Here is a 64,027-nt window from a genome sequence, read left to right as displayed (position 1 = left end):
TGTGTGATAAGACGTCTTGTCGTCCTACCTGTGGACTGTCACTAAGACTGAAGTCTACCTTCTCCTGTTTTTTTAAAATTTCCTGCCCCCAACCTTTTTTAAAAAATTTCCTGCCCCCAAAGCTTACAGAATTTTAATCAAGATCTAACAAATCTACTTTGCAATCTCTCTGAAATATGTCCCTTCTTTCAGTCCCACTAGCTCCCTTCTCATCTCCATCCAGAAGTCTACCTCAGAGCTAGTGGTCCCAGCCCACCACCTTCTTGTTTTCTTCCCTGGAATGTAATAAAGGCTCCCGGGGTCCCCAACTGCCTCTTCTGTTCCAGGTTTTTCTCCAGCCTCACTGGACCACTACTTAGAGCCAAGAAGCCCTTCCTGTCTCTGTGTCTTTGAACTTCCGGCTCCCTCCATCCTACCCCCACCTCAGGGTGAGTGGACTCTCTCCTCCCATTTCCTTCTCTCCAACACCCCTCTCCTCTTAATCCCCTCCCCCTCTTCCTTCTATTTTATATGCATTGGGAGGGGGGAGGATGTCAGACTCCCCTGGAACTGGAGTTCCAGACAGTTGTGAGCTGCTGTGTGGGTGCTGGGAATTGAACCCAGATCCTCTGGAAGAGCAGCCAGTGCTCTTAACCACTGAGCCGTTTCTCCCTCTTCTTCTCTTTTGAGAAGACAGGATTTTACCAAGTATCTCAGGCTGGCCATGATCTTGGTCCTTCTGCTTCTGATTCGTAAGTGTGTGCTATGGAAAAGCACCACCAAACTCGGCCTCCTCAGTGAATTTCTACGCTCCACTTACTAAATATCTTTTGCAAAGTCTTCCCTGAGCCCTCACACACATCCATCAGTTCTGCCCAGAACCGAAGGCGTTGGTCATCACACTTCCTGCGCATGACGCTCATGGGTCTGTTTCTCTCAGTAAACTGTGAGGTCTCACAGGCCAGCAACTGTGTGACTCATCTCTCACCCCCAAGTGAGAGCACAGGTCCCTACTCATAAAACCAGCACTCACTGCTCTCTGCAGACAGGTGGACGTTACCACTGTTGTCAGCTTCTGCAAGGGCCCCCTGTGCCCTCCCTCAGCATGGTCAAGCTCCTGGGAGCTCACCCACAGGCTAAGAGGCCAGTGGCCCTTGGAAGTCGAGGGTTTGGGAAAGAGTGAGAAGCCTGCAGCTGTTCTGCTGAAGGCTTCTCTGTCTGAGGCTGTGACTCCAGCCGACGTGGGGCCCAGCACAAACCCCTTCCTTGTTTGCCATTAAACACTGGACTCCTTAGAGAATGCTCTCGAAGGAACACATTTGTGGCTAACTCTGTGGAGGAAATTGGTGACGGCAGAAGAGAGGGTTGTTGTATATAGTAAGAGAGTCTCTGGATAAAGAAGGTGAGAGCCGTTAGCAACTCTGCTTTCGATATAGCTACTAGCATCTGCCTCTGCAGTCAGATCCACCTCAAACTCATGATCCCCCTGCCTCATCTTCCAAGTGTTATTAGCCTTTCAGGTATGAGCCACCATGCCTGGTCTGGTGCTCTGTTTTGAATGCACCCTGCACGTTAAAGGTTACCAAGACACTTCCGGCCTGACTGTGGTGGCTCACGTCTTTAACCCCACACCTCTGAAGGCTGAGGCAGGTGTTTTGAAGCCTGGCTGTCCTGGAACTCTCTATGTAGACTGGCTTTGAACTCACAGAGATCCGCTTGCCTTTGTCTCCCAAGCACTGGGATCCAAGGTGTGCACCACTCCGCCCAGGATTTGTCTATAAAAGACACTATTAACATCCTGAAAGGGGAAGTGATGGCTGCGTCACAGCCTCACACATTGAAAGCAAAGGCCTGCAGAACTGAAGGCACTCTCCGAGGGCCATGAGACAATAATCAGCCATAATAAATGGGGTTCTGGATATTTCCTTATTTGGAGATGGAGAGATGGTTGAGGAAGAGAGGATTTCAGACAAGGGCTTACGTAGCCCAGGCTAGCCTCAAATTTACCACATAGCCAAGGTTTGTCAGGAACGTCTGATCCTCCTGTCCTTGCTTCTCAAACACTGGGATTATAAATATGTACAACCATTCCTGGTTTAGGGTTTTCTTTAAAAAAACAAAACAAAACAAAACAACCACCACAACAAAACAAAACACCATGCTTAAAATAAGAACACCTTCCTTCCTTCCTTCCTTCCTTCCTTCCTTCCTTCCTTCCTTCCTTCCTTCCTCCCTCCCTCCCTCCCTCCCTCCCTCCCTCCCTCCCTCCCTTCCTTCCTCCCTCTCTCTCTCTCTCTTTCTTTCTTTCTGTTTGCTTTGTTTTGATTTTCCAAGACAGAGCTTCTCTGTGTAGCCCTGGCTATCATGGAACTCACTTTGTAGACCAGGCTGGCCTTGAACTCAGAGACCAACCTGCCTCTGCCTCCCAAGTACAGGAACCCGTTTGTGGCTAACTCTGTGGAGGAAATTGGTGAAGGCAGAAGAGAGGGTTGTTGTATATAGTAAGAGTGTCTCTGGCTAAAGAATGTGAGAGATCAAATCCAGGCTTGCTCCACCACCACCCCACAAGAACCTTTTCTAAAATGAGCTGTGCCTGTAGAGGGTCTTTAGTTAACTCTTGGAAAATTTGGTTAGATGACATGGAATATCATGTCTTGATTTATTTTGAGATGGCATCTCACAATGTTGTTGAGGTTGCCTTGAACTCTGGATACACAAACCTAACCTCTTAAGTAGAAGGGATAATACATTTCATAAGTTTAGTATATACTTTCTCTCAAAGTTCATCTCACACTAGAAATGAGTTCTAAGGAAATTTCCAGACCAAAAAGTATTGCATCTGCCTGGTTTATGAAAGAGTGAAGACTATCCTCTGTTTTAGCCGCCCACTTACCACCCTAGTCTCCCTTCTCTGCCTTCTCCACACTTGGCTGTTATCTGATCTAGCTTAGCTTCCTCTACCTGCTATGACCAGGATTTACAGCCAAAGGCGTTTCCTCACGAGACCAGAGACAGATGTGTCAGCAACCCTGGCTGAGATTTTAATTTAACACCTACTGAGAATTCAATCAATTAATTAGGAAGCTCTCACTCTGCTTGCTCCATCCCCCAGAGATGGCTGTCCTTCAGGGTGCCATCTTGGGGAGTAGATATGAGAAGGAGGTAATTAGGTTTTTTGCTGTTGTTTTCTTTTTTTCCTGACAGGACCAGCCATTGAACCTACAGCTTTACAAGGGCTAGGCAAGCATTCTACCTCAGAGCTATAGCCCAGTCCAAGAGCTGTTTCTTCATTTGTTTTGAGACAAAAAGAAAAAAAAAATCTTAATTCATGTCAATCCTCCTGCCTCAGTCCTTTCAAGGACTCGGATTCAGGTTATACCATTCCACCTACCTTGGGCAGGGAGTTGGTTTTGGTTTTGAGATGGGAGTCTCCTAAAGCCCAGTATGATCTTGAATTTGCCAACAAGAAAGGCCTGAAGAAGATGCAGGCCAACAATGCAAAGGCAGGAGTGCACGTGCAGAGGCCATCAAGGCCCTTGTGAAACCAAAGGCCATCAAGCCCAAGATGCCACAGGACCCCAGCCGCAGACTCAGCCAGCTGACTTTCATTGCTCACTCTAAGCTTGGGAAGCAGATTCAAATCTATGAGGCCAAGGGTCATGGGCTCTGCCAACCAAAGCCCAAGGTTCAAACCAAGGCAGAGGCCAAAGCTCCAGCCAACGTCCAGCCTTCAGCTCCAGCCCAGGCTCCGAAAGGTGTCTAGGCCCCTGTGAAGGCCCCATAGAAAAGACTCCTGCCAGTGTGAAGACAGATGGACTGCTGTGACACACCAACCCACACACTATTTGCAGATGAGCAGTGTCTTATGCTGTTTTTACAAGTAAACTCAGGCAAGAGCTGTTAAAAACAAACAAACAAAACAAAAAAGCCCAAACAAACAAATAAACAAAACTGCCTGCTAGGATTCTGCCTGCCTCCCAAGTATGAGAACAATCCATTGTGCATAAGTCTCAACTGAGTCAAAACGGAAGTTAAGGTCATCTCAGGGGCATTAGACACCTTACCCACGTGCCGACTCCGAGTCCAGGTTCTGGCAGAAGGGTCCCAGCACGTGGGAGGTAGAACTTGGAGGATTTGGAGTTAAAAATCAGTCTAGACTACACAGAATTCCAGACCAGCCTAGGCTACACAGAGTTCCAGGCTAGCCTGGGCTGCACAGAGTTCCAGACCAGCCTGGGCTACATGATGAGATCTGTCTCAGGGAAAGGAAAGGAAAGCCATAAGACAGCTCAGCAGGTAAAGGCACTTGCCACCAAGCCTGGCAGAAGCCCCAAACTTAATCCCTGGGATGCTTAGTAAAAGGAAGAGAAACCAACTCCTGAAAGTTGTCCTCTGACCTTCCCTTGTGCATCACGGCAGGCGCGTAGCCCCTGCAAACCAATACATATAATTTAAAATGTGGGGAAGGACAAAAGGAAGGGAGAGGAGGGGAAGGGAAAGGGACAGATCAGACCCAAGCTCTCTTTACTGGGTGATATTCTTTGGAGACGGTCGCTGCTCCTGGTCACGTTCCCCGAGAAGAGACATACGGTCCACAGCGTTAACGAGGAAGGCTGTGTGCTTTATGTAATGTCTGCTATCCAAAGTCTGTTTTGTCAGAAAGCTTTTCAGATAGACAAAGTGTGAGTCATGCTAGCCGTTACTAGCGGTCTTTGAGGATGGCTATTCTGCCTGGGTTTGTTTTAATTCCTCTCTTGATTATCAAGGACATTCTGACATTTAAACATAGGAGTAAGAAGGACTGGCCCACCAAGATGACTCATTGGGTAAAGGTGTTTGCAACCAGGACTGACAACCTGAGTTTGACTCTCAGGACCAACATGGAGGAAGGAGAGAACTGGCTCATGCAGGTTGTCCTCTGATTTCTACAGGCATGCTGTGGCACATGTGTTCTCTCCCTACACACACACACGATAAAAATAAGTGTAATAAAAGAAATGTTACTCTTGGCCAGGTGTATTGGGATTGCCTGCAACCCCAGAGCAAGCAGGGGAATTGCTGCAGATTCTTGGCGCTTGTCGATTACACTACATAGTTTGAGGTCAGCCTGAGCCATAAGGCAAGATCCTGTCTTAGAGAGAGGGAGGAAAGGAGGAAGGGATGGGGGAGGGGGGAGAAAGAGAGAGAGGGAGGGACGGGGAGAGAGAGTGAGTGAGTTCCTGCTGATGTGGGAACCCCCTTACAATCTGTGTAGGCCTGTTACCCTTCACTCCCAGTGGAGTGTGAGACTTTGCTCTGTAACTGCCACACAAGGCTGAGCAAGGCTGGCCTCTCTGTTCTTAGTTTTTACTTTTTAAGTCAGGGTCTCAGGCTGGCCTCAGATTTGATCCGTAGACAAGGATGATCTTGAATTCCAATTGGAATGAATGTCCTCCAATTCCATCCAGAAGGCTGATTAGGGTGCACCCCGCTCTAATCCCTGTTAATGTGGTACTTGGTAATGTGGTACTTGGTAATGTGGTACTTGGTAATGTGGTACTTGATAATGTGGTACTTGGTAATGTGGTACTTGGGATGGAATCCAGGGATTCTTCCAACTGAGCTACATCCCCAATCCCCCTCGGGACTCTGAGGAACGAGACAGTGATAACTATAAAGGAAGACAATTCAGAACGCAGAGAAGCCCCGCTTCACCTTGACCGTTTCCAGGATACCTGCGGGCAAAACCAGACCAGAGCAGACCAGATCCTGAACACCCTCTGTTAAAGGTGCTTATAGTTGCTTCAGAGTGGGTCAAGCAAGAAAGACCTGCTTGCTGAAGTCATTCCACCCTGCCCCCACCCAAGTGTCACTGGATAATCACAAAGCACACAGGAAAAACCCTAACATTTGTTGTGCAGAATGCAATACACTGTCAATTAGCTAAATGTTTGGTATGCAAACACTCTTCAGTGCTTAACTCACCCAGAGGAGGACTCAGAGGAAAGAGGAAACAGAATGTCAGAGAATTAGGGCGCAGGCTGGTTCCCTCCAAGGACAGTGTCAGAGCCAGAGCTCAGGACCCTGCAGACCAGTCAGGATCACACAGTTACCATCCATGTCCACCAGAGGCACCAGCAGCCTGATTGGTTCACACAGACACACAGACACACACACCCCTATTCGTTCATATATAACAATTTTTTTTTCACTCCTTTGGGTCAGAGTCTGTTGTAGGTAATTACGCTCCAGGGGACAGAATCTGCTAGCAGCAGAGCTTTGGAATATCCAAACAAATGGGGCAAGACATCAGGTTAGGTTCTAGTACAGATTCTATGCAGGGAAGCTAAGAGTCAAGGGGTTGGGGGGGGCGGTGGGGGGAATACAGCTAGAACTGGATAGCTGAGCAGCAAACTATCCACCTCAGAGAGCAGCCAATTGGGTAAGAGCGGTGGGTGGCATGGGGAGGGCGGGGTGAGTCCTTCACTGTAATTCTTTGAGGCATAAAGCAACTCCAGCTAAAGGCAGTTAGTTAGTTTAGTGTTAAAACAGATTTGGAGTTGATTTCCAAGTGCTGTGACAGTGACTCCATAGCCAGGTGTGGCAGGCGTGCCTGTAATGAGAGGCTAGGGGAAAGTCAGGAGATCGAGGCTAATTGGAGCTATATAGAAAAGACTCTCCCTCATTAAAAACAAAATTGTCTAAAACAAACAAAATCAAACAAACAAACTAACTAAATTAAAGAACCCAAATAAGCAATTAAATAAAAATAGAAAATGTGACTGGTGGCGATGGGGATTGAACTTGGGGCTTCACACATGCCAGGCAAGCACTCAACCACTGAGCTATACCCATAGTCCTCTTTGTTTACTGTATTTTTAAAATCTTTATTTAGTTTTCAAAGTAGCAAGAAAACATTATTCAAAAGCAAGGTGATAATACAGATCAGAAATAGACTGTAAGGAAGGAACAGGCCACCTGAGTAAGAAATTAATTTTAAATTTAAAATGTATTTAAATATTTCGAGACAAGGTCTCACTGTAGAGTCCTGGCTAGCCTGGAACTTGCAATAATCCAGCCCAGTTGCCAACTCATAGTCTATCTCCCAGGCCCTGGGGTTAAAGTCATGTGACACCACATTCAGTGGGCTCTTTTGATTTTTTTGTAGCTCTGGTTGTCCTAGAATTTGTTCTGTAGACTAGGCTAGCCTCAAACTCAGAGATCTGCCTGCCTCTGCCTCCTGAGTGCGGGGAATGCACGTACAGACAGGAACCACTATGCCCAGCTTTTTTTGATCGTTAAGGCAAAAATGTATGAATCCCAGGCTGGTCTCAAATTCACTGTGTAACAGATGAGAAAACTTTTATTCTGATAGATCAGCATTTATTTAAATGTGGTTTAGAAGAAATGTAATCTGTCATACCACGGCCTGTGGTTTCACTGATGATGTTCATGGCTTCTTACTCACAACAGCGGCATAAAAATTTCATCTTAAACACTTAGAGAGAAATGAGTTTATTCAAGGACAAATAAGTAAAAACACAGGAGAAATGAAGGCAGAACGTTAACAACCTGAATATTGTGGAGCTGCTTCCTCAGGCCAGGGCATGAGGTAGACGGACTGCCAACAAGGAGCTCAGAATGCCAGTCAGTCAGTGCCAGCTGCCTCCCAGCCTGGACGACACACCAGTCTCTCTCTGGGCCTCCATTTCCTTATTTATGAAATGTAAGGGTGCTTTCCTTAGCTCTGTGATTCAGTGCTTCTAGATCATTTAATGATATTAAGGTCATGAACTGTAGAGCAGCAGCTTGTATCGTAAGGCCACTTTCGTGGCAGGCACTGTGTTGAAAGCTGTCTATAAATCGCTATTCTTAATCCTCATAACTGCCCTGAATGGTGGATACTCCAATGCTCATAAGAGAGTTGACATTAGAGGGAAGACTTAGCCAGCATCTTGAAGAATCTGCTTGTGTGTCTCTAATCATTGCTGAGTCCCATGCTTTGCTCCTGTTCACTCTCCAAGACCATGCTCAGCTCTTTAAAAAAAATTCTTTAAAACGGTTTATTCTTTTTTTTTTTTTTTTTAAGACAGTTTCTCTGTGTAGCCCTGGCTGTCCTGGAACTCAGTCTGTAGCCCAGGCATGCCTTGAACTCAGAAATTCGCCTGCCTCCCAAGTGCTGGGATTAAAGGTGTGCGCCACCATTGCCCGGCAGATTTATTCATTTTATTTTTTTGTGTGTGAGTATTCCACTTTCAAGTATGTATGCTGACCTCAGGTTTGCCTGCAGAGGTCAGAAGAGGATGTTGGATCCTCTGGAACTGGAGCTATGGATGGTTGTGAGCCACCACATGGGTGCTGGGAATGAAACTCAGGCCCTCTGCAAGGGACAAGGGCTCTTAAGTACTGAGCACTTGTCTCTCGAGCGCCCACCCTCGCCTCTTTACTTCAAGGCTTTGTTTGGTCTTGATGAGATGGCAGCGCTGGGGCTTGAACCCAGGCCTTGCACATGCTAAGCATGGCCTTTACCTTTAGGCCACACCCCAGACCCTTCCCTAGTTTCATCTTCTTTCTTTTCCTACTCCTGGCTCTTATTGGGTAACCCTGAATTGCCTGGAACTCTAATATGCAGACCAGGCTGCCTTCAAATTCACAGAGCCCCACCTGCCTCTGCTCCACCAAGTGCTGGGCTTAAAGTTGTGCTCCCCTCTTCGTTTTCTACGGTCAAGTTTCTAGCGGGGTAAAGTGGCCTCTGTGTATCCAGCAGCCTGTATGGTTCTGAGTACAGAGTAGTCAACACATGAGCAGAGAAAGAGCAAGTGTGAAAGGCCACAAAAGGAGATGAGGAAGAAAATATATTGCTACCCTATTGGATCGAACACCAGGAGAGCCAGGTAGGTAAGAACAGTCCAAACTGCCTCTCTCTGCCACTGTAGATGCTGTCGTCCTTAGCTTTCATTGCCGACAGACATGACATAACCAGGAAATCTTCCGAAGAGGGCCCATTTGAGGAACTGCCCAGATCAGATTGGACTTGTGGGCATTCTGTGGGGGATGTCTTGATGGTCAATTGATATAGGAGGTCCTAGCCCACTGTGGGTGGGGCTATGTTTTGGACATGTGGTCCAGGACTGTATAAGAAAGCTACCTAAGCATGAGTCTTCATGATCTAATGAAGTTTCACCCCTCCATGGTTTCTGCTGTACTTCCTTGACTGTGTATGAGTTCCTTGGTCAGAGGCAATGCCCTGTGAACCACCAAGCACGCCTGGCTTCAAGTTCCTACCCCAGATTCCCTCAAGGATGATCTGTCATTTATACGGTAAAATTGGCCCTTTCCTCTCCTAAGTTGCTGTTGGTCAGAGTGTTTTGTCACAGCAATGAGTGAGATGTGGGGAGGTGTGACAGGGTATGGGTTCAGTTCCCATGCTCCTGTGGTCTCCTCTATAGACTGGGAATCTCCAGAGTACCAGCCTTGAAGGATGTTATCATGTGTTTTTATCGTACATGAAATGCATAGGACAGTATCTAGGATATAGCAAACAAAGGCTAAATAAATATTAGTTGTTATTATTATTATCTCTGTGGAATAAAGTGAAGAATGCATGCCTATCAGGAAAAATATAAGATGCTATTATATCAAACAGAGTTCTGTTATCCTTCCGTTTCCGGCTGATGGCTAAGGCCAGGTTCATCATAGGCTGTAACCTGCCATGTCTTCACTTTTTCAGTCCAGGGGCAGCAGTGTTAGGTATCCATCTCCCCCTTCAGAACAGAAATACTAACATTAAAGGATCACGGGGCAGCCAGGTGTGGTGATGCTGTGTGTGCTTGCAGCAGTTGGGAGGTTGAACTCAAAGGCCAACCTGTGCTGTATGGAAAGGTCTGGGTGCCAACAAACAAAAAGCGGCAGCAGAAATTTATTCAGTGTTTGGTGAATGAATATAGCACAGCAGATGTATTTATATATGAAAAATAAAAATATGTGCTAACAAGTGAGATCATGGTTCTGGAAAGAGAGATTATTCTAGATAGGAAAAGGCGGTAGAATTGTGGAATCAGACAGCCTTGGTTTTGAGCCTTAGCTCTGTTTATTTTTTTTTAAAGTTAGGTGACCCAGAGATGCAATTTAAACTCGTCGAACTGTTGTTTCTCACCAGTGAGATGGGAATCATATCTGTTGGCAAATCTGAGATATTTCAGGTAAGGGCTGGGTACTCACCGTGAGGTCACAGAGTGACGATTGTCAGCATCAAAGTTTTTGTGATGCATTGCCACCTGGAAGGCTGGGCACAGGGAAGAATACTGGGCAGTCAATGGTACTGGACGTGCTGGAAAGACTCACGGAGAAATAGGAAGGGCAAAGGGTGCTGTTTGATTGGCATGGGAGAGAACACCTGGAAGCTGACCTTACTGTCTGGACCAAGGTTAGCCTTTCTTCACAGACATGCTGAGACTTTATAGGATTACAATCAGGGCAATGATGGGTTTAGGGCCAGCAATAGGGGAAATGTTCCAGCTACTTGTACAGGGTAGGCTGGGAGAGTGAGCAGAAACAGAGGGAACAGACCTCTTTGGAGGCTCTACCCATACTTCTAACAGAGGAGTGGGAAACGCAGAGGTGGTCTGAGGAGAAACCAGAATGACAAGAGGGACATTGGTAAGATGGAGTTCACTGGGTTGGATAAGAAGGTGGACTGCCAGGGGTGGGGTGGAGGGTGGCACATACCTTTAATGTTAGCACTTGTCAGCCAGCTTTCTCTACAGTGAGTTCCAGGCAAGGCAGGGCTATACATAGTGAGACCCTTATAAAAAAGAAAAGAAAGAGAAGGAGGAGGGGGAGGAGAGGAGGAGGAGAAGGTGGAGAAAAAGGATGAGGAGAGGAGGGGGGAAGAGGAAAAGGAGGAGGAGAAGGAAGAGGAGGAAGAGGAAGAGGAGGAGAAGGAGGAGGAGGGGAAGGAGGAGGAGGAGAAGGAGAAAGAGGAGGGGGAGGAGGAGGAGGAGAAGGAGAAAGAGGAGGGGGAGGAGGAGGAGAAAGAGGAGGGGGAGGAGGAGAAGGAAGAGGAGGAGAAAGGAGAGGGAGGAGGAGGAGAAAGAGGAGGGGGAGAAGGAGGAGGAGGAGGAGAAGGAAGAGGAGGAGAAAGAGGAGGAGGAGAAGGAGGAGGAAGAGGAGGGGGAGGAGGAGGAAGAGGAGGGGGAGGAGGAGAAGGAAGAGGAGGAGGGGAAAAGTTAGGCCAGGAGGCACAGCTTGTATTTCCAGATCCTAGCTATGTAGAAGGCTGAGTCAAGAGAGTTGCTGATTCAAGGCATACTTGGCTACAGAGTATACTTGGCCAGCCTGGTCTTAAAAATAAAAAATCTAACAACAATAACAACAAAAAACCCCTTCTCATCAAAAAAAAAAAAAAAAAAAAAAAAAAAAAAAAAAAAAGGCTTTGGCTATAGCTATAGCTCAATAGTAGGCCTAGCTTGTATCCCATGTTCATGCCCCAGTACCATAAAAAATGTCTTTCCTGTTCATCCCCCAAATAATATCAAGCTCTCCTCTCTTAAGAAGGCTTTTTGACTCTTTATCTTTATCTTGTTTAGACGTCTGCCCCCCTGTGTTCATTGGTATTATTTTGATTTTTTTGAGAGGGAATCTCATGTAGCCCAGGCTGGTCTTGAACTCACACTAGGTAGCCAAGGTTAGCCTTGACCTTCTGGTCCTCTTGAACCTGGGACTATAGATGTGCAACATCGCACCTGTTTTATACAGTGCTGAGGATCAAACTCCAGAAGTCATGTGGGCTAGCGAGCGCTGTATTAACTGGGCACATCTCCAGCTCAGCTGTGCTGAGGTTTAAGCATCGTGAGGCCCCTCGGCCATAAAGAGTGATCACCAGGGAATACTGGAAAGATGAGAGAGATCTTCATGCTCACTTACGTTGGTACTATGCATCACTATACTAGTTGAGAGGAGAGAGTTGAGCTGTCTAAGGTGCACTGGCAAGAGGAACAGGGGCTCAGTCAACCCCACCCACACAAGGAGAGTGAAAGCAGCCTGTGAGGAAGAAGGGGAGAGTGGGGAAGAGCAACTCAGGGAAACCACAATCTACCAGTGAGTTTCAAGGAGGAAGGAAGTGCTGGCGTGAGCGTGAGCGAGCTGCAAAGAAGCTGAAGACCCGACATTGGGCAGGGAGTACTGGGCTTTCCCACTAGGAATATTCTGATTCAGCCAGGATGTGGTGGTCCATGCCTTTAATCCCAGCACTCAAAAGGCAGAGAGGCAGGAGGATCTTTGTGGGTTCGAGGCCAGCCAGGGCTGCTGATTAAGTTCCAGGGCAACCAGGGTTACACAAAGAGACCCTGCCTTGAAAAACAACAAGAAACAAAACAAAACAACAACAACAAGAGAAGGACTCTCTGATGTCTTAGGTGGAAGGAAAAGTAGATTGCAGATGGCTGGGAGGGAACACATGGGGTCTTGCTGTTCATGTTTTCATTGCTGGCACTAACCTCCACACCTCGCTAGGCAAGTGCTCTGTCTCTCAGCTACCCTCTCATCACCTGAAGTGTGGGGTAGGAGGGTCTGAGAATGCATTATTAGTTCCATTGTTCAGGGACAAACAGACAGAGGTCCAATGATGGCTTAATAAGGTGGAAGTCTTTCCCCAGGTGAGTGTCCACTCCCTAAGGTCTAGTCACTGATGCTTACCTGAGTCATTATTAAATACTTTAATATCTGTGCATACACACAATAGAATACATGCGTACAATATAGTATCATGCTTAATGTTAAAAGTTTGGCCCCATACTTTTAAGGTAGTAGTGGCTAGACGGAAGCCAGGCTTCAGCCGTTCCAAAGCTGCAGAAAATATTATCTGGTGTCTCATGCAGCATCTGTGTGAGCAGAGACAGCATTCATTATCATCTGGCCGCAGGCTGACAGGGAAGCTCCATCCATTCTTTGAGGAGCAACCAGAAGCTTCTGAAAGTATTTTGTCAAGAAGAGGAGTCAAGGCTGGTGTGGTACTGCACGCCTTTGACCCCAGCACTCAGGAGGCAGAGGCAGGTGGACTGCAGTGAGTTGGAAGGCCAGCCTGCTCTACTTAGTGAGTTTCAGGCCAGCCAGAGCTGCACAGTGAGGCTCCTCTTGTGACTTTGGACCCCAGCCTCACTGGAACTCTTCAGTTCCGCAGTAAATGTTGCCTAGACAGGTGGGCCTCACATCCACACAGCCTCTCACTTCCTATAGAGCTCTCTTGGCCTCCTTACTTCTCACAGAATCCACCCAATTATTCTGTTTTACAGAAAAAGAAACCAAGTAGAATTAAGTGACTCACACCGAATTGCCCTGTGAGGAGATGGCACGGCCCATGCCTTTTGCTCTCTTTGGTGACTTCAAAGCCTGTTTGTGTGGCCTTAACAACACTACAGACTAGCTAAGGGATGATGAATCAAAGCAGACCAAGGCTCTCCTGTCCTCTTTAAAGGCTCTGAAGTTCTATCAGTCAGTGATGCAGGCCTGTAATTCTAGACACTTGGGAGGCTGAGACAGGAGGATTGAGAGTTTAAATCTAGGGCTGGCAAGATGGCTCAGTGGGTAAAGGCGCTTGCTGCTAAACCTGACCCTGAGTACAATCCCTGGAATCCAAATGGTGTATAGAGTCTGTACCAGGGTGCATGTGGGCACACACACCTTCTCTCGCTCTCCTCTCCTCTCCTCTCCTCTCCTCTCCTCTCCTCTCCTCTCCTCTCCTCTCCTCTCCTCTCCTCTCCTCTCCTCTCCTCTCCTCTCTCTCTCTCTCTCTCTCTCTCTCTCTCTCTCTCTCTCTCTCTCTCTCACACACACACACATTCAAATAAATAATTATTTTTTTAAAAAAGAACAATGACAAGACCCCTCAGTCTAGCCTCAAATCATACTATCATTTTCTAGTCAGCTTTGTTACTGAGTCAGCCGGCTGTGTCTGCTGCATGGCTAAGCTGTTTCCTCTGCTCTCTCGTCTCCATGAAGACCTCCAGCCAGGGGTTCTCAGCTGTATGCTTCCTTCCCTCCTGTGTTTCCAGTCCATCTGGGCCTCTGAAAGACACAGCCAAGACCCTTCTCCTTACCTAGACCTGCTGGGTGGCCAGACAGGACAGCCATCTCCTGCCTTGATACCTACATCTGTGTAGTTCAAGAAGGGGCCAGGCTTGGGGGCTGAGACCCAGGTTCCCAGTTTAAGCTGTCTTTCTAGCTCTGTGACCTTAGTTACACCAGTGTCCTCATGGCGTTCCTTGCTGTGAAAAGGGAGGACAGTAAGAGCTATGTTGTAAAGATGTTGCAGGGACCCAATGAAACGCTAAATGAGGCCCTGTGTTAGGTTAATTGCCTGTTTCCACCATCTTGAAGAATCTTAATGATGTTCGAAGGAAGATGCCTGGATTTTCATTTTGCCCTGGGCCTCAGCAAATTACGCATCTGGTTTAACCTGTATGTCCACAGCCAAATCTATATTTAACCTCTCTGGGTGCCACAGTCTGTAATGAACTGGATTGAATTCTTAGGAAAGAAACTGTGGGGTCAATCTCCAGGCCTTCCTTTACTTTACAGCAGCAACATCTGACAAGAAGTTTAAGGGAGACGCCAGTCCTCCCCAACTAAGCAGCCTTCCTCAGGCTTCCTGCACATCCCGCTTTTCTGGTTCCCTGTCCCGGGCTGCTCTCCCCGGCTGTGCGCTCCCTCCAGGCAGCACATTCAACCTAAAGTGTTCATAGCTTCCTCATAGCTTCCCTTCCTGGCAACTCCATCCTTCCGGTTGTTCAAACCCAAACTCTTCTCTTTGGCTTTTCTGACCTACATCCGATTTGTAAATTAACCCAGAGCACCTGCGTTAGTTATTTCTGACCACCACTTCTTCACCACGGTTGAAGCCCACACTGTGGTCGCCTCTCCTTATGATCTTCTGACTGATCTCCCTGCTTCACCACCTCCTCAGCCCACCCAGTGGCCACATCCATCCTTTAAAGACAGGAGTCAAATTGCCTTAGTCCTCTGCTCAGTCCATCCGGGGCTGTCTATCCCACTAGGTCCCCTCTGAGCCCCCACCTCTTATCCCTCCCTCTCTTCAGGTTCTCCAGGCCCTCTGTGCTGTCAGTATCCTGGCCCTTCTCCTTCCATTTTGTTAGTCTGCCCAAGTCAAGCCCCACCCTCCCACATTACTTAAAGATAGCAGCCACCATTGGCCCCCTTTATTCTTAGCTTATAATTCCTGGCTATTATTGTCTTTGGATGCACCTCCACCCCCACCCTTCCCCCATCTCTCTTATCTTTGTCTCCCCCCATCTCTTTGTCTCTCTCCCTCTCCTCTCTCTCCCTCTCTGTCTCTCTCTGTCTCTGTCTCTCTGTCTCTGTCTCTCTCTGTCTCTCTCTCTCTCTGTCTGTCTCTGTCTGTCTCTCTCTCTCTCTCTCTGTCTGTCTCTGTCTCTCTCTCTCTCTCTCCAGGGTTTCTCTGTGTAACAGACATAGCTGGCTGTTTTGGAACTCCTGTGTACCATTTACACACTGCTTCTGTCCCTCTTTTATTTTTTATTTCCTTTTTTTGTTTTTGTTTGTTTGTTTGTTTTTGGTTTGTTTTTTGAGACAGGGTTTCTCTGTGCAGTCTTGGCTGTCCTTGAACTCACAGAGGTCCTCCTGCCACTGCCTGAGTGCTGGGATTAAAAGCAAGTACCATCCTCTTTTTTAAAACTGTAAACTAAGGTGGGCCGTGGTGGTGCACACTTTTTAACCCCAACACTTGGGAGGCAGAGGCAGTCAGATCTATGAATTCCAGGCCAGCCTGGTCTACAGAGTGAGTTTCAGAACAGATAGGGCTATACAGAGAAACCCTGTCTCAAAAATCAAACAAACAAAAGACCAATTTACAAACTACATAACGTCAGGGACTTCCTTTTTTTAGGTTTTTTGTTTGTTTGTTTGTTTTGTTTTGTTTTTTGTTTATTTGTTTTTTGTTTGTTTTTTGAGACAGGGTTTCTCTGTGCCCTGGCTGTCCTGAAACTCACTCTGTAGACCAGGTTGGCCTCGAACTCAGAAATCTGCCTGCCTCTGCCTCCCAAGTGCTGGGATTAAAGGCGTGCGCCACCACTGCCCAGCTACAGGTCTCACTAGTAGCCCAGGCTGGCCTTACACTCTTCACCTTCCTACCTCAGTTTGCTGAGAGCTGCCCATTGATGAATGATGATAAAAAGCATTCTAGAACAGCTGGTGGCACTGTAACTCACAGCAGCGGAACATCTCACCCGAGGAAGCTGTCTGCACACAGAACTGAGGGCATGGTGGAGATGACTGGGACCAAGCCTCCTTTAAGATCATGCTATGGGGACAGACAGGTGACTTGGGGCTGGTAATTGCCCATCCTGCCAAGAGCTTGTGACCTAGAGAGAGGGTTTATATACATATGCACATATTTCTAGAATAAGGCACCCTTGTTATAAAGACCTGGCCTTGTGGGTACGATGCTTGCTTGGCCTCTCCTCTCACACTCGGTAATAGAGTTAGACACAGAAGGGCTGTACGCTAGGGCTTGCAGAAGAACAGAATAGCTATTTCTGTCCCAAATTCCCGCTCTTGGCACTTATCACATCAGAGACACCTTGCCTGACTTCCAATCTAGGTCTCTCCAAAGTGTCTCCACTGCTCCCTCCACCCTCAGTTGGTTGTCAACTTGAGACCCCACCCTCCAGAGTCTCTCCTCACACCTCTTCTAGATACAGTCACAGAGAATGGCCTTGGGGAGTTGTCTTGGAGCACAAAGGATCTATGTTCTATGTCCTTCCAATAAAGATGTGTCCTTGGGCTGGCAATTTGGCTCAGTTGGTAGAGTACTCAGCTAGCATTCATGAAGCACCAGATAATCTGGGTACTATAATTTCAGTACTTCTGGCATTGGAGGGGGAGACAGAAGGGTCAGACATTCCAAACTCAACTCCAGTTGCATACTGGGTTCAAGGCCAACCTGGGATACATGAAACCATGATTTTAAAAAACAATGTACTCTGTCCCTTTAAAGTACGAAGACCTCAGAGACTATATTGGCCACCTCTGTGGCCTGACAATTTTGCTCAGAAGGTAGATAGCACAGAGTGGACATCCTGTCCAGTCTGCTCCATCCCTGAACTGAACAGGTGTCAAGAACTCAGAAGGAAATCTGATTAAGAAGTAGTTTTGCCATCCTCGGAAGGCATTCTCACAAGGATTCTATTTTTTTATTGAACTATCACCCAACTATTAAAAATTAAAACATTCTAGGGCCAGATATGGTGACATACAACTTTAATCTCAGCAGGCAGAAGCAGGTGGAATTCTGTGAGTTCAAGGCTATCCTGGTCAACATAGTGCTATCCAGGACAGCCAGAGCTATAGAGAGATACCCTGTCTCAACAAACAAACAAACAAACGAATAAAAACCAAACCAGACCAAAAGAACACAATACCAGGGAAAAACCCCAAACAACAACAAAACAAAACCCAGAAATCAAACAAAGAGCTTACAACATTTAAAATGCTGGTCTAGATTATAAAACATAATTTTCAAAGATTATGTTGAAGCCTTTAATCCTCTATATAAAAGTCAAAAACATTTAAGAGGTATATTAGAAACTTCTTCTCCATGAGGTCCCACTGACTAGCTCCCATGGGAGCTACCTGAACTTTCCATAGTTGACTTGCAAGATGGAGAGGTAAGGAACAGAAGGAGGTGTAAATCTTGCTTGTTTGCTACCAAGGTAGCAAACCCTTTAGTGGTGGGCACTCAGGTGTCTGCTGTGCCATTGTCAATCCTTTTCAGAATGTTTCAAAGCTTTTTTCTCAGCTAGCACGGTGACACACATCCCCAATCCTGGCACTCAGGAAGTTGGGACAGGAGGATGGTGAGTTGAGGTCGGCCTGGGCGGTGTAAGGCGATCCTGTCCCAAGCAAACAAGAATAAGGAAGGAAAGTAGAGTTTGGCAGATCAAGTTATAGTTTAAACTACGAAATGCATGTGTGCCACCACACTCTGCTAATTACAGCCTTTCTTTCTTTCTTTTTTTAGTATCTAATTATTTTTTATTAGATGTTTTCTTCATTTACATTTCAAATGCTAGCCCCTTTCCTAGTTTCCTCTCCGAAAATCCCCTATACCCTAACCCCAATTACAGCCTTTCTATGTGTTTTCTTATATACACATATAACATAGAGAAGGTATATAGTACATGTGTGCATAAAGAGAGAGAAGGTGCCTGGAGAGGTAGAGGGCAGAGATGGAGAAGTTTTCATGTAGCCCAGGCTGGCCCCTAACTTTTTTTTTTTTTTTGGTTTTTCGAGACAGGGTTTCTCTGTATAGCCCTGGCTGTCCTGGAACTCACTTTGTAGACCAGGTTGGCCTCAAACTCAGAAATCCGCCTGCCTCTGTCTCCTGAGTGCTGGGATTAACATCACCACGCCCGGCCCCTAACTTCTTATACAGCTGAGGATAGCCTTGAACTCCTGACCCTTCTGCCTGTACCTGCCAAGTGGCAGAATAGCAGTGTGTGTCACTGTGCTGCACCCATATCCTTATTAATAATAAAGCAGCTAACATTTATTGATGTTCAGTATGTTGGATACCAAAGGTACCATTGATCAATGTACTGGGCATATGGAAGATGTCTTGCATGGCTGAGTAGATGTGACTGTTCCTGGGAATCCACAAAGCCAAGGCTACTGTCTCCATGTTCCAGGTCTGATCTGGCTCCTGGCTAACTTGAACTAGGGTGGCTCTGGAACTCAAACCTTTTCCCTCTCAGTCTGTCTCCAGAACACAATGGGCCCTGTGTCTCCTGACCTTGGCCTCCATGTTCCCTCCTTGGCTGAGCCATGGTCCCCTGTGCCTATTGTCTTCAATCCACCTATCTGATGGCGATAGAGCAGTTCCTTTGATTTCAACTTCATTTCTGGAACATAATGCCAGGTCTTTTCCCTCAGAGAGGCTCTTCCCCACCCTGTCCACCCCTGGGTCTGTTAACAGCGAGCTTCACTATTTATTCTGACTGGTGAGCAGTGGAGATTAGCTTTGTTAGCCTAGTTAGGGCTATGCGTCTACTGTCTACTCTAGGGTCATAACAACAAGGCTTGCTGATAACTTGCAACAGTTTATGGTGAAAACATAGCCACACCTAGGAAGATTAATCAACAGCCTACCTAGGAAGAGTAATCAATAGCTAACTCTATAAGCTTCCCTTTCATAAGAAGTGTATGAAACAGGCAAGAGTGGCTGTTCACTCATTTTGCAAATAGAGGCACAGGAAAGGGATGTGGGTTGCTCTGGGCCACTGAGTTGGTCAGAGCCTAAACCCTGGGATCTCCCTATACATGGCCACCTCCATTCATGAAAAAAGCCATCCTGGCCACAGCCTGGAATGGCACAGCCACTTGGTGTCCTAAAAAGGAACCCAGGCATACACTGGCACACAGACCTACATGGCTGCCGAGTGGGAGGTTACACACGCTAGACTGTGTCATGGGGGGGGGGGTTCCCTGTATAAACAGTGAGCTCGAAGCTTCACAGGGCCAGTGCCAGCCATTTCCCCCTCACACCTGTGCAGTGTGATAAAGAAAGTGGAATTTGCCCACAGCTGTGGTCTAACCAGATAAAACTTTTAGGCGGGAAGTGACAAGCAAACTTGAATGTGTGTGTCTGTGGCTTTTTTTTTTCTTCATCTTCTTTTGAAGTGTTGGTCTTGATATTTTCAAAAAGCTTTTAGGCTGCTTGTGAAGTCAAAGCCAATACCAAGAAGGCATCGTGGCAAGATGGACATGGGGAAGGGCCGACCTCGTCTGAAGCTCCCCCAGATGCCTGAAGCTCACCCACAGAAGTCCTGTGCTCCAGGTAAGGAGTGGGGGCTGCTGGGGAGATTTACTTTTTTAGTCGTTTGGGTCCTGGTCAGACGAAAGGGGCAACGGGCTGCATCCATGGGAAGATGGGCCTGACGCACTGAGCTGCGTAACAGTCTAGAGAAACACAAGGGGCAATAAAGAAATTGTTAGTAAGAAATTCTCTGAAATGGGAAACAGTGGAGACACCCAGGGCTGAGCAGCTGTGGCAAGAGGGGTCCTGCTCCTCCCGGCCTGAGACACTGGGAAGGATGTGGCAACAGGGATCTCCACTAGGGTCTGACATGTCCAAATGCTTACTCTTTTGGCTTCTAATTTACCTTAAGGTCTATTCTAAAGTAACATTTCTCAAAATGCTATGTGGAACCCTGGGCTCTGAATTATCCTAGGGCACAGTTTGAAAACTTTTAGCTTCTAGTGAACCTATGGACTTTTTCTTGGAATAAAAAAAGCTTAAATACACAGGATCACAAAGGCCATCGTTTTATTAAGATAGTTATCGACACTGTTAAAAATCGTGATATAGCGATATATGTGTTTATTTAAAGGTGTGTTAAGTCATGTCATACATAGTATCAAATCCAAAGAATCAGTATCTGCAAGCGATCACATGGAAGCTACATGCAAGAATTGCAGTGTCGTGTAGGAAAAAATTTCCTGTCATTTCTTTGAGTGATAAAGTGACACACTGCTAAAACCACTTTTTACTCACATCCGCACTTTGAAGAAAATATAAACTTAACTAGAGGTTGGTAAAAATATAATTTTTATCCATCAAAAATCCCTGAGCTGGGAATATAGCTCGGTAGCATAATGCTTGCCTAGTATGTGTGAGGGCCTAGGTTAAATTCCCAGCACTCTCAGAGAAGAAAGGAAGGAAGGAAGGAAGGAAGGAAGGAAGGAAGGAAGGAAGGAAGGAAGAAGGAAAGAAGGAGGGAGGTAGGGAGAGAGAGAGAGAGAGAGAGAGAGAGAGAGAGAGAGAGAGAGAGAGAGAGAGAGAGAGAAAGGAGAGAAGAGAGAAAGAAAGGGAACTGATGCCCTAAGAGTAAGAGTCCTGGTCCCAGGGCACTCCCTCCCTCTCCAGCCTCCCAAAAACATTTTAAACACAATCCTAAGGGCAGAATCTGATAGTAAAAGCATTAAAAGGGCTGGAGAGATGGCTCAGTGGTTAAGAGCACTGACAGCTCTTCCAGAGGTCCTGAGTTCAAGTCCCAGCAACCACATGGTGGCTCACAACCATCTGTAATGGGATCTGATGCTCTCTTCTGGTGTGTCTGAAGACAGCTACGGTGTACTCATATAAATAAAAATAAATAAGTAAATAAAAGCATAACTAGAGCAAGGTGGGATGCCTCTAATCCCAGCATCTAGAGTATTAGGTTAAGGAATTCAAGGTCAGTCAGGGATGCACCAGAGGGAGACCCTGTCTACCATTCCTCTCTCCAAAAGAATAAAATCAGTTACGTAAATATGCTTATTTTAGTTGGATATTATTAATAATAATTGGCCTTTTAAGACAGGGTTTCTCCGAGTAGCCCTGGATGTTCTGGAACTCACTCTGTAGACCAGACTAGCCTTGAACTCAGAGATCCTCCTGCCTCTGTCTCCTGAGTGCTGGGATTAAAGTATACTCCATCATGCTGGGCTGAGTTGATATTATTACAGTAAGGAAAACCAACACGTGGTGACATTCTGTATGCTTCCCGTGAGTGGGCTGAGTGGCCAGAGAATATGTCACCTAGTTTAAGCACCGTGTAACAGGAAAATTACAGTGTTGAAGGCTGTGTCAAGGTACTATTTTTGACCTAATGTTGGGTTAATAAAAGATAAAGTCTTGGCATGCTATCATCACTACACTGTGTAATATGAGGCCTGGATTGAGACAGCGAATGCAGTAAAGACAGGTCATTATGCCAAAGATGATAGAATATGGCCTTTTAAAAAGTTACTCATGGGGCTGGTGAGATGGCTCAGCGGTTAAGAGCACTGAATGCTCTTTCAGAGGGCCTGAGTTCAAATCCCAGCAACCACATGGTGGCTTACAACCATCCAAAATGAGATATGATGCCCTCTTCTGGTGTGTCTAAAGACAGCTACAGTGTACTTACATATAATAATAAATAAATCTTTGGGCTGGAGTGAGCGGGACCTGAGCAAGCAGAGGTCCTGAGTTCAATTCCCAGCAACCACATGATAGCTCACAGCCATATGTTCAGCTACAGTGTGCTCACATACATAAAATAAAGAAATACATCTTAAAAAATTGCTCATACAAATATAAATTTATTTTTAAAAAGTCAGTAGGTTGATAGCACACTGCTGTACAAATCTGTGTAGGTCTTGAAGTTTTTCACACTCAAATACTCATAAAATGCCTGCTCCAGCAGGGCAGTGGTGGCGCACACCTTTAATTCCAGCACTTGGGAGGCAGAAGCAGGTGTATCTTTGAGTTCGAGGCCAGCCTGGATTATGGAACAAGTTCCAGGACAGCCAGGGCTACACAAAGCAACCCTATCTCAAAAACAAAAATAAAAACAAACACCCAAAAATTAAAGAAAAAAAAATCTGCCCTCCCTGGGTGTATTGCTGCAGGTCTTTAATCCCAGCACTTTTAACACGGAGACAGGTAGATCTCTGTGAGTCAGTCTACACAAGTTCCAGACCCAGGCTACATACTGAGACTCCTATTTCAAAAACAAAAATCTCTTCCACGTTATTATTATTATTATTACTTTGAAGGCATAAGGATAGTGAAGACATAATCTTTGAACTAAAAAACCCAGGATAGGGTTTCTAAAATTCTGTAGGTAGCTGGAGAGATGGCTCTGTAGGTAGTTAGGAGCACTGGCTGCTCTTCCAGAGGACCTGGGTTCAATTCCCAACAACCCACATGGCAGCTCCTAACTGTCTCTAACTCCAGATCTAGGGTATCTGATGTCCTCTCTGGCCTCCTTAGGCACCGGACATTCATATGGTGCAACAGACACACATGCAGGCAAAAACACCTACCATGTGAAATAATTTGATTTAAAAATAAATAAATAGTAACTAACTAAACAAGATTCTGTGGTGAGATACTTGCCTAGGCCCACCACGGGACACCATTACACGCTTTTCTTTTCATCCGCAGACATCATTGGATCTTGGAGTCTGAGAAACAGAGAACAACTGAGGAAGAGAAAAGCTGAGGCCCAGGGGAGGCAGACATCACAATGGCTCCTTGGGTAGGTTTCTTACCTGGGGGGGGGGGGGGGTTGAGGGGTTGAGTGTGGGCGTGGCTCCTCAGTGGCGAGCGTGGACGTGGCACTTGGTGTTGTGCCTGTGGTTTTTTTGTGTGTGTTTGCTTCTAATGCAGAATCCAGTGGGTTGACTCTCTTGCCTAAGGTCTCAGCCGTAGAGTCATGATGAAGAGAAGTCTCTGCTTTCTTTCTCTGTGTCTCCATCAGTCCCTGCAGCAGGCTCTAGCCCCTGAAGGCTGCCTGCCTGGTATATTCAGGGTAGCTTCTGCTACCCCTTATTGGTTTTGCCAGTGTTTAAAAGGTATGTAAAGCCTGATTTGGTGGTGCCTACCAGCATGCAAGAGAGTGGTGTTGGAAAATTGCAAGTTTCGTGTTTGACAGGGCTTAGCGAGAATGCATCCTGAAACACAAAGACTGACTCTTCTGCCTGCTCTTGGGACCCTTTTCTTCCTTCTGAGTTGCCTCGTCCAGCCTTGATAGGAAGATGTATGCCTAGTCCTGTTGTAACTTGTTATGTCTTGTTGGGTTGATAACCTTGGGAGCCCTGCTCAATTCTGAAGGGAAACAGAGGCGAAGTGGATCTGGGGAAGAGGGGAGGTGGGGAGCAGGAGGGGGAACTGTGCTCGGGATGTAAGATATGAGAGAAGAATAAATTTTAAAATAATAAATAAAAAATAATAATAATAAAGAGAGGATATGAGGCATGATGGCTCACACCTAAAATCACAGAACTTGAGAGGCAAAGGCAGGAGGATTGCTGTGAACTCCAGGCCAGGCACACTGGGCTACAGAGTAAAACGCCATGGAGCTGGAGAGAGAGCTTAATAGTTAAAAAAATATATATATATACTGCTCTTGCCAAGGACACAAATTTGGATCTTAATATCCACACAGGGCAACTCAAACCAACCTATAACTCCAGCTCCACAGGGGTCCCCTACACCTCTGGCCTCATGTGTGCATATCTACACACACACACACACTTTGAAAAGTAATAATAATAAGGGCTGGAGAGATGGCTCATCGGATAAAAGCCTGCTCTTCCAAGGTCCTGAGTTCAAATCCTAGTAACCATATATATATGCCATCTCTAGTCCTTCCGTGTCTCTGGCACTATTGTGATTTACTTCTGTTACTTGGGGCTATGAGGCGATGCTATTATCTCCATTTTGCATAGGACAAAATTGAGGTGCACTAAGATGTTCGGTAACATGCCCAAGGTCAAGGTCTAGGAAGTTGGTGACATCAGGCTGGTCATTTTTGCTTATTGGCAAGGCTCCCCCATCCCTCTAAGTTTAATGTGCATGGATGCTTTGTCTGCGTGTGTATGTACCTGTGCCATGTGGGTGCTGGGAGCACTGCTCCTGACTGGTGACCCATCTCTCAGCCCCTTGTTTCAGGAATCTAACTAGTAAGCTCTTTCTCCAGCTCCATGGCGTTTTACCCTGTAGCCCAGTGTGCCTGGCCTGGAGTTCACAGCAATCCTCCTGCCTTTGCCTCTCAAGTTCTGTGATTTTAGGTGTGAGCCATCATGCTCATACCCTCTCTTTTTTAAGCTGGCACTTGGCAGACAGTAAGAATTTTATAACATACAGTGCACCCTGCTAGGTGGCCCAGTAGATAAGGGTGCTTACCCACAAACCTATATCCCGAGTTTGAGTCTTAGAACCCACATGGCAGAAGGAGAGCCAACTCCTGAAAGCTGTCCTCTAGCACACACGCATGTGGTACATTGCACTTCCCCCACCAATAAAATGAATACATGTAAGGGGAAGAATTATCATCTGACAAAGTTCGGTGGTTAGCATTTGGGAGGGAAAGGCAGAGGATCCTCGCCAAGTTTGAGGCCACCCTGGGCTACATAGAAAGAACTTGTCTCAAAAGCAAACCAACCAACCAACCAAACAAAGATTTTATAATTGTCTTGTTACCTTGGAATAATAGTTCAAAAGGCTGAGGTGCCAAGCTGGGCATGGTGGTGCACATCTTTAAAATCCCAGCACTCGTGGAGGCAGAGGAAGGCCAATCTCTGAGTTTGAAGCTAGACTGGATTACAGAGTGTTCCAGGACAGCCAGAGCCCTGTTTTGAAACAAACAAACAAACAAACAAACAAACAAACAAACAAACAAATGCTGAGATGCCATAACATTACCTTTACGGTCCCTGTACCTTTATTTGGTTTTATTTTGTAAAGATAGGGCCTCAGAGCCAGGTGTAGAGACACACAACTTTAGTCCCAGCACTTGGGAGCAGAGATAGACAGGCATCTGTGAGTTTGACCCCAGTCTGGTCCACATAGTAATTCTCAGGCCAGCTAGGGCTATCTAGTAAAACACAGTCGCAAAAAGGGAACAAATGAAAAAGGTAGAGTCTCACACTGTAGCCCAGGCTGGCCTAGAACTCAAGGCAGTCCTTTCCCTCAGTTTGTAGAGTACTGTGCTCGCAGGTATATGTCACCACAGCCACAGCCCAGGACTCCTGGGGGAGTACTGTCTATTCATACTGGGTATTTCTATCTACACTCAGGGCTTTTCAGACAGGGATTCTCTGTGTAGCCCTTACTGTCCTGGAACTTGCTCTGTAGACCAGACTGGCCTCAAACTTAAAGAGATCCACCTGCCTCTGCTTTCCGAGTGCTTAGATTAAAGGTTTATGCCAACACCAACACCATGCTTTTTAAAAGTTAATATTTTAAATTACATGTTACTTATTTAGTATGTGAGTGTGTGGGAGCATGCAAGCATGCAGAAGTCACAGGACAACTTGTGGGAGTCAGTTCTCTCCCTGACACCGTGTGGATCCTGGGAGTGAATTCAGGTCAACAGGCTTGGCAGTGGGTGCTGAGCCATCTCCTCAGCCCTTATTAAAAATCTTAATTAGCTTGCCAACCAGTGGATTTCCATAGGCTTTTCCATACACCTTTCATTTGGGTTAACACATTCCATCCCTCTTATAAACACATGTGTGTGTGTGTGTGTGTGTGTGTGTGTGTGTGTGTGTAAGAGCTAGCAAGAAGACAGCCGCAAGTGTGATCATCAGGGACGCCATCCACCTCCTTTGAGACAGGGTCTCTCATTGGCCTGAGTTCATCAGTTAAGTTCAACCAGCTGGCTAGGAAGGCCCAGGGTTCTCTGCCTCCCCAGCTCTGAGATTACAAACTCATGGCTCCACATACTCCATAGTTTTACTTGGGTGCTGAAGATAGCTAGACCTCAATCAAGCCCATTACCATGGAACTGTCTCCCCAAGGGTCCTCCTTCCTGCCTCCCTCTCTTTCTCTTTCTCTCTCCTTCCTCCCTCTCTCATTCCATTGCATTGCGTGCATGTACACACACACACACCACAGCTCATACATCACACACACACACACACACACACACACACACACGTACACTTTATCTTTAAAACCACAAACTCCTAAAGGAACACTTTCCTAACATGGAACACTTAGGATTATTCATTTTGCAAACATGAAAACTGATGTCTGGGGAGAGTAAGTGCTTGTTTAAGGCCATGTAACAAGGCCACAAGGACAGAGGTAGATATTGGAAGCATTCATTTGAATCCTGTAGGCTTTGTTGCTGACATTAATTCTGGTCTCTCCGCAGAGAACAGAAAAAACGCAAGTATCAGAGAACAGGAAAAGGAAATAAAAGAGGCCGAAAGAGACAAGGGAACGTGGAGCAAAAGGCAGAGCCTTGGTCACAAACAGAAAGGGAAAGGGTGCAAGAGGTATTGGTATCTGCTGAGGAAGAAACCGAGCACCCTGGGAACTCTGCAACTGAAGCCCTCCCCTTGGTCCCATCCCCCACAAAAGCTGTGCCTGCAGATCAGTGTTCTGAAGCACACCAAGAAAGCATTCAATGTCAAGAAAGAGCAATACAGAACCATTCTCAAACACACCTCTCTCCTACCACATGCCAAGGAATAGCAGTACTTCAACATTCTCCTAAAATGTGCCAAGATATGGCCGAACCTGAGGTATTCTCTCCTAACATGTGCCAGGAGACAGCTGTGCCCCAAACCTATCCTCCCAAAGCACTTGAAGAAATGGCTGCAGCCGAGCCACTCTCTCCTAAAATGTGCCAGGAAACAACTGTGTCCCCAAACCATTCTTCCAAAGTGCCCCAAGATATGGCTGGACCTGAGGCTCTCTCTCCTAACATGTGCCAGGAACCAACTGTGCCTCAAGAACATACTTTGAAAATGTGCCATGATGTGGCCAGACCTGAAGTCCTCTCTCCTAAAACACATCAAGAGATGGCTGTTCCAAAAGCCTTTCCCTGTGTAACACCTGGAGATGCTGCTGGCCTGGAAGGATGCGCCCCAAAAGCCCTCCCCCAATCAGATGTCGCTGAAGGCTGTCCACTTGACACAACCCCCACGTCAGTCACACCAGAACAAACCACTTCCGACCCAGATCTGGGAATGGCTGTGACTGAAGGCTTCTTTTCTGAAGCCAGAGAATGCACTGTTTCTGAAGGCGTTTCTACAAAGACACACCAAGAAGCAGTTGAACCTGAATTCATTTCTCACGAGACTTATAAAGAATTCACTGTGCCTATAGTTTCTTCTCAGAAAACAATCCAAGAATCACCTGAGCCTGAACAATATTCACCTGAAACATGTCAACCAATACCTGGGCCTGAGAACTATTCACTGGAAACCTGCCATGAAATGTCGGGGCCTGAAGACCTCTCTATCAAGACCTGTCAGGACAGGGAGGAGCCTAAACACAGCCTTCCAGAAGGAGCCCAGAAAGTAGGTGGGGCCCAAGGGCAGGACGCTGATGCACAGGACAGCGAGAACGCTGGTGCTTTCTCTCAAGGTAGGGGATTTGTACAACAACAACTCCCTCAGGATTTGTGATTTAGAGCTGTCTTGGACAGTGGCCAGTTATTTCAATGGGATCTATGAATATCACTGGATCTTTTCAAGTAAAATGTATTTTCAGGCAACCAACATTCTATTGGCACATTTCCAAAATATTTAAGTGACTGAAAATTCTAGTTACCTATTTTGAGAAACTACACTAAGAGAAACAAACCTGGAATAGGGTTAATTATGTGCAAAAAAAAAGTTCTTTTTGTTTTTTTTTTTTTAGCTAGAACTCACGATGTAGCTGTGCTGGTTGGTTTTCATGCTCAAAACGAAATTCTGGTCCTTTGGAAGAGTAGCAAGTGCTCTTAAGTACACAGTCATTTCTCCAGCCATATATATATATGTGTGTGTGTGTGTGTGTGTGTGTGTGTGTGTATGCATATATGTATGTGCATATATATATATATATGTGTGTGTGTGTGTGTGTATATATATATATGTGTGTGTGTATATATATATATATATATATATACACACATACACACACACACCTCTTTTAAAACACAGACTCCTGAGCTGGGGGTTGTGGTACACACTTTTAATTCTAGCACTGAAGATGCAGACACAGAGGAGGGCAGATCTCTGAGTTCCAGGCCAGCCTCCATAGTGAGTTCCAGCAGCCAGGGCTACATAATGAGACTGTCTCAAAAACCAAACCGAACAAGCAAACCAAAAGCGCCTGGGGCTGGAGGAGAGGCCTCAGTGGTTAAGAGCGTGCACTCACCGGTTCCCAGGACTCACATGGTGGCTTACAACTGCCTGGAATTCCCGTTCTAGGGGATTTCATGCCCCTCTCGGCATCGCAGGGTCTCGCACACACCGGGTACACATAAATGAACACAGGCACACAAGTACACATACTTATACATCTTCAAAACAGAGCACCTACTGCTCTTTAAAAAAAAAAGAACCCCAAGATTATAAAATATTTCTATGACACACCATTTTAATATTTAAGTATCTAATCGAACGGAAATGCTCCTGCACGGTCTGCGGCATGGCCTCCCCTTCCCAAGTGAGTGATTGACAGTGCCAACGTTGTTTACTGAGTCTAATATTTTGTATTTTGTTAGATTTTACAGAAATGGAGGAAGAAAACAAAGCAGATCAAGATCCGGAAGCTCCAGCAAGCCCACAAGGTTCTCAAGAGACCTGCCCAGAAAATGGCATCTACAGCTCTGCTCTATTTTAACAGTGCTCAGTGATGGAGCTGCAGTCCAGCTCAATACAGCATACATATCTCTTGTGGTTTCACTGAAACACTGCAGCAATCACTAAAATTTGCATTGCTATTTTAACTTATGCTTTTTTTTCTATTTGTAGCTCTTATCTAAAAGAGAGAACTAACATTTTTAAGGCTCTAACACATAGACAATAGTGTGTGTGTGTGTGTGTGTGTGTGTGTGTGTGTGTGCCGTGTGAGCACCTGAGGGTGTGGATTTGTATATGGGGGAAGACAGAACAGGGGAAAGGTTGAGTAGTTGATTTTCCCCTCTAAGAGGAAACATATATTTGGTAGTTCTGAGGAGAAGATAGCAATTCAATATGAACACTTAGTGTTTTTGAAAGTATACAGATTCTTGTAAGTCTTGTCAACTATTGATGTTGTAACAACATCAGAATTTTATTCGAGCTTTACACGTCTCTGAGTTGATCTGAACAATTCTTATTCTAAAAGTTCTTGCAAATTATTTTGGAATTGATAATTGTCACTTATTTCTGTGTGAACCTGAACCTTCTATTTCTATTTTTTAAACTGTGTTTGTAAAAAATGTACATTAAATCATTACTATGGTCTTAGCTGTGTTACCAAGATAGCATCTTAGTTTATGCGGGGATGGTAAAACACCTAAGTGCTACCACATCTTTGCTCAGGAGGGTTTACTTACGGATTTATTGATTTATTGAATGTATGTGAGGACACTGTAGCTAAACAGATGGTTGTTAGCTTTCATGTGGTTGTTGGGAATTGAATTTTTAGGACCTCTGCTCACTCTGATCCGCCCTGGTTGGCCCCACTTGCTCTGGACCAAAGATTTACTTATTATTATACTTAAGTATACTATAGCTGTCTTCAGCCAGTGAGCCACCATGTGGTTGCTGGGATTTGAACTCGGGACCTTTGGAAGAGCAGTCAGTGCACTTACTCACTGAACCACCTTGCCAGCCACCACTCACTGGGGTTTAATTTGGTTTCATGGAGGAAGAAAACAGAAAACAAATAATTCCAAAAGAAAGTGTCAAGTGCAACAGGCTATGCCCTGGCTCTTGGGTGTTTTCCTTTCTATGAGACTGGCTCTCTTTCTCTTAAACCTCATACTTAAAATCTATGCTAATTATTATTAATAACCTACCCCCCAAGGAAACAGTGTTGGCACCGTGTGAATAGCACACACAATAGGAGGGGTGCTTTTCTATCCTGGAGGGCTGGAGAGGAGCTGCACAGAAGAGCAGTACAGTTCAAGGTCAAGAGATCTGCATGCCAACTGTGTCAATGTCTGGTCCATATGGGAAAGCTGGTTTACATGCTAAAAGTTTATCATAAGGCAGCTAATTTGTTATTGATGTGTAGAGACCCACCTGGACCAGGAATTTATAGGGGGTTGTGAGATATCTGGGATGGGTACTAGGAACCAAACCTGCAAACCTGGGTCCCCTCTGAGAGCAGTGTATCTCTGTCCCTGTCCCTGCCCCCCCCCACAGACCCCCTAATCTGGAACCAACCATGTAGACTATGTTGGCTTCAAATTCAGAGATCTGCCCACCTTTGCATCCTGAGAGGCATCTAAGGCATACACCACCACACTGGGCCATAAAAAGTAAGTACTCCTACCTAACCAGCAGAGTCATTGTCTTAGCCCTGGGTATAGACTTGTAGACTTAATCATTTATCTGGTAACTGAGGAGTAAGGCCTTTCTTCCTTCCTTCCTTCCTTCCTTCCTTCCTTCCTTCCTTCCTTCCTTCCTTCCTTCCTTCCTTCCTTCCTTCCTTTCTTTCTTTCTCTCTTCATTATATGTAAGTACACTGTAGCTGCCTTCAGACAAACCAGAAGAGGTCACCCGATCTCAGTACAGATGGTTGTGAGCCACCATGTGGTTGCTGGGACTTGAACTCAGGACCTTGGGAAGAGCAGACAGCACTCTTAACCGCTGAGCCATCTCTCCAGCCCCAGAGTAAGGCTTTTCGATGATGAAGTTGAAGTTTTCGTATTTCAGGAATTCATCCGGTGATAACAGTCATAGTGACCCAAGCAGGACAGGAGACCAGAGGCAGGAACAGAAACAGTTCTGGGTGGGAAAATATTTGAAAATATTCCCTGATGTTTTGTTGGTTTGGATTTTCCTTGGGCTTTTATAGAAGACTAAAAAGAAGACAAACTTTGGCAAATAAAAGCTCATTCAGCAAGAGTGTGTGCTAGGCTCTGAGACTCTATAAAAAGACAAACTCAGTCCCCTGCTGAGGGTATGGTGCAGAGCAGCACATAAGCCACCCGGGGAGCCTTCACGTATACAGGTGTTCAGGACTCTCCCCTAGGGTTCTTATATTTGAGGTGACATCTGTACACAGGCATTTTTGTCTTTATGGCTTTATGTCTAAGGTTTTTTAAAAAGATTTATTATATTATTTATTATATGTAAGTACTTATATGTAAGTACATTGTAGCTGTCTTCAGACACCCCAAAAGAGGGCATCAGATCTCATGTGGTTGCTGGGATTTGAACTCAGGACCTTCAGAAGAGCAGTCAGTGCTCTTAACCTCTGAGCCATCTCTCCAGCCCTATGTCTAAGGTTTTAAATGTTTAAAAATACTTTATGAGTATGAGTGTTTCCTGCATGTACATGCATGCTTGGTGCCCACAGAAGTCAGAAGACAGCATCTATGGAGAGCTTTGTCTGTCCCTGTGGTTGCTGGGAATTGAACCCAGGTCCTTTGCAAGAGCAACACATGCTCTTAACCACTCAAGTTTGTCTTTATTGTTTTTCATTTTTGAAGACAGGGTCTTATATGTCCCAGGCTGGCTTGAAACTCACCTGGTGAGCACTTATCCACACCTGGCTTTATGCAGTGCTAGGTTGTATCCACACCTGGCTTTATGCAGTGCAAGGTTTGAACCAAGGACTTTGTATGTACTAGACAATCAGTCTTCCAACTGAGTTACACCCCTAGCCTTTTGTTTTAAAGTGTTTATGTGCTCTCAAGTACTGGTGTGTGGCTTCATAGCTGCCCATGTATGTACAAGCCTATGAAACCACAGGGTGATGTCTGTCTTACTCAATTGCTCTCCAGCTTATATAGTCAGATAGGGGCTCTCACCTGAACCCAGAGCCCACTACTTGGGGTAGTCTAACTAGCCAGCTTGTTCCAGGGCTTACCTGTTCTTCCCTCCTGCAGGTCGCTACACCCACTCAGCATTTACATGGTGGCTGAGCACCCAAAGTCTAGTCCCTTACTTGCATGGCAAGTGCCTTCCTTACCCACTGAACCATCTCCACCATTCATTTTCTTTTACCATTCCCTATAAATTCATTATTTTCTTACTATTCATATCTAGACTCCAGAGCGAATCAAATTATTCCTTTTTTCTTGTTGGTTTAGAGCTTTGAGGTAATGAATTAGAACCTCTAAGAATCTCCACTTTGTGCTGCCCTCTTCTTGTGGCAGGAAGGGTTCTGGGTATACCTGAGCTACACCTAAAGACTTTAAAAAAAAAAAAATTGTGTGTTCGTAGCTCTGGCTTACCTCCAACTCGGAGATCTGCCTGCCTCTGTCTCCCCAGTGCTGGGATTATAACATGAGCCATCAGGCCCAGCTTTTAAATGTGTGTGTAGGTGCCTGTGGAGGTCAGAAGAGGCATCAGATCCCCTGGAAGTGGAGTTACCATAAGTTGCGAGCTACTACGTGGGTACTGAGAATCAAACCTGAATCCTCTGGAAACTTGGCTGGTGCTTTGAACTGCTGAGCCATCGCTCCAGCTCCTTTTGCTCCGCTATTTTTAATGACAGATTCCTAGGTCTAGTATCTCCAAGTCTACTTGGTTTTGAGTCTCAGTGGTTGGCAGAGTTGGGAATTAGACGCAGTGAGTGGCAGATCTTGATGGAGGGCAAGCCCCTTTCACTTTTGACTGTCTTATTAACAGCGCCGACTAGTGGCAACTGCAGCTTAGCCCATTTTTACAGCGTGTACGTGTTGCCCAAAGGCACACAAACTTGTTTCTCCAGCTAGACAACAACTCTATCTTCTACAAGAAAAAGGGGGGTAAAAAACTTTTGGAAATTTCATGGACAAAACTGACAGAGGGCACAGTATCAGTTTTAACTTAAGAATTCACAACTTTCTCTCAAAAACCTGTCTCCTAATACTGATTATTTCCTACTAGGGACTTGTTTAGTCAGTGACAACAAACACTTGGAAACAGCTTTTCACGGTTAAGCCTTTAATCCGTGGATTCGCATTTTTTAATATTTTATATTACAGGTAATGTCAGGTGGATTCCCCCCTCTCTTCGAAACCAACAAGATTTTGAAATCCCCAAACATAATCATGTATGCAAAGAGTTTGGGTTAAAGAATCTTTTTTTGGGGGGGAGGGGCGGTTAAAGAATCTTACAAGTGGCTAAAGAGCAGGCAATTGGAGCAGGGAGAGAAAATACGGTTTTTGCTGGCTCTTCATCCTTATTTCGGTTCCAGTGGTTTGGAGCACAAACGTTCTCACTTAATAACTTCTAGCCTAGCTTGCTTGTAACACCTACCATTCTTGATTTTCTTGCCCTTTTCCGACAAATAGTTATTACTTAAAAAGTGGAGGGGAGTGATAAATATAACACGTATGCCCACGTCCAAGGGAAATTTTAAACATTTAACGTCCAGCTCTTGGGCCGCTAGTTGGCTCAGCGAGTAAAGGAACCGGCTAACACGACCTGACTTTGATCCTGGGAGCTACGCGGCCATGAGGAGTATCGGCTCCGGCATTTTGTCATTTGACTTTGACATGCTCCCGCGCACACAATAAATGGAAAAAAAAAAGTCCCAAACTCCAGTTCTTTTGCTATGTGATCATAGATGGACATTCACATCCTTTCCCTTTAAACTCAAGGTTATTTTTGGTCACCGAGGCCGCTTATAATTCAAGGGTATCTTTGCGTGTACATCTTTATCCACATGTCCCACCTTCGGAGGGTATGGTGCAGGCTGTCGCGAGGCCGCCATCGCCGCGTGGTGGGTGAATGATGGGCCTCACGGCGTCCGGGAACCCACCCTCCACGCGGCAGCTCGGCCGCCATTGAGCGCGTTCTCCAAGACCCGGCACCTAGCGACAACTGCGCAGGCGCCAAAGCCTAACGCGCGGAAGCGGAAATCAGCGTTGGGCGCGCGGACGACTCAGCGGCCTGTAACCATGCGCGGCTTGGAGAAGCAGGGCTCGTGTGCTACGGCGGCCCCATGTGGGTGCGTTCAGCCGGCCCTGGAGGCAGGTAACGTTATGGAAAAAGGTGGCGCCGCACCCTAAGCTAGGCGGCCCGCTTCCCTGGCCAGAAGAACGCGAGCCACCTGACGTACATTCTTGTCCTTGCCGCCAAAGTAAGGGTCACGTGTCTCGACGACCACGTGACATGCTAAGGCTAACGGGAGTGACGTATTAGGATCTTGGTACACGGGGTGTGGTCTGGGCTTAGTTTCAGTACAGTAGCTGCGTCGGCCACGTGTGTAGTGTGGTCTTTTTCCGTAGGGGGTTACAGGAAGGTGGGATGTGTGTGACTGATGCCCTCATTTGGTCCAAGTTTCTTCGCCTTTAATCTTTTCCCACCAGTACATGGATGAGGATTTAAAAACAAAACCCCCAAACAAACAAAAACTATACAGTAGTAATTGTAAATATTCTTGGAGAAAACGTCAAAGTTGTCAGAAGCGCACACAATATAGATGGAGAGAGAAAGGCAGTTTATATAGATAATTTACAGGGTGGTGTCAGCTTTTATAGAATTCAAAATGTATTGTTTAGGCTCGAAAGTACATATGATAAGATCTCTTTCTGAAAGGAAGTAAACGATGATAAAGATCAGATTGCAGCTCCTGGAAGCAGTCGACAGAGATGCAAGAAGTGGCACTGAGGTCTTTGGAGTGGCTGGCAGGTGTATTATGCTTTAACTTACATACATACTATATGTGTATGTATGTATATATATATATATATATATATATATATATATATATATATATATATTCTTTTCCCCCCTCTGTATAAGAGTATTTTTGTCTCCACACTCCTACCCTGGAGACAGGATTTTTCTGTGAAGCCCCGGCTGGCCTGTGCTCACTCTGTAGACCAGGCTGTCCTCTTGTTGGTTTAGAGCTTTGAGGTAATGAATTAGAACCTCTAAGAATCTCCACTTTGTGCTGCCCTCTTCTTGTGGCAGGAAGGGTTCTGGGTATACCTGAGCTACACCTAAAGACTTTAAAAAAAAAAAAATTGTGTGTTCGTAGCTCTGGCTTACCTCCAACTCAGGGATCTGCCTGCCTCTGTCTCCCAAGGATTTAAAATAGGTCTAATACATCACAACAGTAAAAAGAGTTTGTATAAGCAAAAAGCAAGGAAACATATTGTGAGAGTTAGTGCTAGATCTTACTGGTTGTGCTAATAAGATATAATAGGATAGATAGGTTTGATGCAAATTAAATAAAATGGAGATCTGGAGTGTCCCTATAAAGAACATAAAAAGAAATAATTATAAATTATAGTTTATACTGCATAATATACAATCAACACATGTATTAATATAATTTATGAATTTTTATGACTATAAGTAAAAATTGAGGTGGGTATGCTGGTGCACAGTTGTGATCCCAGCAGTTAGGGGATGGGGCTAATGCTGGAGGTGTATACGTTTGAGGCTGGCATGAGTTACATAGCAGGACTTTATTTAAACATGATTTTAATAGTTGTGTTGTACCTAGATTTTAGAACTATGAAGTCAATACTGAGAGGAAAACATGTTTTCTTACCTCTTGGACCCTTTGAGTAATGATTCTCATCCAGTTTTCTTCCATAGGGAATCTTTTAACTGAGCCAATAGGGTACTTGGAATCATGTTTCCCAGCCAAGATTGGCACTCCAAGGCAGCCATCCATCTGTAGCCACTCCAGAGCCTGTTTGAAGATCAGAAAGAACATCTTTAATAACCCTGAGCATTCCTTGATGGGCCTAGAAGAGTTTTCTCATGTTTGGTAAGTCGTTTTCTGGTTAGAAGTGGCAGCTCGGGCCCTGAGAGAGTGTGACAAATGAAGGCAGCTTTGAGGTTTGTCAGCTATACCACCCTCGTCTATATATATGGATTATGTATGGATTCCCATATTCAATTTGTGCATTTGATTGTTTGCATACTTGGACACCATTAGGAATTTGTGATTCACTGACGGAACATGTTTTAATACTGCTTGTTTTAATTATGACGTCTCTCTTCTGTTTAGCTTTAACTAAACACCTCCTTGATTCTGCCTGTGGGTCATTATGCTGGTCTCTAGAACAAGACTCAGCAGACTGTGGTCTGTGGACGACACATGGTCTATTGCTTACATTATACATTTATGGGATCACAGCTGTGCCGACTGTAGCAGCATTCTGTGTATTTTCTGTGGCATACCTATTGGTTTACGTATTGTGTGTGGCTACCAGTGTAAAACTCTGCTCCATTTGCAGAATAGTTGAAACAGTGACTGGCTGGCCACAAATCCTAAAATATTAATCATTCGACCTTTTACAGAAGAAGTTCATGGGCCTTGTTGTAGGCCCTTGAAGAATTCTGTGTACTCTTCCTAAAAGACAAAAAAAAAAGCCTTAGAAATTTGGATACTTCTTGCTGTCATCAGGAATTCTGTTTCTGTCCATGTTTACCTTGTCACAGGGAAGTACAGTGCTGTTTTTAGTTTATCTTCTTAATTACTATTGGCTCATGCTAGCTGTTTGATGGCTCCTGTGTAAGTTGCATGTTCTTGTTCTTTGCTGTGAGTCCTTTGAGTTGAGTTCTTGGTGACTTATGTGAGGATGACTTATATATCGTCAATATTGGCTGACTCACTGTGTATAGTGAACATTTCCTAGACCTGAATTTAATGGTTTAATGAATTCAGCACTGTTACTGTTTTCCCTCATGCTTCTGGCTTTCATATTCTGTTTAGAAAGGCCTCTGTTAAGTTGAACTTTTCTGAACTTCAATTTCTTTACCCTTAGAGTGAGGGCTAAGTTGTACTTCCTATTGCTAAGGTACAAAATGGGTATGAAAATGTCTAGTATACTACATGGAAACAGCAGCCACTTAGAAGCAGTGTGTCAAGTCTGTTAAGTTCCTACTGTATGCCGGTCATTGTGTTGGGTACAAAGAATGTGGAGGTGAAGGGGGGAGGGCCTATTTTCTTTTGACTGATAACCTTAATAAGAACTGTTCTTCCTGTTCATTAGTGGGAGATCACAGTCCCTTCTCAAATCATTATACAAAAATAATTTGTCCCTTTGTTAAATAAGTGTTTTGGTTTGTTTTCAATAGGATTTTGTTTGTTTTTCACAAAAATGGCCATTTGAACTACAAGGCAAAAGTGCAGCCGCCCAGGCTGAATGGGGCAAAGACTGGAGTGTTCTCCACACGGAGCCCTCATCGCCCTAATGCCATAGGGCTGACGCTGGCCAAGCTGGAGAAGGTGGAAGGTAACTCTCTCTCTTTGTCTTTGTCTTACTCCGGGAAAAGTCGGCTGGCATTCTCTGCTAGCTGCTGCTCATGCCTACACTGTCCATGTCGCCTTTGAGTGCCCCCAGCCCTTAGGAACGTGTGATGATTGAGGGCGTCAGCCAGCATTGGAGACACTTAGGAAACACTGCAGACAGGCCTGTGAAAGATGCTCAGGGCCTAGTTTATCATTCCACTCTAAAAACCAGTGCTGTTTTTAAGAACTCATAGGTTTTATAAGCATTAGATTAGTAAAAAGATTGCTTAAGACTTGGGATGTAGGAAATACAAGATGATTAAATTATACTGGCTATTTTCAGGTATGATGCATAGTGCCTAGTTGTTGGTGCATTTCTGGAAAGCAGAACAAAGGTGTCCTTACTTCTTGCAAGCTGAAAGGAGAGACATTTGAGCTACAGTGCAGGCCATCAGCTGTGCTGTGTGCTGGTGACCTGGGATAGAATTACATTGTAGGCCTTAGCAATGTCAGGATTACACTGTAGGCCTTAGCAATGTCAGGATGTAGAAGTGCCACAGCAGAATACTGGATTGGTTTTAACTATGTTCTTGTATAACCTAGTCAGATGTTTTCAGAGAGCTTCTATTTGTTTGTTGTTGGTTTGGTTTGGTTTTTTTATTGTTTTTGGTCCAGGGTCTTTTGTATTCAGGTTGGCCTTGAAATCCATATAGAACCGAAGATGACCTTAAACTTCTGACCTCCTTCCTCTACCTTCCGAGTGCTGTTATTACAAGAGCAGGTCACAACAGTCAGTTTATGTGGCGCTGTGGGTTGAACGGAGGGCTTTGTGCATAGTAGGAAAGCACTCTGCCAACTGAGTTCCACCCAAAGAACTTCTCACTACATTTTTGTTAGAGAGGCAGAAGGTGAGAGCATGGGGGTAGGAGTGGAGAGCCTATTCCAGGCTGCATCTCCATTGCTTGCTTGTGAGCAGAAGCATGAATTGCCTCTTGGTCTCTAAAGGGATTTTGCTGAGGGTCTTACATGACAGGTTCTCAATGTTCCTCAGGGCTGTTTTGTTCTGTTTGGGCCCTGTACACTGCTAAATTGTGCTCAGTTGTTAGGTGAGTTGTCCAGCAAATTTAGTTGCTCATCCACCTGCTTTTGTCAAGGTGGCTTATCAAATTGAACAATAGCATTTAGGACATTTTCTGATCATTCATGCAAATGGCATTTTTTTATTGGATATTTTCTTTATTTACATTTCAAATGTTATCCCGTTTCCTGGTTTCCCTCCCTTCTGAAACCCCCTATCCCATTCTCCCTCCCACTGCTTCTATGAGGGTGTTCCTCCACCCATCCACACACTCCTACCTCCCTGCCCTTGATTCCCCTACACTGGGGCATCTATCAAGCCTTCATAGGACTAAGGACCACTCCTCCCATTGATGCATGACAAGGCCAGCAAACAGCATGTTTTGATTACTTTTTTATTGCTGTGATAAGACACTATGACTAAGTCAATTTATAAAAGTCAATGTTTACTCAGGGATTACAGTTTCCAAAGATTAATTACAGTCCATAATTATCATGGTGGAGAGCATTTCTGTGGGCAGGCTTGGGGTAGTAGCTGAGTGCTTACTTCTTGATCCAAATGCATGAAGTGGAGAGAGATAACTTTGAGATTTCAAAGCCCAACCCAATGACATACCTTCTCCAGCAAGACCTGTCTCCTAATCCTTTCTAAACAGTCCCACCAGCTAGGGACTAAGTATTTGGATCCACAAACCTTTGGAGCCTGTTTGAACTCAGACCACCACACTGCACTTTTTTTTTTTTTAAATCATTGACTTTGTGCCAGGTCTTGTAAATGGTAGAGATACATTGGTGATTAACTCAAATAAAAATTCCTGCTTATACAGAACTTAGCCTTCTGTTGAGGGAGATGAGATCAGGAAAGTGAATGGGCGAACAGTAATCAATAATGAATAATGTAGGGGTGGAAATAGAGTGCTTCTTTTTATACCTATCATAAAAGGTCATGAGCCTGTCAGTCCTGTGTTAGAAGGTCATAATAAATGTTGTTCATGCACAGGGACAAATAATAGCATGAGCCATGAACACTGTAGGAGTTTCTCATGAACTCTCAGGTTCTCCTTTGTATTCAGTCATTTAAATAGCGCAGGGTCATCTTTCCAAAGTTCTAGGTTTGCACACAGCATGTCTAATATCTGGGTATTCATGCAATCATGTTTTTCTTAAGTAGAGTCAGAGTCAGTGTGAGCACACGATGTGTTTTGGTTTTTGTTCAGCCAGTGTTCCCAGAGTCAGGATAGTCCTGTACCAGTAGCAGGATGTGCACAACACCTATCCAAGTGGGACAGCAGGAGACCTTAATATTTAGTCATAGGGCCTTGTGCCCTGATGACTTTTTGAACCTTTTTTTTTTTAAGATTTATTTATTTATTATATGTAAGTACACTGTAGCTGTCTTCAGACACACCAGAAGAGGGCATCTTCAGACACACCAGATCTCATTACAGATGGTTGTGAGCCACCATGTAGTTGCTGGGATTTAACTCAGGACCCCTGGAAGAGCAGTCAGTGCTCTTAACTGCTGAGCCATCTCTCCAGCCTGACTTTTTGGGTCTTTATGGACATTTCTTGGTCTGTATTAACAGAAATGATTCAAAGCGTATCCGTTTATAGACAGAACACATTGATGATGTGTTTAAAACCTTGCTATTTTTCCAGGGGCCAACTGAATGGGCTCATCTTTGCCGCTCCTCTTCTGTGAGGTTGTTTGTCAGAGTTCAGTTCCTCATAGATGTAGGGTTGAGGATCTCAGCTTTCTGCTGGTATTGGCTGGAAACACCCTCAGGTCCTAAAGCTGCCCATATTTCTAGGACATCTTATGGCTGCTTGCCACCTGGGCTTCCCCACTGCGCCTGTGCAGTTCATCAGTCTGCAGGGAGAGTTCATTGGGTTGAGTCTGTGGTCAGCGAGGAGTCCTATATGGAACTCATCATAGAGCTCTTTGCCATGTTCGGTGGCTTAGATGTAAGTTGAACTCAGAGAAGGGGTCGCACGGGGAATGAGCAGCAAATTGGGGAATGTCGGACCTTCTGAAGTCTGCTTGCCACTGTGGAAATGCACGTTGGTCTTGGTGACACACTGAGGACTGACGTGTGCGGTGTCCTCTGTGAGACCCAGAAGAAAAAGAGCCAGGAAGATTTGTAAATGACGTGTTCTATGAGAGCCTTGAAGAGTAGTAGTTTGGTAGATGGAGATGTGGGTTTGCAGTCAGTAAGGGGGGGCTCATTGAGGTCAAGGTAGGTGTTTGAGAGAGACTTAGGGGATAATCCTGCCCTCCATTTGCCTTTCTCATCATCCACTGTAGACCCATAAGAGGATCTCTGTCTCCCTTTAGGTGGAGCTGTCTACCTGTCTGGAGTTGACATGATAGACGGCACACCTGTGCTAGACATAAAGCCCTACATTGCTGACTACGACTCACCACAGAACCTCAGTGTACACAATGACCACCATAAGCTGAGGGCTGAGGCCCAGGTTGATGGCACGGCCAACAGTTGTGACCAGCTGCTGCTCTCAGGGCGTGGGAAAGTACAGCCTCGCCAGAGCACCAAGGAGAGACCGAAATGCCTTGAAGACAGGACCTCAGGAGAAAACTCTCAGAAGTCCAGAGACATGTCAGAAATCCAGCACACTTTGCCAGAAGACAGAGAGAGAGCGTTGGATCTGGCACTGGAACCAAGCCGAGGTGAGAGCATGGATATGCCCGAAAATCAGCTTGGCCCACCGGAACTGAAGAGCTTTCTGGAAGAAGGCACAGATAGACCAAGGAAAGTAGAAGGTGCCTTGGTCCTGCCGGGGAGCAGTGCAGAAACACAGTGGGATGCTTCCTACCGTGCCAGGACAGCTGACAGAGTGCCCTACAGTGTTGTCCCCAGCTGGGTGACAGAGGCTCCTGTAGCCCCTTTACAAGTCCGGTTTACTCCTCACGCAGAGATGGATCTGAGGAAGCTCAATTCAGGAGGTGAGTGTGGGTACCCTGGGTGTGTGTGTGTTAGCTACAGACCCAGTTAAATGATGGGCTTGTCTTTATAACGAATCTCGTCACGGTTGACACTGGTGAAAGCGTTTATATATGTGGAGTACTTGTCATGGCTGGGCTTTGAGGAGCAGGTGATGAACTCTGGGTGCACTGGCACTGGTGCTTTCCCTTGAGGACGGTTTAGGTGGTGATGAGTCCGGGTGCTCGCTCAGAAGGCGTCTGTGGAGAGTGGCTGCTGCCTGAGGACGTGTCCCTTGACTTGGCCCTTCTCTTTCATTTAATATTTATTTGATTATTTAAATCATGTGTATGCATGTGTATCTGTCTAGGGATATGTAGAGGTCAGAGGAGGCTTTGTATCTCTTAGAGCTGGAGTTACAGGCATATGAGCTGCCCAACATGGGTACTAAAAACCTAATTCAGGTCCTTTGTATGAGCAGCCAGTGTTCTTAACCGTTGGGCCACATCTCCAGCTCTGCTTGCCATCTCTGTTCTTTTTTTGAATAGCAGTGGCTTGTGCTTGGTCTATACTTGGACGCACTCAATTTCTTACTTGCTTCCCTATCTAGCCAAAGAGGTATCTGTTTTATTCTGTCAGGGCCCCCTAGGATCTCACAGCACAGAAGACCCTCCTGCCATAGTGCTTTCCCCACCGGCAGGCACTTCCTGCCAAAGAAGGGTCACAGGACCTGTTGTGGAGCGTATTTAACACACGGTTCTTAGCATGTGTTTCCCCAGTCCACAGCAGATGGAGAATGAAGGAAGCTGCTGGCTGTTGAGAGGTGGGAATGAGGATGCTAGCAAGTAGCTGGTTTCCAAGGAGATGACAGATATCCAAAGGGTTGAGAGCCGTTCTTGTGTTACTTGTCAGTAAACAGCCAGCATGACCATAGCAAGAGGGACATGCGCTGTTTACTGTGCAGTTCTTCCCCAGCTTCTCCAGCACTGTTCTGGCCTTAGGGAGAAACAGCAGTGAGAAAAGGGGATCAGAAAACCCCTGCCCTGGTCTACGGAGCTTGCTTTCTAATAGGTGAAGAGACGAAAGCTCAGGTATAGGAAGTCAGCACACTGCTGTGCAAAGTACACAGAAACACTGTCAGGAGGTGATGGTGGCACAGGACATAGCAAAGAAAAGGGCAATGTCAGCAAGTTACATTTAGAAATAGATGCGGTCTTAGTTAGGGTTTGCTGCTGTGAACAGACACCATGACCAAGGCAAGTCTTAATAAGGACAACGTTTAATTGGGGCTGGCTTACAGGTTCAGAGGCTCAGTTCATTATCAAGGTGGGAGTATGGCAGCGTCCAGGCAGATATAGGGCTGTAAGAGCTGAGAGTTCTACATCTTCATCTGAAGGCTGCTAGGAGAAGACTGGCTTCTAGGCAGCTAGGAAGAGGAACTTAAAGCCCACACCCACAGTGACACACCTACTCCAAGGCTACACCTCCATATAGTGCCACTCTCTGGGCCAAACGAATTCGGACAACTCCAGCTTGTCTTGCCTGTTTTGGAGGCCTATGTAAAATACACAGCGTTTGTTATTTTGGAGGTGTACATATTAACTCTAATGACAGTAAATACTTGATGAAGGTGATCGTCTCTGAAATGAGTAGGTTTCCAGACCCTCTTCTTTTATGTGAGGTGCAGACCGAACACTTTACATGCTGAAGCTCATTGATCCGAGTTTGACCTGCGTGGTTGTAATGGCAGGCTTCTTCTTTCTCCTCGCAGATGCTAGTCAGCCGTCATTTAAGTACTTCCACTCCGCAGAGGAAGCCAAGCGTGCCATTGAGGCTGTGCTGTCAGCAGATCCTCGGTCTGTGTACCGCCGGAAGCTCTGCGAGGACCGCCTTTTCTTCTTCACTGTGGACACAGCACATGTCACCTGCTGGTTTGGTGATGGCTTCGCAGAGGTTGTGAGGATTAAACTGGCTTCTGAGTCTGTTCAGGTGGCTGACCCTGAGGAATCCTTGGCGGCCCTGGGGTCTTGAGCCCACTGTGTTTTCAGAAGCTCCATTGGCATCTGATGTGCCTGCTCTTGTCATCTTACTGCTTTGGTTGGTGCTGGTTTTTGTTTTTCTTTTTTTCTTTTATAAAGACATTATTTATTTTATTATATTACTTATATTCTTTTTTAATCCTATGGATTAAATCCCTGCATTTGAGGGTCTCTCTCTCTCTCTGTCTGAGCTTTGAATATTCTTGCGTTAGAAAGCCCTTCCCCCACCCTCAGGAAAGTCATTGCTGGTGTGGTTTTGCCTTACTCTGTGGCTGAAGAAGCTGCTGTGACTCAGCTTTAGATGGTTAAGATGAAACGGATGAGGTGTGGGACAGAGTTCGAGGCAGACCCTTGTGTAGCCCAGGCTAGCCTGAAACTCTGATTCTCCTCTCAGTCTCCTGGGTATGGGATTACAGCCTTCACCACCACACCTGGCTCAAGATTCATTTTGTGCCGCAAGTCATGGTTTGTGGAGGAGGTAGACATAAACAAGACAGCGTATTACAGGTTGATAAACTAATTAACACCACACAGTTCCATGCCATGTAGGAAGTGATTGTAAGAATGTGTGGCCTGTAGGAGATTTTAATGAGATGGGCTGAGATAACTGAAGATTTACAATCGGAGTAACCAAATTAGACACCTGTCAACATGACGCTCTTTCCTAATCAGGCTGCAGATCTCAGAGCTGATTGATCACGGTTTGGAAACGACCCCACGGCCTGTGGAAACTTGTCCAGCCATGGCGGCTGATGGCATTTCTCTCCTAAGCCAGATTGCTGTGTAGCTGTTTACTTCCTTTGACATTTGGGACAAGGTCTTAAATTCAGTTGTTCTAAAGCTTTTTTTTTTTTTTTTTTTTTTTTTTTTTTTAAACAAAACAAAACGAAATGGTTGTTAGAAGTTGTAAAATAGCACAGAGGTCTCTTTTAGCCTTTATCTGGCTTCTTCCATAAGGAAGATCTAGACATATCGTATAGAGTTCTAGCTCAGAAGTTGGCATTCTGATGCGGCTTTGTTGATGTGTTCTGTTCATGTAGGTGTGTTTTGTGTGGATAGTCTGCGTGTGTGGGTGTGGGTGTAGAGGCCAGAAGTGGCATTCACACTTATTTTTTTAATAATATTTTATGTATGATGTACACTGTCGGCCATCTTCAGACTCACCAGAAGAGGGCATCAGATCCTATTACAGATGGTTGTGAGCCACCATGTGGGTGCTGGGATTTGAACTCAGGACCTCTAGAAGAGCAGTCAGTGCTCTTAACTGTTGAGCCATTTCTCCAGCTCCTACATTTTAAAAACAATTTAAAAAAAACCCTTGGAGTTTTGCATGGTGGTACATACCTTTAATCCCAGCAGAGTTTGAGGCCAGCCTGGTCTAGAGAATGAGTTTCAGGACAGTCAGGGCTATGCAGAGAATCTCTGTCTCATTTTTTGACAAATATAACAAACAAACAAACAAACAAACATCCTTGCAAATAAATAAGATCACCCAAATTTACCAGATCCAAAGACTCTACAACTTACTGAATGTCTAGAGTTAGAATTAGCATTTGGGATGGAAGCTGTAGAGCGTCACATGAACTTTACGGACTGAATATATTTTATACTATTTTTATTTTACTTTTTTGAGACAGAGTCTCATGATATACCTCTGGCTGTCTGGAATTCACTCTGTAGATGAGTTTGGCCTTGTCTCACAGAGGTCCACCTGCCTCTGCCTCCCAAGTGCTGCACAGTGCCCAGCTAAATGAGTTTTCTGTTTTGAATAAATTTTATACTCTTAACCACCACCAAAACACAAGATCTGTGGCAGAGTTCGAACTAGGAAAACAAACCATTAGCTTCATATCCTCTTATAAAATGTGTGTTTATCACCTCTTAGAAATCCTTATTGTCATGACTTTTAGGTGTGTGTACATTTGTATGCGGGTTTTCCAGACGTAAACAGGAACCCGGGAACTGCTGGGCACGGGCGCTAGAACTGAACTCAGTACTCGGAGGCTTTAATTATGTGTAGGAGGGTTTCACCCAGGTGTACACGTGTTCACCACCTGCATGCCGGGCACTGAGGAGGTCAGAACACTAGATTCCCTAGAACTGGATCTCAGATGGTTGTGAGCTGCTGTGTGGGTGCTGGGAATCAAACCTCAGCCTCTGTAAGAACAAGTGCTCTTAACCACTGAGCCTTCTTCCCAGCCCCTCTCTCTCTTCAAAACAAAACAAAGCAACCTTTTTATTCTTGGAGACGTTTTCATCATATTCACCCCTCCTCCACCTCTTCCCAGGCCTATCCCCTAACTTTGTGTCCTTTTTAAAACAAAGCATCTTCAGGAGCTGCCCCTGATATTGGGTGTGGCCTTTCCCTGGGGCTGACTGACTTACCAGGGCCTGCAGGCTTACACAAAACTCTTCTTCTCCCAGCAGCTAAGGGCTGCCAACAGCTCCATGGCCTAGTGGGGGAATTTGGTGTCTAACTTCCATCTCCATGCAGGATTTGGCTGCTGAGCTTGTGCAGGTCCAGTGCGTGCTGTCAAAGCACTGTGAGTTCACATGTGCAGTTGCTCTGCTGTGTCCAGAAGACGCTTGTATAGTGGTCCGTCATCTCCGGCTTCCACTTCTCACATTCCTTCTTAGTAATGATCCATGCACCTTGGGAGGGTTAGGTGTGGTTCAGGTGTTCCACTTAGGGCTGAGCATTCTGAAATCTCTTACTCTTTGCATATAGAATAGAAGGTTGAGAGCAGCAAGATCTGTGGGCGCAAACATAAGTAGGTATTATTTTTCCACTTAGACTGTACTCCCTCCCTCTCCCTCTCCCAACGGAAGAGAAGAACAATCATCAGTGGAAGAGGAGGTGCAGCAGAGAGCCGGACCCAGCAGGAGAGCAGCACCTAGAGCCGCTTCAATGCTCCTGACGCCCCAGTCCTCTAGCCTGGCCACAAGTGCCCTTACCCACTGGGCCATCTCACTGCCCCCTCTCCCCCAAGGCCTGGTCTTTTCCTGACTGAAGCTAAGACTGCTCTTCACATCGTCAGGGGAAGAATATAATTGAAAACTACCCAACCAAGAAAACAAAACCCAAGAAAGTGCACATGGCACAGATGGGCTCACAAAGCTGCAAATACTTGTTGAAGTCCTTTTCAGAAAGAAAGACTGCTGGCTATTGATCCTGAACAGTGATTCTCTGAAGTGGTGCTTCGAGATCTAGAAATGTTTCTTGTGAATGGAGTTTTTTTTCTTTTTAAAGATTTATTTATTTATTGTATGTATGTATGTAAGTACACTGTAGCTGTCTTCACACACTCTAGAAGAGAGCGCCAGATCTCATTTACAGATGGTTGTGAACCACCATGTGGTTGCTGGGATTTGAACTCAGGACCTTCGGAAGAGCAGTCAGTGCTCTTAACCGCTGAGCCATCTCTCCAGCTCCGTGAATGGAGTTTTTATGTTATCGCATACTTCTAAGATACTCATTGTGGTTTGAAAGGGATTATATGTAATTGTTAGAAAATTTGTAGAGTAAAAGGTAAATCATATTTTTATATTTTCCATCACATACCATGACTAAAAGGCAAGTTGGGGAGAGAGGGTTTATTTGGCTTATACTTTGATATTGGTGTTCATTATTGAAGGGAGTAAGAACAAGAACTCAGATGGGCAGGAGCTTGGAGGCAGGAGCTGATGCAGACACCATGGAGGGGTGCTGCTTACTGGCTTGCTCCTCATGGCTTGCCCAGCCTGCTTTATAGAACCCAGGACCACCAGCCTAGTAGTGGGACGGCACCACTCACCAATCACTGATGAAAGGAAACTCCCTATAACCAGAATTTTTTTTTTTCCTCTTTTGGTTTTTCGAGACAGGGTTTCACAGTGTAGCCCTGGCTGTCCTGGAACTCATTCTGTAGACCAGGCTGGCCTTGAACTCAGAGATCCGCCTGCCTTTGCCTCCCAAGTGCTGGGATTGAAGGTGTGTACCACCACTGCCTGGCTAGCCAGATCTTATGCAGGCATTTTTCCCCAACTGAGGCTCCTTCTTCTCCTCTGACTCTAGCTTGTGTTAAATTGGCACACAAAACTAGCCACTTCACCATCCATTTGTACAAAATGAAGTAATACAAATCCTTGCATATACATGTGTAGAAAGTTCTGGAAGGATGGACACACATATGGGTGAAATTCTTTTCTTGGTGCTATGGGTATAATAGTGTCCCCTGCCTGCTAGGCAAGTGCCATACCCCTGAACCATATCCCTAGCCCAATGGCATCTCTACAGAGGGGACTCCAGAACTCACTGAGAAAGGCACCGTTTGCTATATTTTCTTCAGTCCACTGTGAGTTTTTTTCTGACTAGGAGCGCACATTATTTTTATACGTGGAACTTAAGGAAAATGTCCTCTCTTCAGCTTGGAGTGGGTCAGACGTGTTGGTGAGTGTAACCTTATAAGTTAGATTTCTGTGTTTACATTCATCACTGTGTATCTTTATGCCCATGCCCTCTGAAACACGGTGCTTATGATAAAGGACATTGCATTTCCTGCCGTGTCACCTGTGAATAACGAAGCCAAAACCAACCCACGCTATACTTGAGCTGTGGACCTTACCATGCTTGAACAGGTAACGGGAGTTGAAGCCTTGCCCCTGGGGTGGACTGCTGTTTCCTGCTCTCCTAGAGCGTCGGGCATAGCCTTGTGCCTCCGGGAAATAGAAGGCATCCCGGTGCTGCCAGCCGAGGTCTGAGCCACCAACACTCCTTGGTCCAGAAATGGCTAAAGCGTTTCATCTCATCCAGAATAAGGTCTCTGCTTATAGGAGCTGCTCACTCGTCGCCACCTACTGGCCAGCTGTGTACTTGCATTTGTAGAGCACTCGCCTATCACGTGACAGCGGAGGTTGCTTTCCAGGTGTTCCCAGGGCAGGCTCTGGCTCACCGGCTGGATAGGAGCCCTGACCTCGGTCGGTTGAGTCGTCAGAAACAAAAGCCAACTTTGGAACCCAAGACTGGCTGTGTCCACTGAGTGAAAGGCAATGCTGAGGGTGTGTGTGCTTGTGTGCGCGAGCTCGCGCGCGCTTGAGATGAGGGGCACGAGGAAGTCCATAACAGCATGTTGGCAGGGCAGAGCCTGTGTGTGGTTTATAGTAGAACTATCCACAGACTTGGTGATGGGAGGAGTATGTATCTGAAGGACTCGTAGAGCCAAGGCAGATACAATCCAGGAACACTAGGGACACCAGATTATTTTCTTTCTGGGCTTTCTCTTCCCGCCCTTCTCCTAAGTCCCTGTTATTATTATTTTAAAGATTTACTTGATTGTGTGTGATGAGTGTTTTGCCTGAGTGTTGTAAATGTCCGTGTATGTAATGCTCTTGGAGGCCAGAAGGGGGCGTCAGATCCTCTGGGACTGGAACTACACAGTTGTGAATCACCATGCAGGCCCTGAGAACTGAACCTAGGTCTTCTGCAAGAGTAGGAGACTCTCCTAGCAGCTGAGCCTTCCTACCTTCCTGTTCTTGCCAAGATCCATGCGCACGTACATTGAAAGATTAAGAATACCTGAAGCTTAAGTATGAGTGTAGCCACATCTCAGGATGCAGTAAAAGCCAGGCATCGTCCTGTAAGTGCCTGTAACCCCCCCGCACCGAGGGGCAGAGACGGGGATTTCAGACTTGCTGGTTGATTGTCTTGAAAAACAAAAGCTCAGGGTCCAGAGAGAGACCCTGCCTCAGAGGAACAGGGTTATTAGAAGCCCTGCTCAAGTTCCTATGCACATACATCACAAATAAAATTTTAAAATGTTAAAAAAAAAAAACCAAACACGTTTTTAAGTAGTGAGGGGAAGCAAGGAAAAAAAAATCAGTGACATTAAATTAGGAAAGTTGTGCACAAAATGAGGCAGGAGGAGCTTGTGCGTCGGGGCTGGTGCTCTCAGAGCAGATTAGCCTGCTTGGTAGTGACAGAGCAAGTCTCCATGGACATCAATCCAGTCGCTAAATATGTAGGGGAAGTCCCCTTACACCATCTTTCTGAACTGGCCTAGCTAATGAAATGAAATAAAACAACCAGGAAGGAGGAGTCGGGATGTTGATAGGTTGAGTTCTCGCTGCTGTTTGCTTGTTTTTAAGACAGGGTCTCACTATGTAGTTCCAGCTGGCCTCAAATGTACTGTGAGAGCAGTGGTCTTGAACTCACAGAGATCACCGTCCTTTGCCTCCCAAGGGCTGGAATCAAAGGCAACACCAACCAGGCAAGATGTTTATAGTTTTAAACCACTAAGTTTTGGGGTTGTTCAGTATTTACAAAAAAAAAGAAAGAAAAAGCGAGGCTGTGCATCTAGTTTCCACACTCCAGGACACAGTGGAAGGCAGGAGTTTTACAGAAGTGATTAATGTGATTTTAAAAGTCCTTATGTAGTGGGTGAGGGTGGGCTTCTGTGAAGAAGGCCGTGCCAGAGCAATACAATGAAACAGAAGCATCTCCCAGGCCCTTTGTTTCCACTGTGGGGCTTTAGTATGTGCACAAGGAGCCTTTAGTGTATGCACAAGGAGCCTTTAGTGTATGCACAAGGAGCCTTTAGTGTACACACAAGGAACCTTTAATGTATGCACAAGGAGCCTTTAGTGTACACACAAGAAACCTTTAGGGTATGCACAAGGAGCCTTTAGTGTATACACAGGAGCCTTTAGAGTATGCACAAGGAGCCTTTAGTGTATGCACAAGGAGCCTTTAGTGTATACACAAGGAACCTTTAGTGTATGCACAAGAAGCCTTCCTTTAGTGTACACACAAGAAATCTTTAGAGTATGCACAAGGAGCCTTCCTTTAGTGTATGCACAAGGAACCTTTAGTGTATACACAAGGAGCCTTTAGTGTACACACAAGAAACCTTTAGTGTATGCACAAGGAGCCTTTAGTGTATGCACAAGGAGCCTTTAGTGTATGCACAAGGAGCCTTTAGTGTATACACAAGGAGCCTTTAGTGTATACACAAGGAACCTTTAGTGTATGCACAAGGAACCTTTAGTGTATACACAAGGAACCTTTAGTGTATGCACAAGGAACCTTTAGTGTATACACAAGGAACCTTTAGTGTATGCACAAGGAGTCTTTAGTGTATGCACGGCATCACATTCATTATTCACTATCAAAAAAGGTAAACCCCTAAACCAGGCCTGGCACACATCTGTAATTGTGGCACTTGGGAGGTGGGGGCTGGGAGATCAGAGGAGTTTGAGGGTATCTTGGGCTATGTAAAACCCTGCCTAAAAAAAAACAAAAAACAAAAACCAAAACAGGCTGGAGAGATGGCTCACAGGTTAAGAGCACTGACTACTCTTCCAGAAGTCCTGAGTTCAATTCCCAGCAATCACATTGTGGCTCACAGCCATCCTTAATGGGATCTGATGCCATCTTCTGGTGTGTCTGAAGACTCACATATAAAATAAATTAAAAAAAAAAACACCTAACAAACAAAACAAAAACAAATAAATAACAACAACAACAACCACTCCCCAAAGCCCTCAAAACAAAAACCAGACCAACCCAATCAAACAACTAAACAACCAAACAAAAACCTGACCAAACAAATGAACTTCCTACCCTTTGCCTCAGCACTGAGGAAACTGGAAGCTAATAAGTGAAAGAAGCTAAGCGCAGAAAGACATGATTTGTGTGTGTGTGTGTGTGTGTGTGTGTGTGTGTGTGTTTTGAGACAGGGTTTCTCTGTGTAGCCCTGGCTGTCCTGGAACTCACTCTGTAGACCAGGCCGGCCTTGAACTCAGAAATCCACCTGCCTCTGCCTCCCCGAGTGCTGGGATTAAAGGCGTGCGACACCACCACCCTGTGATCTATTCTTGTGAAAGTTAAAATGCTGATCCAACAGAAGCAGAGGCAGGAGGATCTTACATTCCAGGTCAGCTTAGGCTATTTAAGGAAACCCTGTTTCAAACAAAGAAACAAACAACTAAAAAACAGAACCTATTAAATAATGATATTGCCAGCCACATTGAACACTGGACCAAAAATTATGATAAAGCTCTGTTAAGGAGTCTGTAATTCTCATTGTCCGTGTAAAGAGGACACACAAACACACAAATACATATGTGCACCCACACCACTCCCTAAAATAGCAGAGACTATGGCGCTGGAGAGATGGCCCTGTCACACCTCTATGGTGTGACTTCAGTTCCAGGGGGATCTGACACCCTCTTTCTGGCTTTCTGGGGGCACTGCAGTCATGTGGAAATTCTGGCAAGACACTCATACACACAAAATAAAAAGGGAAAAAATTTTTTTTGAAGTAGAGAATATGAATTGTGGTTGTATCACTCCTGACTCAGTACATGGCTGAGAAATGTAATAGCAATTTATCTAAGAGGTGGCTTCCCACAGGTAAAGCCTCTTCTTCAGGGCACAGTGGGGACAGGGCTGGGAGGGATTCAAGGAAGGTCAAGGCACACAAGCTCTGGCCAGAAGAAGCTTTTAAGCAATCGTACAGAAAACAAAGCCAAAGACCTACTTAATGGTATTACTTTGAAAAACAAAAAACAAAAACACTTTCCTGATTTCTAAAAATGAAGTCATAAGAAAACAGACCCGTCTTTCCTTCTTGTGCGCCTGTGTCTCAAAGAATCCATTGCCCCAACGGGCCTGTTTAGAAATCAGATCCGCCCGGCACTTTCTCAGAGCCCAGCGCAGGGCAGGATGCGAGTAGCACGGAGGGAGGGAAGCTTGAAGCGGCTTGCAGACGGTCTGTTCTCATCGGCGGCCGCTCATCCCTCCCACGTGTCCAGCCTAGTGGGTCTGTGCTGGAGCACGCACCGCTTCAGCCCTGAGACCCTGGCCATGTTCCAGCCGGTGTAGGCCCTGCTGGAAGGAGCCAGAGGAATGCCTACAAGGCTGAGCGCATTCCGGGGACTTGTGCAAATGGTGATGCAATCCCAGCTTCCTGGGGTGGGGGTTGGGGGTGGAGATGGGGGCGTGGGGGTGGGGGTGGGGGGCAGGCGCTGTATGTAACTCCAAACCCAGAAGGAAGGTATTGGGGGTGGGGGTGGGGTAGGGCTAGAGAAACATTTTCCACGAGGTCTTTGGCCTTTAACTCCAAGGGCATTCCCACTGGAGTAGAAACAGATTTATCGCTCGCTTTGACTTTCCGTGTGGTTGGGATTATTATCATTATTATCATTATTATTACTATTTTAAAGATCCCTGTGTACCCAAGGTCGAAATGGGCTGCCGTGGGAAGTTGTGGGTTCCTTGCCTGGGGTGTGGGATAACTAATTGTCAGCGATGTTGTGGAGGCGAAGAGGACTCCAACACCAAGATGCTATGAGTGGTGCCCATTGTCCCCAAGACGCTGCCAGAGGTACGCAACCTGATGTGGCTTTCACAACCATCTTCCCAGGTCGGTGATGCAAGCACCTTCAGGAGAAAGTCCTGGCTGCTGGATGGACCTTGAGCTGTTGGGGCTGGGAGTGCCTGACTCATGCTTCCCAGCCCATGCCAGCATCTCAGAGGGAAGCGATGCCACATTCCCCACTTCCTCTGCTTGCAGGCAGGCATCTCCTCTCCAGCCCTCCCCCTCCTTTTGACTGCATATCACTCTCTGGGAGTTCTCAGCCACACCTCTGACACCCCCCCCCCCCCCCCCCCCGTGTATCTCAAACTGTTTCCGTTCTTGACTTCTCCTGACCCACGGAGCCATCCTTCCGGGAACCCAGTCTCCTCTCCACTTTCTGCCTTCAAATTGGACACTGCTCATGGCTCCAACTTAGTTTGTGTGTCCAAGCCTCCACGTGCCCCTTCAAGGTGCAGCTTTTTGGCATTTCTCATTCTAACTTCATCAGCATCAATTCCTTGTTTATACATTGGCCACTAATGTCTGGCCACGTGACTGGCCTCATTTTCTGGCAAATTCCTCTTCTCCAAACACTGTATTCCTCACTTTCGCCAAAAGGATGGGGGATACTGCCTCCACCAGACATTGGGTAGGTCATCCCTTTACGAACAAGTGTAAAGCATAAAAAGACAGATACTACCCACTGTGGGCAAGCACACAGGGCAACCCAACCCCTGGTGCAGGTCTTGCTAGGTGTGTGGAAGGGCAAAGCAACTCTGAAAAACTAGGAACATCTATCTATTTAAGGGGGAAGCGTATAACCCATGACCCGATGAGGCTGCCGTGTGTCAGATCTGAATCCAGCAGATACACAGACACTAGAGCAGTGATTCTCAACCTGTGGGGTGCGACCCCTTTGGAGAAACAACCCTTTCATGGGGGTCACCTAAGACCATCTGCAAATACTGATATTTGCATTATGATTCATAGCAGTAGCAAAATCATAGTTATGGAGTAGCAATGGAAATAATTTTATGGTTGGGGAGGGTACCACAACTTGAGGGCCTGTGTTACAGGGTCTCAGCATTGGGAAGGTTGAGAACCACAGCTCTTATGCATCACAAGTCACTGCTGAAAGGCGCTGTCCATGAATAGGGTATTATAGAGCAGTAAGAAGAAACTCAACTTATATGTAGCTGGGTTCCAGAGTCTCTGGAACATTGAGCAACGTAAGTCACATACATTGGTAAGACAAGGGGAAAGTGACCAGGATGGTGTTTTGTCTGTGTACACAAAGTTCCTGAGAGGGGTCACCATGGCCTCCTGGAGTTTTAGCAACAATTTGTATCTTTTACAATTTATCTTTATTATTTAAAAACCATGCATATATGTGTGTGTGGCTATGTGCACAGGAGTGCAAATTCCCTCTGAATCCAGAAGAGGGCGCCAGATCCCTTGGCGCTGGAGTTACAGGTGCCTGTGGACTGTCTGACATGGGTACTGGGAGCCAAACTCAGGTCCTCTGCAAGAGCAGCAAGTGTTGATACTGCAAAGTCAATCCCTGCATCTGCAACAACTGTGTCGTGTCGTGTGTGTGTGTGTGTGTGTGTGTGTGTGTGTGTGTTTATAATTATGTGTATGGATGTTTTGCTGCATGTACACTGTGCATCATGTGTCTGGTGGCGTGTGTCTTAGCAGGGCATCAGATCCCCTGGAATTTGAGTTACAGATGGTTGTGAACTGCTATATGGGTGCTTGGAACTAAACCCAGGCCCTCTGGAAGGGCAGTCAGTGCTCTTAGCGACTGAGCCATTTCTTGTCCCAACGTTTATTTTTTTTACTCTCTCTTCCCATCCCTCCTCTCCCTCTGCTTCCCTTCTTCCCTTTCACAGTTCCTCACTCTGTAGCCCAGGCTGGACTTGAACTTCAGATCCTGGCTCTGCCTCCCAAACACTGGGATTCCAGGTGTGCCTGGTGACGACTGGTTTCCTTATCTGGGTGCTATTTCCATAGATGTCAGGTTCTCAGAAGTTTTGTCATACATTAATCATACTTCCATGGAAACTCACAAAAGCTGCCCCCTGCCCCATAAACACAGGGACAGAAAGCCTCCTCCCCAGTGCGCATGCCCAGAGGAGACTCCTGCAAAGCCGGCAACACACGGAAGCTCTCCAGGATGCTCAGAGCCCGCCAGTCCATCTCCTTTCCTCCCATGGCATCTCTGTCCACCGTCTAGGCCACCCCTGGTTCTGCTCGCTGGCCTCTGTGCCCTGAGTGTCCTTTCTCCGTGCTTTCAGCTCGCACTGCCTCTTCCCACCCGGTTCTATCTGAGGGTGCCACCTCTCCTGTAAGATTTCTTGAACCTCTCTCTGGTGGCATGGCACCTCTTCATGGCACGCACTGCCCCTCCCTGGCTCCCAGCTCTGGCCTCTGCTGGCCTGTAATTCCCTCAAAGAAGGGAAACCTGAGGGATGGTGTGGTAGGAATGGTGTCTCTTTCACCTCTGTAAACCCCCCTGGGGCCAAACCTGTGCCTGGTACTGTGCCCCAGCTAATGACTGTTTGACAAATGATCGCATGTGCGTTCATGGTTAAGCTGTCATCTGTCCTGCCAGAAAGCCAAGGCATCCAAAAAAAAAAAAAAAAAAAAGAAAGAAAGAAAGAAAGAAAGAAAGAAAGAAAGAAAAAACAAAACAAAACAAAACAGAGCTGAGCCCCTTTAGAAGTCAACACATCCTGATGAAGGTCCTTCATGGGCTGCTGACAACCCAATAGAGGGACCCATGTTCTGCAGCATTGTGGGCGTGTCCAATTAGACTCGGTGAGACCGAGCTGCCCTCCTAACATGAATAAGCCGTGCAAATATGTGGTTAATGACCATGTCGCTCCGTGTCAGTTCTTAATCCCAGATAATTAGCAGATAGATAATTGGTGGAAGAACGGGAGGTGCTGACAGACGACCCATCACTCGGTGAAGTTAATGATCCTCTGTGGATTAAGACCCACCCTCTGGGAGTGTTGATGGCTGCTATTTGAAATGCTCCTTTTGAAAAGGCCTGGATCCAAAAGAGAGGTGTCAAGAGCTTCAGCTCGGGGCGTGGCATCAGTACTAATTCCCTGGGCTGCTTCCCGGAAGGTGGGTGGATAGATGCAGGACTGGCAGTCTGAGACAGGCAGCCAGGGGTCCTGTGCTGAGCCTTCTCCTCCCTGGATTTGGCCATGTCTGTAAGGGCGCAGGGGAACTGCAGAGTGAGGGTGGGTAGCAGACACTTTCCCTAGGAGGCCTCTGACTTCAAGGCGGAGTGTTTGCCGCTGTGGAGATATTTGGGCAGTCTGACTGGCCCGGAGGAGAGCACCTGAGGAAGGAACATTGGAGGGACAAGACGAGGCATCTGAAGCTCGGCTGGTGCCGCGCACCCTTTAATCCCAGCTCTCAGGAGACAGAGGCAGGGGGATCTCTGAGTTTGGGGCCAGCCAGGTCTATATAGATTGAGTTTCAGGATACCTAGGGTTACATAGTGGAACCCAGAGGGTGGGAGGGAAGGAGGGAGGGAGGGAGAGAGGGAGGGAGGGAGGGAGGGAGGGAGGGAGGGGAGAGACAGAGACAGAGACAGAGAGACAGACAGACAGACAGATACACACACACACACACAGAGAGAGAGAGAGAGAGAGAGAGAGAGAGAGAGAGAGAGAGAGAGAGAGATCTGAGCTGGCAGGGTTTTGAGTGACCTCATGTGGGGCCAGCTAGCTGTCCAGGTTTCCCTGGGGTCCTGTGGGAGGTGATGTTCAGCTTAGATTAGATTTTGCTTCCTGGGCCACAGCCTGCTCCAGGAAGTGGGAGAGGTGATTTTCTTGAAGTTGAGGGTGATGTTGGGTGCGAGGTGTCATGTCTAGGTCTGGACCCCTGGACCAAGCTGGTCTCTTCACTGTCCTTTCTTGGAACTCAATTCCCTTTGCTGCCTGATAAACAGAGAGCTAGGCCCACATCACTGCACAGAGTAAAGGGGACCTCAGACATCCATGAACATGGGTGGTCCACGGGGAAGCAATAAATCCCATTAAGTCAAAAATGTGTAATTCTCTTACAGTAGTTAGAGATGCCCTGGCTGTCTGGATAAGCAGGAAGTCAGTTTGTTTCTGTGGGGCTGGTTCTGAGAACGTGAAGGGGAAATTCAGGTATAGTTAAGAGATTTTAATACTGTGAGCTAAGATATCAGTGTAATGGACTTAGCAAACAAACAAAGCAAGCCCCCAAGACAACACCACCTTCAGGGTTTCTCTGTGTAGCCCTGGCTTTTCTGGAACTCACTCTGTAGACCAGGCTAGCCTCAAACTCACAGAGATCCATCTGCCTCTGCTTCTGCCTTCTGAGTGCTGGGATCAAAGGCATGCACCACCACTGCCCAGCTGAAAGTTGGAGGCTTTTTGCCTTTTGTTTTGAGAGTTGGGCTTTTATAATGTAGCCCAGATTGGCCTTGCACTCAGGATTCTCTTGCTTGTGTCTCCCCGGTGCTAGGGACACACACGTGTGTCACTACAACTGACTGTGAAGGGGGAAAAAAATCACGTCAGACAAGTGTCAGATTCAAAGGAACACAAAGTGGCTGGGCCCTGCTCCACTCTGGGAGGCTTAGGGATGCTGTCCTCCATTGTTTGAAGCCATTGAGTTTGGCAGGGTCTGGGGACCTTTGCCACATCACCTGTGGAGGGGCGGGGTTTTGGCAGCTAGAGCTCATCACCAGAGAGGCTGCCACATGTCCTACAGAGCATAGACTCACAAACAAACTGTTACCTGGCCCCAAACACGGATCGGTTTCAAGTTCTGGTTCCATGGCTTCTTGAGAACTGTAGGATATCACTGTGATTTTCTGCAGACTCCAGAGTTCTAGAGATGCTGGGCACTGGGCAGTGTTGTCCTGGTGTGAGAAAGAGCCTGTCTGAAGCGGGTGGGATTCTGCAAAAGCCCTGGGGTGAGTGGGTGTTCATAAGCAACAGGTCAGATTGCTCCGTGGGTAACACGGGGTATGTGTGAGTGTGAGGTGGGGAGTGACATGGGGGACAACACATTATGGAACCCCTGAAGCTGGAGAAGACCAGTGGTCAATGCCAGGTGTGGTCAGGGCAGGCACTGACCTGGGACTCTGGGGAACAGGTTTGCAGATCCTTGGCAATGTAGAGGGTGAAAATCTAGCCCAGGACAAGAGAGGAAGGGAGTGTGTAGGCCTTGAATGTTATTTCTCAGGTGCCACCCACTTTACCTTTGAGATAGGGTCTCTCATTGGCCTGTAGCTTGTCCTCTAGGGTAGGCTGGTTAGCCAGAGAGGGAGCCCTAGGAACTTGCCGGTCCTCACCCCTTCTATGCTAGAGTTACCAGTGTTTGTCCCTACACCTGACTTGTTTTACATGGGTTGTTCAGGTTCTCATCCTGTGTGACGAGCCCATCACTGACAGCGCTATCTCTCCAGGCCTGTAAATGTCTTTGAGGAGGAGTGTCATTCATATAAACGAGGGGATAGACACTGCATTCATGACCATCACCATGTAAACTGTAGTTCCCAGAGAAAAAGTCTCACGCTGTGAGGACTCTACCCCACTGATGGATTGGACCTCTGTGATTGTTGGAAGTTAGAACATGACAGATCCAGGCATCTTTGGCCATCTTTAGTCTCACTGGTGGCCATTAACACTTGCCTCCTGTGTCTGTCTGACTTGACATCTTTTCCACTCTCAGATAAAACCTTTGGGATGTAGTAACTTAGCAGACGCCAGCTTCCCTGACCCCAAAGCTAAAATTGTCACCAAATAGCATCTGAAACCCACAGCAGAGTGACTCCTTTGCTCTGACCCACCTACCTGCTGACACCTCCAAGGCTCAGGACATATGACTTCATTTTTGTTCTGAGACTATAAAACGTTTGTATACCCAGAAAATGTGTTATTCAGGACAACCTAATCTGTGTTCCTGAGCCATGGTTACTCATGTTTGGCTGAGAATAAATCACCTCATATTTCCTTTGAGGGTTACAGCTGCATTCTGGCTGACAACTACCATCATATGAACCTCCTTTTAAACGATTTATTTTATTTTTTGTGTATGGGTGTTTGCCTGCATGATTGCATTTGCACCCCATGCATGCAGTGCCCGTGGAGGCCAGAAGAGGGCACAAGATCACCTGAAGTTGGAGTTGGATGGGAGCTGCTATGTGGGTGCTGGGAACAGAACTTGGGTCCTCAGTGCTCTTAACAGTTGAGCTGTCTCTCTAGCTCCAAAGGAACCTTCTTAAACTCAGCACCCAGTTTAAGGGATGACACAGTAGGCTGACCTCTTGGTTTCCTCTCCCATAGGTCTTTCGGAGTCCTCTCTGCCTGGTGTAAAGATAAACTAGTTTGGGGAATGAATCATCTTTTCTTTTTAATTAATTACTTATTTTTATTTTATGTGCATTGATGTTTTGCATGCATGTGTGTCTGGCTCCCTTGGAACTGGAGTTACAGACAGTTGTTAGCTGCCGAGTGAATGCTGGGAATTGAAGCTGGGGAACTGAGAGAAGCCTGTGCTCTCTCTCAAAAGGCTCATCCACCTTGCCTGCCCCTAATCGGTTTTCTCTTTCTGTTGTCTGCCTGTGCTTATTGCCACATCATCCTCTTCATCTTTTTCTTCTTATTTTTTTCTTTTTCCTTCTCTTCCTCTTCTTCCTCTTTCTCTTCCTCCTCTTCTTTCTCCTCTTCCTTCTTCTTCTCTTCTTTCTCCTTCCTCCTTCTCTTCTTCCTTCTCCTCCTCCCTCCTCCCCCTCCCCCCTCCTCCTCTCCCTCCTCCTCTTCCTCCTCCTCATTATTATCACTATCTGCAGTGCTAGGGATTGATCCCAGGGCCTCCACAATTCTGGGTAAGTGCTCCACCCCCGAGCTACATTATACCCGATGCCATCCATGCTGATTTAGAGCTGTGCCTCAGTGTGTGGAGAGCAGACATTTTTCGGCTCCTCAGGCACAGCACTGTTTACAGCAGGTACCCACTGGTTGCCCTAGAGCTGTGCTGGACCAGCGAGCAGATCTTTCTGAGGTCACTTGCAGAGGCATGAGACCCACACGAAAATGGGCTTAGTTTGTTTCATGCAGTTTGCAGTTTTTACTAACAGAATCCTAACTTCCTCGTGCTCACCTTATCCTCCATGTTTTTATGATTTGTAGGAAGTAGTGCAGAGACCCTATGTGTTTCTATACCCAGTCTTGCCCAGGATAACATCATATAGTATGATGCACAGCTGTAAGGAGGATGTCGACACAGGTCACCATGAAAAGGGATCTTTTGGGTCGCCTTTTTTTTTTTTTTTTTTTAGACAGGGTTTCTCTGTGTAGCCCTGGCTGTCCTGGAACTCACTCTGTAGACCAGGCTGGCCTTGAACTCAGAAATCTGCCTGCCTCTGCCTCCCAAGTGCTGGGATTAAAGGCGTGTGCCACCACCGCCCTGCTTGGGTTACCTTTTACAAATGTTTATTTATTTTTATTTCATGTGCATTGGTGTTTTGCATGTATGTCTGGGTGAGGATGTTGGATTTCCAGGAACTGGAACTACAGACAGTTGTGATCTGTGGGAATTGCTATGTGCTGGGAACTGAACCCCAAGCCCTCTGGAAGAACAGCCAGTGCTCTTCACCACCGAGCCATGTCTCCAGCCCAAGTCACCCTTTCTATCCATCTCCACTTCCTGCCACCTGCATCCACTCCTAGACCTTGGCAGTTCTTAAATATTTTCCATCCCCCCCCCAAATTTGTTTGTTTGTTTTTCACAACAGTTTCTCCGTGTAACAGTCCTGGCTGTCTTAGACTTTTACACCAGGTTGGCCTTGAACTCACAGAGTTCCACCTGATTCTGCCTCCTGATTGCTGGGATTAAAGGCTTGTGCTACCATCACTAACCTTCAATAATTTTTTCAATGTAAAAATGTTATGTTAAGGGCTGGAGAGATGGCTTAGCAGTTAAGGACGTGAATTAATTTTGCAAAGGATTTGTATGAGTTTAGTTCTTAGCACCCACGTTGGGTCACTTGCAACTGCCTATAACTCCACCTTCAGGGGCATCTGACAACCTTTTCTGGCCTTCACAAGCACCTTCTATGTGTGCATATTTATACCTACACACAACACATAGACACACAATGTAAAGTAAAATAAATAATATGCTATGTGAAGCCAGGTGTAGCACCGTAATCCTAGAACTTGAGAGGCTAAGGCAGGAGGATTGGCGAGTTTAAGCCGGCCTGGGCTACATATGGAGATAGTGTCTCAGACAGACGGACAAACAGACAGACAGACATTTTGTAAACATACTCATGAAGCATGTGATCAATTAGAATTGGCCTTTAAAATCGGCATTATTCTCTTGAAATTATAAGCAATTGTTTGTCAATACTTTATTCCTTTTTCTTGCTGACTAATGTTTCATGGTATAGATGTGAGATGGTTTATTTAGTCTATTGAAGTGCATGAGCTTTTCTTCCATTTAAAAATGTATTTATATTTATTGTCTATATAAACGCACGTGTTTGTGTGGGTATATGCCATATGTGTGCAGATGCCTAGAGGCCAGAAAATGACATCAGATCCACTGGGGCTGGAGTAGCAGAGACTTGAGAGCCATCTAACATGGGTTCTGGGAAACAAACTGGACTTTTCTGGAAGACCGCCTTTTAGCTGTTGAGCTGGCTCTCCCACCATCTCGTTTCTTCTTGCTGTTTTTTTTTTTTTTTTTCCGAGACAGGTGTTCTGGCTGCCATGGAACTCACTTTGTGGATGAGGTTGGCCTTGAACTCTGCTCTGGAGTGCTGGGACATGCCACCATCATCTGGCTACCATCTTGTTCCCTTTTTCATGTTCTTTTGCTACTATGGATAAAACAACTGTAAACACTCGTGAAATTTTATTTTAGATTTATTTATTTATTTATTTATTTATTTAGTATATATGAGTACACTGGCACTGTCTTCAGACACACCAGAAGAGGGCGTCGGATCCCATCACAGATGGTTGTGAGCCATCATGTGGTTGCTGGGATTGAACTCTGACCTCTGGAAGAGCAGTCAGTGCTCTTAACCTCAGAGCCATCTCTCCAGCTCCCTCCTGAAATACTTTTAGTGTGAACAGATTTTTTTTTTCTTTTTCTGGAAGGAATGCCCAGGAGTGCTAACGTTGAGTCACATGGTGGGCGGTTCCATGTTTGATTTTACTGGGAGCCAGCAAGCTGAGTAGCCATCCCACTCTGAACTCCCACAGTTGAGTCTGAGTGAGCAGCCTCCGGCTCCTTGCCAGCATCTGTTGGCGTCACTGTTTTTATCTTAGCTGTTCTGATAGGTGTGCAGTGATGCCCTGTGGTTTCAATGTGCCCTTCCCGGTGGCTGACAGGGCTGCCTCTCTTTTCACACTCTGCTGTTCTCATGATGAAAGGTCTGTCTGTGTCTTCTGCCTGTTCTCCAGTAGGGATGTTCGGGTTTTTTCTTGCTGCTGGGTTTTGAGAGCTGTTTGTAGATTCTAGAAGGGAATCTTTAGTCAAGTGTGTGGTTCCCAAATGTTTTCTCCCATTTTGTTGTTTCACATTTTTCTCTTTTGAAAAAGATTTATTTACTTATTTATAATGTGTGGATATGTACAAGCGCCTGTGTGTACTGATGTCCTGTATGTTACCTATGGAAGCCAGAAGAGAGGGTTAGATTGCCCTGGAACTGGAGTTGTGAACCTCCACGTGGGTTCTAAGAATGGAGTCCTCTGCAAGAAAGAGCAGAAAGTGTTCTCAGCCACTGGGTCATCTCTCCAGCCCCTCCCCTTGGATTTTCAGAACAGGGTTTCTCTGTGTAGCCCTGGCTATCCTGGAACTCTCCCTGTAGACCAGGCTGGCCTTGACCTCAGAGATTTGCTGGCCTCTGCCTCCTGAGTGCTGAGATCAAAGGTGTGGGCCTCCACAGCCTGGCTTTAGATTTTATTTTTAAAGAGAGTTTTGCTGTGTAGCTCAGGCTAGTCTGGAACTCCCTGTGTGGGCCAGGCTAGCCTCAAAAGTTTCATGGTCTTCCTCTTCTGCCTCCCATATACTAGCGTCACAGGTATGTGCCACCACATCTGGCTAGTTATATATTTTTAATTTTTTAATGTCTTTTCTTTATATCTTATAACTTTCTGGACTTAGTTATTAGTTCTCAATCTCTCCCCCTCCCTCTCTCTCTCCCTCTCACACACACTCTGTGTGCCTGTGTGTGTGCACACTCAGGTATCTGTGCAAGTGTGCATGGATTCTGGGGATCTGAACTTAGGTCCTTACGCTTATTCAGCAGGCATTTCACTGCCTGAGCATCTCCTCAGCAACTGCCTGTTACAGGTATTTATTTACTATTGAGACAGGGTCTCTGGGTAGCTCTGGCTAGCCTAGAACACTAAGCTGACCTCAACCTCCTGGTTATCCTCTTTCCTTGGGCTCCTGGGTGTTGGGAACCACTGTGCCTGGCTTTATGACCAACTTTCTAATCTGGACACCATATTTTCTTTTTATCTGTTCTCTCTGACTAGATGGTAGTTTGTGTCGACTCTCTATCGAGCTGAGGAAGCTCCACCCATTCCTTGTTTCCGGAGGGTTTTTCCCTTCATGAATAGGCACTGCTTTTGTGAAATGCTCTTCCTCAATTCACAGAGATAGACATGTGATCCTCATCAGCTGTTAATATGGTAGACTGTATTGGCTGTTTTTACATCATGAATGTCTTGTTTTATGAATGGAGCAGAGAAAAGTCAATTGACCACAATTCGTCTAAGCCAACGTTGTCAGGACTGCATCCGTATTTGTACTAAAGACTGGCTGCAAGGATTGCTTGAAGTCTGTTATAATTGATCTGCCCACCCCCCCCCCACCCCACCCCCGTCACAAGCCAGTGAGTCCTCCAGGGAGCCAGGGACTGATTGACTATTTTTTTTTTTTTTGAATACTGAACCACTCTTTCATCTCTGAGAT

The 64,027-nt window shown here is 46.0% G+C and overlaps 2 protein-coding genes across 6 annotated transcripts; both read left to right on the top strand.

Annotated features, from left to right (window-relative positions):
- The first annotated feature begins 19,559 nt into the window (after positions 1-19,559).
- On the top strand, positions 19,560-29,754 carry Hemgn (hemogen). Its single transcript, NM_053149.2, has 4 exons — positions 19,560-19,828; positions 22,964-23,057; positions 26,682-27,901; positions 29,028-29,754. Exons 1-4 carry the CDS (start codon positions 19,750-19,752, stop codon positions 29,144-29,146), a joined length of 1,512 nt encoding a protein of 503 aa, NP_444379.1. The 5' UTR covers positions 19,560-19,749; the 3' UTR covers positions 29,147-29,754.
- Positions 29,755-30,185: 431 nt separating this feature from the next.
- Trmo (tRNA methyltransferase O) lies at positions 30,186-47,239 on the top strand. 5 transcript variants are annotated; one of them, XR_390347.1, is made up of 6 exons: positions 30,186-30,773; positions 36,001-36,175; positions 37,492-37,649; positions 41,058-41,684; positions 43,433-43,758; positions 46,495-47,239. XR_390347.1 is itself a non-coding variant. In NM_029086.2 (6 exons), the coding sequence occupies exons 1-6, from the start codon at positions 34,350-34,352 to the stop codon at positions 46,705-46,707; spliced, it is 1,467 nt and encodes a 488-aa protein (NP_083362.1). In that variant the 5' UTR covers positions 34,320-34,349; the 3' UTR covers positions 46,708-46,768. The 5 variants fall into 5 exon arrangements, 4 of the variants coding, with proteins under 4 accessions (XP_017175911.1, XP_017175912.1, NP_001334024.1 ...); NM_029086.2 differs by lacking the exon at positions 30,186-30,773 and adding an exon at positions 34,320-34,425 and having other exon boundaries at positions 43,433-43,650; positions 46,495-46,768; XM_017320422.1 differs by lacking the exon at positions 46,495-47,239 and having other exon boundaries at positions 43,433-43,871.
- The last annotated feature ends 16,788 nt before the right edge of the window (positions 47,240-64,027 follow it).

The sequence above is a fragment of the Mus musculus genome, chromosome 4, assembly GCF_000001635.26.
Source record: "Mus musculus strain C57BL/6J chromosome 4, GRCm38.p6 C57BL/6J".
Classification (NCBI taxonomy): domain Eukaryota; kingdom Metazoa; phylum Chordata; class Mammalia; order Rodentia; family Muridae; genus Mus; species Mus musculus.
This window is presented reverse-complemented; position numbering and strand designations above follow the sequence as displayed.

Coding starts and splice junctions, on each gene's coding strand:
- Hemgn (NM_053149.2), top strand. CDS start 19,750: ATGGACATGGGGAAGGGCCGACCTCGTCTGAAGCTCCCCCAGATGCCT. Junction 23,058..26,681: donor ACATCACAATGGCTCCTTGG/GTAGGTTTCTTA, acceptor GTCTCTCCGCAG/AGAACAGAAAAAACGCAAGT. Junction 27,902..29,027: donor CGCTGGTGCTTTCTCTCAAG/GTAGGGGATTTG, acceptor GTATTTTGTTAG/ATTTTACAGAAATGGAGGAA.
- Trmo (NM_029086.2), top strand. CDS start 34,350: ATGCGCGGCTTGGAGAAGCAGGGCTCGTGTGCTACGGCGGCCCCATGT. Junction 36,176..37,491: donor GAAGAGTTTTCTCATGTTTG/GTAAGTCGTTTT, acceptor TGTTTTCAATAG/GATTTTGTTTGTTTTTCACA. Junction 43,651..46,494: donor TGGCTTCTGAGTCTGTTCAG/GTGGCTGACCCT, acceptor TTTTCCACTTAG/ACTGTACTCCCTCCCTCTCC.